The following is a 72089-nucleotide window of genomic DNA, read 5'->3' as shown; positions in this document are numbered from 1 at the left end:
TACAATTCTTTGCTACAATTACAATTGCCTCCTCCATGACTTTCAGGCAGAGGTGAGAGGTGTCATTAGAATGGGAACATCCATCATTATTTTACAGTGCAATATAGTTAATCAATGCATAGTGAAATAATGATTAATAAGGGATATAATACCCAGTTGGAATTGTTAAAAACCAATCAATTTTTATCATTTTCTAGGTATGGTCACGTATAAACTATTAGATGCAATACAAGACAATTTGTAAAGATGCAGAAAGTCCAGCTCCAGTGCACCTCCTTCTAATAAGAGAAGTGAAAACTTTCATCTTATCAACATAAGTCAAGGTCCTTAATGTTATTGCTTTATAACTTTCTAAAAATCTCTAGTCATTTGGCATCTAGTTTGTATTAGCTGTAACCTCTGCTAAAGCTTTCAACATACCTGGAGGGATCTTAAAGCTATTTCTGTCAATGCTGATGGAATCTTTCCGACATTAGTCAGATTATTCTTACAAGACAGTCCAAAATGTTAGCCACAACTTGTCTCATTTTCTCAGCATCACTTGCTTGTACACTGTCATGTGAGTACCAAGTGTCTCTTTTGCCTGAAGAAAAGAAGAGTGTTGAAAGCAGAGAGTGGACCTATAGCCATTTAGCAGAATCAGGACACCTCTCTTGAAAATGATCTAGTTGTAAAAATAAAAATAACTCGTTATTGTACAAACCACAAAACAGTACAAATACAATCAGGTTCTCTTCTTTTTCTGCCTGGTTGATGTTTACATGTCTACTGGGCTGTCTCTTGGCTCTTTAAGGAATTCCTCATTCCCATATGCTCTGTATGCATCCTGCACCATGAATTGCTGTCTTCATTTTCCGTGGATGGATGGACAGAAAGACAGACAGATAATATTGGGAAACATACATAGTTTCTCCAAGTGTTTTTTTTAAAAAAATCAGTATTTGAACAACTGCTAAGAACTTATTAAATATTCTTAAAAATACTCATAGCTTCCCAGTTCAAGGCTGCCAAAATGGTAGGATTTCATAATTTTCTTCATTGTGATACACATACTGCACTATGGGAAACTATATCAGAGAGTTTATTATGTTATAAGACTCCCACTGTAGGACACAGTTTTGCCCCGTTAGATTATTACAAAGAATGTTGCTTTCTAGATGAACTGTTTGACACAACTGAATCTATTTGTCCATATGTGCCCCTCCTCTATTATTACAATGTAAAACAAATGTTTTGCTGTTCAGTTTAACTTCATTTACATATTGATTTCTAGTTTTACATTTCAGCAGATGCTATTCAGTTTGAACATCATAGTAGACAGTACATTATTGTAGTTGGAAACAGAAAAGCTGTATTAGACTAAATTCCATCACCCAGTAAATGCAGAATAGAGGCAATGTTAGATATTAAACTGATCATCATTTTGCATTAACTGCAATTATTAAAAAGTGAACATCAGGGAGTGAATTTTTCATTGGTATAATATATTAGAAATCCTGAGAGGAAGAGGTATACTTAGTACATTATATGGCATATAAAATATACTAAAGATGGACAACTTCTTCACCCTTATTGTATCCGCAGATAGCCATCCTGCGGCCTTGTTTCAAGTGACACATTGACACGTGCCTTCTTGGGTAGAGGGGGCTTGGAGATCCCCCTACAGGGCCATGTGGAAGAATTTGTCAGCATCTGTCAGACAAAGTTGCTGGAATTCGTTCTCAGTTGGACATTAGCTTTATTGCAGGTCCTAGGGAGATACCTGGGGCAAAGTCTTGCCCTGTTATCTGGGAACAGTTTGAACCTGTTGAGCCTGAGAAAGTGGACAGGGTCCTTATGATCAGTGAACTTGGCCACCTGCTCTTTAGATCCATGCCCCTCCTGGCTAAGTAAAGTTGCCGGGGCAGGGTCATGGGGGTGGGCTTTAGTGCTGATGAATTCTTCTTTGAGTGACAGGGTTGTTCCTCTGCCCCTTAAGGAGACACTGGTTCACCCCCTCCTCAAGAAACCATTGCTGGATCCCACCATACTGGACAACTTTTGGTCGCATTTTTGGATGATCTCTGATGAGAGCAGGATGGAGGTTGACCTCTCGGCAGCCTTCAGTACCATCAACCATGGTATCCTTCTGGATCAGCTCCAGGGATTGGGGGTGGGCAGCACTGTATTGTTCTGGTTCTCCTCCTTTCTCTGGGGTCAATTCCAGTTGGTGATGATTAGAGGGCAGAGATTCTGCCCTTGGCCCCTACTCTGTGGGGTTCCGCAGGGTTCAGTGCTCTCCCCACTCCTATTCAACATCTACATGAAGCTGTTTGGTGAGATCATCCATTGCCATGGGGTGAGGTATTATCAATACATTGATGTTACTCAATATATCTTTCTGCCCCTGGTGTCTTAAGTGATGCTGTTGATGTCCTATCCCAGTGCCCAGATGCTGTGGGGGCTTAATGGGAAACAACAGGCTTCAGCTGAAACCTGGCAAGACTGAGTGGCTCTGGGTTTTGTGGCCCTCCAGCTCAGGGACTATGTGTCCTAACTGCCAGGAAACACGCTGAGACAAGGAACTGGTCTCTAATGTTTTATTGCTTGTACATAACAGGAATCCTAACAAACTGAAGAAGCGTGGGAAAAACCCAGCCATATAAACCCCAAAGGTTAAGGCGGTCCCAATCTGTGTCTCTTTGAATGGCTACCTAATTCCTCAGTGCTACGCATGCGCTTAACAGTCTGGATGGGAGCCCCCTGCTCGCCATCCTTACTCATGACACTATGCCATCTTTGGTACTGGATGGGGTTGCACTTGGGGGTGGCAACTTGGGGGTCTTCCTAGACTCACAACTCCTGCTCAAAGATCAGCCTAGGAGGGCTTTTGCATAGCTTCATGTAATGTGGCAATTGAGCCCATTCCTAGACCGGGAGGCTCTGCTCATGGCTAGTCATGCCCTGATCAACTCCTGAGTGGACTCCTGTAATGCACTTTACATGGAGCTGTCCTTGAAGAGTATCCGGAAGCTTCAGCTGATGCAAAAGCAGTGGCTTGGGCAGTTATGTGTGCCCCTAGAACAGCACACATTGCACCTTTGCTCCGCAAGCTGCATGGGTTGCCAATTTGCTTCTGGGTCAATTCAAGGTGCTGTTTTTGACCTTTTAAACCCTTCATGGCATGGGACCAGGTTATCTGAAGGACTGCCTCCACCCAATTACATCTGCCCATCCCATCAGGTCTAGCAGAAGAGATATGCTGTGGGTCCCATCTACAAAAGAGTTTCATCTGGTGGGACCTAGGAGATAGGCCTTTTCTGTAACGGCACCCATCCGGTGGAACATCATCCCCCCTAAAGTGAGACTGGCCCCATCCTTGATATCCTTCTAGAAGTCCTTCAAAACATGGCTGTGTCAGCAGCCTTGGGGATCTCAAGGAAATGGCAATCTAATGAGATGGCTGCATTATTTTTAACATCCATTTTCTTGACTATCTTGTTATTAATATTGTTGATGTCTTTGAATTGTACTTGTTTTAATATTTTGATTTTATGATTCTTTTTTATTGTGTGCTGATTCACTTTTCTGTGAAATTGGCTATATAAATAAATAAATAGATACTTCTTAAAAAATAGCCCTTAAATTTTCAATGAGAGCACTACCTTTCCTTCAAATGCTAGCAAAATAATGCTTAGTATCATTCTACTTGGAAAAGGAGATGCCAGATGTTCAAGCTGGCTTTAGAAAAGGCTGTGGAACATGAGACATTATTGCTGATGCATGCTGGATAATTGAGAAAGCCAAAGAATACTAAGAAGAAGTCACTATGTTCTTCATTGATTATGGAAAGGATATTGATTGTGCCAATCATGTCAAGCTGTGGAATGTGCTTAGAAAAATGGCATTTCCAGAGCATCTCATTATCCTTGTACAAAACCTATATATAGGTCACAAATCTACTGTATGGACAGAATGTGGTGAAACAGACTGGCTCCAGATTGTCAAAGGAGTGAGACAAGGCTCTATACTCTTATTTACTCAACCTATACTGTATTCTGAATATATATTAAAGGAAGTTATATTGGAAGAAGATGAACATGGTTTTAAAACTGAAGAAAGTAACATCAATAACCAGTGCTATGGTGATGACACTACTTCTGCCTTTTAGGATTAACCATCACAATATAGGAACAAGCAACCAAGAAATATGCTGGGACTAGCACTTGGTAGAGCAGCTATAAAAGCTTTTGAAAAGATATTCAGAGGCTGTGATGTGTCTATACCTACAAAGATCAAAATTCTGCAAACAGTGGTGTTCTGTCAACCCCACAAACCAAGAAACAACTGCATCTACAAGTCTAAAACTACTTTTAGTTTTTTGTTTTTTTTTAAAGATGGACTATAGTAATGGAATCTTGCAAGTCTGATTATACTTTACTTCCTCTCATTCTTATGTGAATTAGGGAGGTGCCTCCCTAATTCACATAAGTCTGAGATATTTATGCATACCTTCTTGTTTTGGACTTAAGTCATGTTTTGCTCCTTGTTGCTTTAGTAATGGATCTTTCCTCTCTCAGTCAGGGTCATCCCCTTTACTGTGGACCTCTTCCATGTGACACTCTATGGAAGTGAAAGTTGGATTTTGAAGAACCAGTATAGAAAGAGTATTGACACTTTAGAACTTTGGTGTTGGAGAAGACTCTTGAGAATACCAGGATAGCCAAGAAAACAAACAAATGGATCAACGAACAAATAAACTCAGAGTTCTCACTCAAGGCACAAATGACCATGTTCAAATTATCCTACCTTGGACACATTATGCCTAGCTCTCTAGAGAAGGCTCTAATGCTGAGAAAAATGGAAAGAAAGAGAAAAGGCCAAGCAGCAGCAAGGTGGATGGTCTCAGTTACAGTGGAAATGGGTACACCATGGAAGACCTGAAATACCAGGTTAGGGACAGACTGTCATGGAGAAAAAATCTATGTGGTTGTTGTTTACACTGACTTGATGGCACATAATCAATCACTACCTTTACTAGAGATATTTGTACACTTTACACCTTATTTGTTCATTTTATTTATGTACTATAGCAATAAACAGCATAAAATAATATAAGAGCTCTGCTGGACCAGACCCCAGGCTTTTCTAGTCTAGTATTCTCACAGTGGCCAACTGGATGCATCTGTGAACCCGCAGACTGGAAACAATAGTCCCCTTCCACTGTCACTTCCCAGCCACCAATGACTCAGATGGTAGTAATTAGATATCAATATTAGTAATCATTGGTAGCCTGATGCTCCATTTTTAATACAATCGCAATATTCTTTGTTGTTTGTCTTAATATTTTTTGCCATGTGCTCATCAAAACCGTTTTAGCACCTTTTATTGAATGCTTGTTGCTGTTTCTTTTTGCCACAGCATGTGTTTCTGTGTGGTCTTTGCACTTGTGCAAGGCTTCCATTTTTTAAGAAGTTAATGGCACTTTTCCTGATGTTAGATATAGGAGAAATCATAGTTCCCACTATTGCATTTGTATAGTATTTGTTGTGATGGATGCAAAGTTCAGAAAGAGCAATTATTTAGATATTTTGGAAATTATTTATTTATTAACTAAACTTAAATTCACAACCTGGGACTGCACATGTGCAGGTATGATAATTCGCCATGAGACAGCTGTGTATCTAACAAGTTTTGCGAAATAGTAGAAGTTTATCTTTTCCTGGAAAATCAGCATTCTGTAGTTGCAGCAGCTGTCATAAATTTGGATGTTGAGCTGGGGAACTATAGCTGCCTTGGAGATAATTGATTTCCTCCCTGAAATAATTTAGTAGTGTTCACTTCAGAGAACATCTTTCTGATTATTGACTCTTTCTGATTAGTCATTTGCAAAATTATTGCTACAGCTACAAACGTCAGTTCTCTCAGACTTTGGCACCTTTTCTTGTAGCTTGGTTGCTGCTGCTGTTTTTTTGTCCAAGAGGGATTTAATAACCTAGTACTTGCAGAAAACATATTGTCTTACCCTACCTAGAATCCTAGAGTGCTACAAATGCTAGCAATTTTTCATACTATGCTGACCTTTCCAATTGGTTGTTTTATCAGCCAATGTCTGTATTTTAGCAGTCTTTCTCACCTTTTTTTTTTTTCTTTTTGTCATAAAAAGGCTATTTGAAAAAGGTGGGTTAATGCCAATAATCTTTGTGGAATAACTGTCTTTTTACAAGGAAAGGCATTCCATATTTGCAAGTGACTCCAATTTTGCAGGAAATATGTAGAAAATTACTTATACCCATGGCTACCTGTTCTGCTCAGGCTGTATACTGTTACATCTGTAAATAATGTTTTTATATTACCATGTATTTTAAAAGATGAAGAAATGATGCCACATGCATAGAGATTTGCTGGCAATAATATCCAAACCATGGGGACAGCATACATTTAATTTCTTTATGGCATTTCCAGTATAGCTTACTTTTCTCTGTGACCTTCACAAAGCATTCATGGGAGTCTCTTCTCATTTTATACTCAGAACTACAACTCTCAGAGATAGGTTGGGCTGAGATAGAATGATTGGCCCAAAGTCACCCAATGAAGTCCTGTGTGAGTAGCCAGTTCATAAGAGCAATTCAGGCTATTATTTGCGAACAGCTTGTTTCTATTGTAAAAATCAGCTACATACTATGCCACAATTATCAATAGACAGCTGTGTCAGCCAAAGGGCTGTAGTGATTAATTCCAGTGCTAGTTGCTTTCATACCTATGACTCATGAAGTATTTATTTATTTATTAACATTTCTATGTCGCTCTGAATCCCAGTGCTGGGAATAGCATACACAGGGGGAGAAAATAACTGAGAATTAAAAACAACATGACAGTAATTTTCCACACCCACTCAGTGCTGGATCAAACCATTTTGCTGTCCAAGGAGCTATTGGATAGAATATAAGTGATGTCTGAAAACCAGGATTCTTTAAATCATTACAAAGTGCGCTGAGATTAAACTCTTGCCTCAGCCTAATCTGACAAGTACACCTTGGCATCAAGTGGGATACTGCAAGGAATAATAAGGTGGCAGCTTTCAAACCATTTATTAGTTTATTGGTCATGGCCATACCTTATCACAGATTCACCATGTGTCTTGAGTAAATATGTCACTACTGAATACATATAGTAACCAATTGACCAATATTATTATGAGAGTGAACATATTTTACAACAGTCTGTTAAAGTGCTGTGTAAGGAATAAGCCTTGTTAAAGACTATATTCAGAGGAATTGGCAATGCTAGATTTTGGTGATGGTAAAGAATTCCAGAAATGTGAACAGATTTGAAAATAATCTTCTCTCTGAAATATCCAAGAACTATCATGTCTGTTTTTAAATTCAGTAGTAATTTCATTCCTTTTTTCTGCCATTTTCTTCTTCCCAACCTTTCCCCAAAGTGCTACATTGTAGGATGTGGCATAAGCAAGGGCACTGGAAATTGCCAGATGTGTTTGTGACCAGTGCAACTAGCTTCCAACCATGTTTAAAGCATGTTTTGTGCATTCAGGAAATTTCTCTTGATATAATGGATTAGGAGGAGTAATTAGAATCACGGAGCACTGCTTATCAGTGCAAATTTGAACACAGAGTGAGGAACAGCTTAGAAGCAGCCTTCTGATGGCATTTTTCACAATTCAGTTCTAGACCCATATTTCAAAGTAAGCAAAATGTGGCTTATTTGTTTTTGGATTAGCATGTTGCATGAACCCAGATACTGTAATTTGTTATACCATGTTGTATGAACCCAGCCAAACAAACCTTGGTTTAGAACAATATATGAGCCTAGTTGATGTATGCAAAATGTGGAAACTGATGCTTCTTTGCTTGAATAATTGGCTAAACTACCTTGGGAGTTGCCAGATCACCCAAATTCCCCATCTATGGGTACTGTAAACATTCAGCATTCTGAATTTAGTATCTGAATCCCTGGGAATTTTGCAGCAATTTAAAAACGACTCTGAACTTTTGGTATCCTGTGACATCGGCTATGTTCAAGACCTAATCTGAGTCTTTCTAACTTCTTTGCAGTATATTTCAATATGCAGTAAAGTGTATTTTCCTTTGAGATAATGTGGTTCTCTAGAACCTGAGTGCTCTATTTCCCCATTAGTAAAAACCTGTGCTTTACGGTGCCCCTTGACACCTTGGATACAACCATCATAGCTGCTCTTTCAGGAGCAAAGATGTCTGAACAACTTACTAGTTTTCCACCATAGGATATTCTTTTTCTTTTTTTCTTTTTCTTTTCCCCCTGCATATAGCCAAGCAATATGAAGTCAAGAATGGAGTGGGGTGTGCTCAAGCAAATAATTTTATACCCCATTATGGAGTGATGGTTGATGGAACAGGGTTGTACTGCAATTTGGATTCAGTTTCCAAAAGTGTTTTGGAACACATGGAAGCATCAATATTGTTCCTGCCTGCAACTCTTCAAATTTTCATAAAATCACCCTGTAACTCCAGAGGGCAGATTCTGAGAAAAAGACACTGCTGCTTTAAAGGTGTTTCATTTACATCTGTCTAAACTAAAACACTGTTGGGATTGTATCTGAATTGTTTCATAGGCCTATTAAGAAATTATTGTTTCTCTAAAACCTTGGGAGCTAGGTTGGGTCGATGACTGATTTTTTTTCCCCCAGCAATGTAAGCTTTGTGAAAGAGCAATTACAGATTATCTTCAACTGCTTTTGAAAGATCAGGGAGAAGAAGCAGTGGTGATGTCTGGCAGCCCAATGTACTTGATAGTGTCCCAGATTTAATGGAGATTTAAAATAAGCCTTTAAGTGTTTGACATGAATACATACCTGGTGGACTAGATGCAATTTGGTATAACCTGAATTGTTTTGGACAATTGGAGGACAAACTGGAGGGGAGGGGGAAGGAGGACACACTAACCTTTTAACTTTGTTAGCATCTGCAACAAAAATTGAAAAACTGCAAAAACAAACAAACAAAACTTAAGCCTACATGTATATGAAATGACTTTTTCCAGCATCAGAAAGACTGGTTTTTCAATTGCAGGAATGTACTAGAACCCATCAGGAGGCAAAAGCCTTTAGCATGTAACTGATTAAGATCTTGTCAATTTCAGGCAGCTGTGCAAGCCAACAGGAGGGTACTAATCAACTAATTAAGATCACAGAGTGGAGCTTGTTAACTTGCACTGAACATTTATTAGGGAAACACTGCACCATGGAGAAAAGCTTCTCAGGAAGAGGTACTCAAAAAGCTGGATAATACTTGATTTTAAGGCTGTGCCTGCCAGATGGAGGACATGAGGACAAAAAGGAAGGCATGTCCTCCCTTTGCCAGATGTCTAGTAACCCTATTCACATAACAATCATTTACCAAAAGGCAGGTGACATTGCTTCCTTTCATTTCTCCTAGTGCCCCCACTCCATCTTTTAATTCTTTCCTTTCTGTTTTATGGGCAGGTGAACTCACTTCGAAAGTACTGGTCTGTAGACTATACCATTTTTATTTTCTAAACATGCTGATAAGATGGCATCCCATTTTTCTTGGCAGCCTTCTGTTTTATCAAAATAACATTAAAAAAATGGTTATGCAAGCAGTTGAAAAAGTTTTTGACGTCAATTCTTCAAATTATTTCTTTTATCTGTCCCTAAGAGTTCTTCCTTGCTCAGCAGGAGAAGGTTCACTTCTTTATTTTTATTACATACTATTAGTTATTGTTGCAGGCTTCAAGGAAACCTTAGTTTTGTGTTGTCTCAAGAACAGTTACACCTGCATTCAGTCCCCCAGAAGTCACAAACACTTTTCTTCGCCTGGCTTGTCACTCTCAGTATCCTTTTGATGCTGTTCTGTCATACTTCTCATAATTCTGCTTCTCCTTTCTGATTTATGGATTTCACCAAATAATGCTTTGCTGAATCTAAACATTTACACAAATGATTGTTAAATAAGTAAATGTTGTATTTGCTTAAAACATTTTATTCTCTTATTGTCTCCCAGTCTCCTTTGTTACCTGGGTACAACATTCATGCCTCTTGGTTAAAGATCTAAAAACTTGTTATTCAGGTGGACCAAGATCAGGACACATGGCATGTTATGGATGACCTCATATAGCAGTTTCATGTTTGTGTTAAAGAATTATTAAAGTTGTTACATCTCTTCTACCTGAAGGTTTTATGTAGCCTTTCTAGTAGACTGTCAAGACTGGCTTTTAAAAGTCAGTCTCTGCAAATGTAAAACTGGCTTTTCATTACTTGGCAATGCCTTTTGTCTAACCATTGAAAGAAGAGAAGGGTGGGGCATCAGAAGATTCTTTCTGTATTTGCTCTCATGACTCTTCCTTAGAGCACATCCAACAGGCTGACAGACTAAAGCAAAAGAAGTTAAATGAATTAAGGGTCAAACCACCACAAGAGGTTTTGTGTTACTGTGATTTTCAGAATTCCAGGGGAAGAGAATATCTGGAGCTCAGAGAGTACCAAGAATTCCACATTTTCAGAATTGCCCTACTTTTTTTCAGTGTTAACAGGCTGGAAAAATAATGCATGAAAGGAAATCCAAAATTTGCTGTAGTTCTACACTGTCCACATTTTTTTTGTAAATATATAATAATTTTCAGGAAAAAATAGTATGGAAAAAATGCTATTACAGTTTAGAACATGGGATATTTGAGAAAAGGAAGTGCAAATTATATCAATCATATTCAGTTACATGATAATTTGCTCTGATCTTATAAATTGTTATCTTTGGATTATCAGATATTCTTCAGTATAGAATCCTTTAAGATCAAGGCAAGCAACTTACCTCAGAGTATATCCCAATAAATCTGGATTAATAGAAGAGAGAGAGAGAGAAATTACATTGCATGATTAAAAATCAATGCTTGGTTAGTTGGGAGTTAATTCTGTTTTGGGTTGGGTGGCCATTAAAATACAGTACCCTAAGGAAGCAGGACAGTGATACTAAGAAAGGAAGACATAATAAAATAAAGAATAGTGATGAGAAGTATTTTTAAACTTCTAAAGGCACCTTCAACTATATGCACCTTCAACTAAAGAAATCTATAACAACTAAGAATAAAATACTGTAGGTGTGAACTCAGCAGCCATAAAATAAGTTTTTCCTTATGCACAGAGAGAAAAACTTTGCTCCCATACACATATACTACTTTCTCTTGTTTTCTCCTCATTCATAAATGCACACATAAACATCAATTGCCCAGTAGTTGTAGTTCTTTAACCTGCAGTTGCAGCCATGAAGAGAAAGAAGAAAGTCTTGGAAGCTTGCCTGGAGTTCAACTGTTCATTTTATCTTACCCACTTCCTTCCTGCCGAGGCCACTTACCAAATTCCTTGGTGACCAGCCAGATCAGTCTCATGCCTATGTGTACCCTTTCTGTCTCCAAGTTCATTCCAAAGAAACTGTGGGTATCTTTGCTTCCATCTAGTGGTTATTCAGACTTTTGCAGCCCCCATAGAAGAGAACACAAAAGAAGGACAAAAGGTGAATCTGCCAGAGAATAAAACTGGCTGAAGGGCAAATCAGACTCCAGCATAATTCTCTAGATTTGCCCAATCTTGTTCCCAATTGTTGAACTTACTTCTGAATAAACCTAGGCTGTACTGTTGATTACACTATTATGTCAGACAGTCTTTTCTGTTTCTCTGGATCCTTGCCTTTTTCCCCAGAGTTTTGCCTATAGCAACGTGTTACAATTTTTCTTGAGTTAAAGAATATACCAGTTGAAGAGAATATTTGTAGCTCAGGGTTGAACTGTGGACTCTTTGGTGCACTCTGAGCCTTGTTGTCTTCTTGTAGATGTTTCATTGCCAGACTAGGCAACTTGAAAATGGGGGATTCTTTATAAAAGACTGATTCCAACAATCAGCTAAATTGCTTCAGGAGGCTATAGTTATAAAAGATTGAAAATGGAGCCTATCGGTGTGCCAGTGACTGGTTGATGTTCCTGCTGTGCCAGGGGAGGGAGGAGAATTTCTTTGCCAGCATTCAGTGAAGGATTTGCTGCTGTGACAGCAGATCTCACTCAGGGGCTTGATTTAATGCCCCCAATTACCATATTTTTGTAATTACAATCCATGCCTGATGAGGATGGTGGAAACTTTAAGGCCTTGAGTAGAACATCTCTGTCTTATAAGGATATAATGTCTTCCATTGATCTTCCCTTTTAATGTTTCATCAACTCTGCAACCAATTGATCATTCCTTGGATAAAAACTGTACCATAACTATATGCCAACACTTGTGATTCATTTTCACTTAGCTAATCAAAATGTTATTCCACAAGACCCTGATGATGTTCAAGATGCTTTGTAGGAGGTATTGCCTCAATCCAAACTGGCTGCCTCAGATGGCATATTTCTCACAGCCTTATCAAAGTACAAGACATGAGTTATTAATCACATCTTCTCTCAAATATCTCTCAGGTGGTCCACTAGGATGGCTCACCAGAATGTTTCCCAATTAATAAGAAATCTTACGTAACACATTGTGGGGAGTTTTTATTCTTTCCAACCCAATTGAATATTGGAAAGGAATTTTGTAAAGGAGGTTAGGACTCTGTCCTTCTGTTTTTCATTAGGCGACTCTCTGAAAACTGAACAGGATCAACTTTGATATGGGGAGACAAGCCAGAAAAAGTAAGACTGAATTTGAAAATGAGATAGAGCTTGCTAAGAGACTGTGGAGTAAAATATTCTATCCCAAATCCCCCAGAAGCAGTGGGGCAACAGCGCAGAATGTCGCTCACTATTCTATTTTAAGCTCCTTTGTCACCTGTCTCCTAGTCATGTGATTTAGGATAAAGTATATGTGTTTTCTGTGCACAAATTGTAAAAACCCTGCAGACATTATGCAGGGGGAAAGAGGAAACACAGAATTACAAAACAGTTATTTCATTACGAAGAAATAAAAAATATAGATGTCTCCTTTGGCCTCTGCTAGTAAAGGGACTGCATATGCAATGCTGGCTTTTCAGGAATGGTGAATACATCACTTTTCACATGACAGGACACCTAATTCTTAATGATCACACTATCCAAAGTAGCACCCCACTCCAAGTGATGCTCTTGTTGTTTTTGTTTTAAGAAATGCTGCATATACATATCTGAGCCTACATTTTGTAGGGTCTATATTTTAGCACATTGTTTCTTTTTCTAGTATTATACTGAACACATTTATACTTACAGTCAACAATTCAACATGTTCGTTGGGGTTCAGAGCTATAATCATAACTGTATGACAACTTTTGTATATCTTGTTTTACTTTTCTGAAACATGAGAAACTACCAAAAAAAAAAACACTTTTACATGTCAAATTATTGTATGTGTTTGTTTATTGTTCTGGTGGATTTTCTATTACTTCTATGATACCTTTAAATAGATAGAATAAGTGGAATTAAGCATAAACAGGAATGCTTTATTGGAAAAAAAATACAGCAGTTGTATGTATTAGTGGTTTTTCCCTAATGAAAAATTGGATATCTGATTTTTGCTGATCTCCAGCACCTAGCATAATATCTAACATACCTCACAAAGATCTAAATTGTCTTGTAATACTCAAGAGCATCACTTGGAGTGGGGTGCTACTTTGGATAGTGTGATCATTAAGAATTCACATACTGTCATGTGAAAAGTGATGTATTCACCATTCCTGAAAAGCCAGCATTGCATATGCAGTATCTACTGGGACTGGAAATGAAATGATGTTTGCCGTTGAAGATTTTCAGACACACAAAATTTACTTCCTTATTTAGCACCTATATGGAAACTATGTTGAAAATATCCTTTTGTCACATGTATCCCCCTTCCCGAGCAAGAATCAACTCAGATACATTATCTCAAAGTCTTTTCACATTCAATAGTATTCCCAAATACTATCAAAATAGTATTCCCAAATACTATCAAAATCTCCTTTTATGATAATGTGCTATCCAGCTATGTCATCTAACTCTACTTAAACCTTATCAGAATAGTTCTGGATATCAGCTGACTGCCACTGATCCCCTAGCAGATATGCCCAATATTCCTCAGCCCAAAATAGGATACCACAACTCATTTTTTAATCACTCATTTGTGCTGCTTGCATGTACAGTAGTCATGTTGACAATATTATATAGTACTTCTTATGGTAAAGCAGCAACTGCATAGACAAGAATAGGAAGTGATTTCGGTTTTCTTATGAAGCTCTTCTTGGTTCATGCACTGCTACTAGGTGAATAACACAAGACTTGAAGCCATTAGTGGCTTGCTAGAACCAGCTAATGGAGTAGAGCTTAACACAGGTGACAAGCTGCACACAGAAAAAGAATATTATCTTAAACAGCTTCAATGAGCATGTCAGAGAAACACAGGTTATTGATCTTAGACACTTAGCCCTTCCAAGCATAAAAAATCACACACTTAGACAAATTAGGTTCAAAAGTAAAAATAATCTTACTGACTTTATTCTTCAGTCCAGTTACATTCATCTTTGGTGGAAAATGAGGTTACTTATTTCTTCTGTTCTTTACCTATACTTAGTGTTCTTTTAGCCCTATAGCTGCTAAGAGTTGCATGAAAGAAACATGGCTTTAGGCCCAAGATGCAGACAGAGGAGATCAGCATGCTTGCTGCCTCCTCAGTAGGTGGAAGAAAGGAGGAAGAGAGAGAGAGGAAGTGGGAGTGGCAACAAACGGCTTCCTCAATAGCACGGAGAGTTTGCATCCTAGAGCAACCATCCATATGCTAATGAGGCATGCTGGATTTGCCAGGACTTCCCGCAAGACTAACAGGAGTTGTGTCATGAGTACTGATGGTGAGCAGGAGGGGACCTGTCATGAGTAAGGATGGCGAGCAGGGGGCTCCCATCCAGGCTGTAAAGCGCATGCGTAGTACTGAGGAATTAAGCAACCATTCAAAGACACACAGATCAGGCCCGCCTTAGCCTTTGGGGTTTATATGTCTGGGTTTTTCCCATGCTTATTCAGTTTGTTAGGATTCTGTTTATGTAGCAGTAATAAACATTAGAGTACTACTCCTCGTCTCAGCGTGTGTCTCACTGTTAGGACATCAATCCTAACAAACTCCTACTCCCATCGAAAGAGGGAGGAACAAGAAATTAAAGGAGAGACATTTGGAAAATGTCTTCAGAAAACCAAGAAATTTGGCTCGCCATCCAACAATTGGCAGCAGCCCTGCAACAACACCAACAACAGGTAGATCTACAGGTCAACACATTACAAGCTGCCATGCTACAGCAGTTACAACAACCAGCTCCGATTAACCCACAACCAGTGCCAGCAGCAGCAGCAGCAGTTCCGCCAGTAGTCTTGAGATCCCAGGGCAGTCTACCAGAGAAGTTTGGAGGAGAAGCAGGACAGTTGAGAACCTTTCTCACACAGTGTACAATGTTTTTCGACAGCAGACCAACAGAGTTCCCCACAGACAGAACCAGAGTCACCTTCATCCTAGGTCTGCTAAAGGGACCAGCAGCCAAATGGGCTATTCCCATGGTGGAGAACAATGACCCAATTCTCAACGACTACCAGAACTTTTTGGCAGGTTCCGAGCACACTTTGGCGACCCGATCAGAGAGGTCACTGCCAGCCGGGAAATTCGGAAGCTCAAGCAAGGTAACAAGAAGGTGGGAATCTACATTGCTGATTTCAAGTTGTTAGCAGGAGATCTGGACTGAATGAGAGTGCATTAAAAGACCAATTCAAACAGGGGCTGGATGAAGAAATTAAGAATGAATTAGTGCTCCAGGGAACACCAGCTAACCTAGAAGCCTTATATCAGTTGTCTGTGGTCATAGATACCAGGCTAGAAGAGCTCAGACAGATGCAGCCGGGAAGAGGCACGGGCCTCAGGACGCTCCCAGGATTTCCATCTCTCTCCGTAGCATCTCGTCACTCAGGACCAGAGGAGCCGATGCAGATCGGGGCGAGCAGGAGGCTTATTTCCGAGGCTGAGAGGCAGAGAAGGAGAGAGAGAGAGCCCTGTGTTTCTACTGCGGAGCCTAGGGGCACATGGTGAGAGCTTGCCCAGCGAGAAGCCAAGCAAGTTCAGTAAGAGCCCCAGGGCAAGCAGCTGAAACAAGAGCCATCTCCGCCTCTGCTTCCAACCAGGGAAACTCCATCGGTCTCCCTCCACAGAGCTCAGCAGGGAGACCATTAATCAATTAAGGAGGGCTCATTCCGAGGATTCCAGGCAATCCTTTTACTACTTACCAGTAATAATGCACGTCAACCCAGAGCACCATGTCAAGCTAGAGGCCCTTGTGGATTCCGGAGCTTCCACCAATTTTATTGATGTGCAGACCATACAAGACTTCAACATCCCGACCATAGAATTGCCATGTCCCATAGAAGTGGAGACCATTGACGGCCAGCACCTCAAGGCAGGGACGATTAGAAGGTTCACAGAACCAGTGCAACTGACAACGGGAGACCACACTGAGTGGATCCAGCTTTATGTTACTGCATTGCTTAATGTGCTGGTAATCCTAGGCACGCCTTGGCTGAGGATACACAACCCATTGCTGAACTGGACTACAGGAGCAATCTCCTTCCCAGCTAAGGAATGCCAGCACCACAAGATTCAAGCCGCTCTCCGCTCTCCAGCAACCAATGCAGTCACGGAAGCAGGGGGGGTTCAGTTGCCAGCCAAGTATGCAGATTTCACAGACGTTTTCAGCGGACAAGAGGCCACAGCACTACCCCCCCATAGGGACTGTGATTGCACCATTGAGTTGATACCAGGAGCCAAGATTCCAGCAAGGAAACAATATCCCATGTCTCCCAAGGAACTAGCCACCTTAAAGGATTACTTGGATTCTAATCTCCAAAAGGGGTTCATCCGACCATCTACTTCCCCAGCGTCTTCTCCTACCTTCTTCATACCAAAGAAGCCTGACCCGTTGGCACCTGCAAACCAGGAGACACCCATGAGAGTGGTCCACGATTTCAGTTTTTTAAATAAATTCACAAAAAAAGAAACTTATCCACTGCCCCTAATATCTGATCTGCTGGATCACTTACAGAAAGCACACATTTTTACCAGGTTGGATCTCAGGAATGCGTACAATCTGATCCGGATGAAAGAGGGGCACGAATATCTAACTGCCTTCGACACCAGGTTTGGTAAATTTGAGTACCTTGTTTTGCCCTTTGGCTTGTCTAATGCAGGAGCCATATTTTCCCAATTTATGAATCAAATTTTCTCTGATTTACTAGATAAGTATCTGGTCATTTATCTAGATGACATATTAATTTTCTCTGAGGATGCTACAACTCATGTAACCCATGCACGTAATGTCTTACAAAGACTGAGAGAGAACAAGCAATTCGCCAAGCTAGAGAAGTGTGCCTTTGATTTAACTGAATTACATTTCCTGGGCTATAAAGTATCAACAGAAGGCATATCCATGGATCCTTCTAAGGTCCAGGCAATTCTCTCTTGGCAACCCCCCCGAAATGTTAAAGAGGTACAAAGATTTCTAGGGTTTTGCAATTTCTACAGGAGATTCATAAATAAATTTAGTGACAGGCTAAACCCCTCACACAACTTTTGAAGAAAGGATCAAAATTCATTTGGGGGGAGAGAGAGCAAGCAGCCTTCCAAGAATTTAAGCAACTCTTTGCATCCCAGCCGCTGTTAAGACACCCTGATCCCACAAAGCAATTCATAATGCTTTCAGATGCTTCCGATATTGCCATTGGGGCAGTGTTATTGCAATATACAAACAAAACCAAGAATACATTGCTTCCGTGTGCCTTTTTTTCACGTATGCTCTCACCAGCAGAGAGAAACTGTGATGTTTTTAACAAGGAGTTGCTGGCAATTAAAGCAGCATTCCAAGAGTGGAGGCACTGGCTAGAAGGTGCAACCTTTCCTGTGCAAGTTTGCACCGATCACAAGAATTTACAGCTTCTACAAAACACCAGATCCCTCACCCCACGTCCAATCAGATGGAGCCAGTTTTTCTCCTGTTTCAATTTTGCTATTTCTTATGTGCCCGGGGCGCAAAACTGCTTGGCAGATCCTTTCAGGCAACCCCCGCCACTCACCAGGAGGTACAGGCTACTATATTACAACCTCACAACTTTGATCAGTCTATGAGGGGGAACCAGAAAGAGATTTTAGCAGCAGGCAGACAAGCAGAGGACCTATTTACAAGAGTCAGAGCTCAGCAGCAACAGGACCCGTATGCCAGGGCCAGGATGGATGACCTCCAGAGGGGCCTGCAAGATACTGCCCCCTCATTCAATGTGGAGGCAGGAATCCTCTGGCATAGTGGGTGATTATATTTTGCCCCTTCATTGAGGGAAGAAGTACTGAGACTTTGCCATGACCATCAAACGGCAGGCCACGGAGGTGTTTTCAAAATTCTCCATAGAGCTCTGAGAGACTACTGGTGGCCTAAGATGACTGCAGACATAAAGGGTTATGTTGCTTCTTGTCACACCTGCAGACAAGCCAAGCCTCTCCCAGGGAAGCCCACAGGACTCTTGCAACCCCTACCCACCCCCAGTAGGCCTTGGGATACAATCTCCATGGATTTCATCACTGATTTACCCCCAGGATGACTTCCATACTAGTAGTGATGGACCTTTTCACAAAAATGGTGCATTTTATTCCTTGCAAGGGCCTCCTATCTGCACAAGCCACAGCGCAGTTGTTCATGGACCATGTTTTTAGGTATAGAGGCATGGTGAATCACTTGGTGAGTGACAGAGGCCCACAGTTCACTTCCAGGTTCTGGAGGGCCCTTTTCCAGTCATTAGGGGTCCAGATCCACCTGTCATCAGCGCATCATCCTGCTAGTAACGGGCAAGCCAAGAAAATTAACCAATGGTTACAGCAGTATCTCAGGTGTTACACCACTTATCAGCAAGACAATTGGCCAGCCCTGCTCCCCATGGCAGAATTTACTTATAACAACTCTGTGCAATCCTCGACCAAGATGTCCCCTTTCCAGGCACTCTACGGGGTTAACCCTCGGGTGTTGCCCACCTCCTCCCAGCAGGGAGCTGTTCCAGCCATGGCTGATTTTCTTAAAGAGCAACAAGCTGCACAGGAGTTGTTAAAGGAGCAGCTGAACAGGGCAAAGAGTGCTTACAAGAGAGCTGCAGATGCTCACAGACAAGAGGGGCCAGTGATTGTAGTAGGAGACAGAGTGTGGCTCTCTACCAAGTTTTTGAACTCTACCAGACCCTCCAAGAAATTTGACTCTAAGTTTGTGGGCCCTTTCACTGTGGTGCAGCAGAGAAATCCAGTGGCTTATCGTTTACAGCTACCAGCATCCATGAAGGTCCATCCAGTGTTTCACAGATCATTGCTAGCCAAAAACCCTCACCCAAGTGCCTTACAATTGCAACTGCCCCCCCCCCACCTCCAGTAATTGTGGAAGGGGAAGAGGAATACGAAGTCGAGGAATTTCTGGACTCTAGGAGGAAGGGAAGGGGCATCCAATATTTCATACACTGGAAAGGGTACCCTGAGGAAGAGCGCACGTGGGAGAATGCCAGAGATGTACTTCCATCAGCTTTTCCCTCACAAATCCAAGCCTCGCACTCTACCAGAGACTCCTCACTTGGATGAGCAGGCAGAGGAATTCGTAAGTTTGCACCTTCCACCCCCGCCTGAAGCCTTGACTCCAGTTACAGATGGGGGGGCCCCGCAGCTCTCCACCTCAGGCGTGCATTTCCCAGGGGGGAGGGGGGACGACTCTTCTAATTATCTAGCTATTTTCCAGCAGTGGCCACCTGGGCCAGAAGCGTTATCAGACCTGGAGAGCAGCACTGATTCGTCCTTGGAGGAGTTTTTGTCCTAACAACCAGGAAACACACTGAGACAATGAACTGGTCTCTAATATTTATTGCTAGTACTTAACAGGAATCCTAACAAACTGAAGAAGCGTGGGAAAAACCCAGACATATAACCCCCAAGGGTTAAGGCGGTCCCGATCTGTGTCTCTTTGAATGGCTGAACAATTTATCAGTGCTACGCATGCGCTTGACAGTCTGGATGGGAGCCCTCTGCTCGCCATCCTTACTCATGACAGTTTTCCTTTGAAGACTTTCCATCGTTGCCCAGTTCCCATGGGACCTTAGAAGCAGACGGCGAATCTTATCAAGACTCTGGAGGGGAGGGGGCTGAAATGGAATGTGAATCTGGAGGGGAGGGTGATGTCATGAGTAAGGATGGCGAGCAGGGGGCTCCCATCCAGGCTGTAAAGCGCATGCGTAGTACTGAGGAATTAGGTAGCCATTCAAAGAGATACAGATCAGGCCCGCCTTAGCCTTTGGGGTTCATATGTCTGGGTTTTTCCCACGCTTATTCAGTTTGTTAGGATTTTCTGTCTAATGTAGCAGTAATAAACACTAGATACAGATTCCTCATCTCAGCGTGATTTCTGACTGTTAGGACAAGTTGTGCATGATGTCAATCCCAATACAGGAAATGTGTTGATTAGCTTGAAGAATTTTTATTATTTACTATATTTTTATACTGTGGTATTTTCCAAAAAATAATCATACTACATAGAATTAGTGTACGAATTATTTCTAATTTTTTTTTTCCTGACTAAAATTTCTGCATGACATAAATTCACTGAAGGCTAATGATAAAGAACATGAGGAAATAAGCAGAATATTTTTGAAAATAATGCTATGTAATATTAGTCTAATTCATCTCCTTTGGAAAATATGAAAAGTAAATTCAGGAAATAATATTTGAAAAGAAAAAAAGGTTGAAATTAAAATAAAGAGGTTTTGCTTTCCAGAAGAAAGAAGGGAAGGTTTTGTCCTTTTGGAGATGAGTGGATTTGGGATGTATGGAGGATGGATATTACAGGGGAGAATATGGAACACCAATTTCATGAATAAGGGTATAGTAACTGAGCTGTATCCTGGTGCTTTTTGAATGCAACAGTGAAGTGGGCTACTAGGCAGCCATTACTTAAATTGGGTAATATACTAGTTGCTAAAAGAAGTTACATAATATTTTGTGATCACTGAACAATAACCACACATCTATGTTTTTAGAAAGGAACTGATGTGCAAAAGCAAAATCAGCACAGGAGGTAATAATGGACTAACCCTCCAGTCAAGTGCACTTTCTAAATACCTGTCTCTACAGTATTAGAGAGAGACTGAAATTGGTGCATTCCCAAACCAATACTCCTGGCTTCAACCAATTACTTTTGGTTCAATTATTTCTAAACCACTGATGGGCCTTCAATTAGTGCTGCTTGCATGATTCCACACAGGAGCTTTCAAAGCTCCTCTTGCATGGCAAACATTTTTCCTGATTAAGTGAAGAAGTAAACAATTGATTGACTTTTGCTATAAATGCTGACATTCCAAGGCTAAAGATTAAACCTTTTTACAATCTTAGAATTATCCACACTATCTGTAATAAAATTTCCAGCAAGAGAGGTGTTAGTGCAAATCTGAATTTCTGTATATCTCAAACTCTTCTTATAGTTTAACTTTACATTTTGCATGAAAAATAATCTCTCACTTTTTCTTCTGATATGGTATGTGCTATACCATGAAATCTTCTAAAATTGCAGAAAATGCACATAGGAAATACCAAACAATGTATTGTTTTGTTTTTTAGCTTAATCTATATCCTTCCAAGAAAGGGGGATAAAGCCCCCTCTCCCCATTTTTTTTGCATTTGTGTCCCAATAGCAGAGATAAAACAATAGCTTCTCAGTCGGGGTTATTTTAGTCAAGCCCGATAACTGAAATTGAGGTTAATTGACCTTTATATAATGGATACACAGGACAGTACTTAAACTGCACACACGGAGAGCAAGTTTATTTGAAAAGCAAATTAAATTAATTGACATTCATTGCACAGCTTTCTGTGGGTTATTGCTAGCTGCTCATGTGAATAGTTTGTTGATGGTGTAGATGGGACAAACATTTGTTTCTGATAAATAAGATTTTCAGTTGAATAGGTTTTAATTAGATGAGTTCTACCTGGACTTTCATTTGTACAATTTGAAGCTAATAATTTCAAGTAAATTTTTAATGCCTCCCTTTTAACACTTGAGCACAGATGCCTCGAACTCAAATCATCATGAGGGCTACATAAGGACTATTCATTAATCCACTGATGCAATACTGAAGGCTTAAAGGAAGAAGAAATAAATCACATTCCAGGACAAAATGTTTCCTTTCCAAGTCAACTTGACTCCGTACCACATTTCCTAGGGTGTTTTTGCAGGCTACAGATGACTCAGAGAATTGCATGCAGTCTACGGATTGTGAGTTTGAGATCCTTGTGTAAGAACAACTGTCTCTTTGGGGCTTATATCTAAATCATTTTTTACTTTACCCCAAATAAAACACATTCTGCAGATGCTGCTATCATTTATTTATTACAGTGTTTATGATAATGACAATACAAACGTGTATATCAGAGACCTGACCAAACTGGGGCCTTGGGATTATGTACCCTTCTGGAAGTCTAATATACAGCCCATATCTTCTCTAACAATTGCCACTGAATTATAATTTGAATGGGACAAAAAAGGATTATTTAATACATGGGGACCAATCATACTGTATTTAATTAATCACATATAATTCTAACTCAGCTTTGATTAACATGAAATAAAAAAACTAATTCTGTTTTTCTTCTAGCCTTGGCTAGTTCCTGTCCCAATTATTTTTGCAAGTGTGGCCTCTGACATGCCTCAGATGAAAAAAATAGGAACCCCTATTATAGCATTTTTAACTGTTGAAAGCATTTGACTTGTTGCAGATTGATGGAAAGCATTTGGCTTGAGATCACCCCCTCCCAAAAAAACCCACCAGGCATTTATATAAAAATAAGTGTATGTAAAGAAAGCATAAAACAAACAGTTTCCGTATCCAGAGCCCTGGATAGGCACAAAAGCTTCTTACATAAACATATTTACAAGCTCATGCACATGTGCAGAGGAGGAAGAGAGGGCTGCTGGGCTGGAGCAAGAGGCTGCAAAACTGAAACCTTCTGGTAGCAAGTCCAGGCAAGTTCCCCAAACAGCAGCTTTTTCTTATTTGGTCATCCTTTCCATGCCTCAACCTGAGGACAATTAAATCTGACCTTCAGACTCTGCCAAAGTGATTTGTTACCATGGTGAGTCTTATTCCAGGCAGAAACAAAACAAATACCAACATGACTTGCATTATTTAGTTTGTATTATTTTCTCCTATAGTAAAAATAGGGAAACTGACAGTTAGTGGCATGCCTAATACTAAGTAAGATTGTCAGGGAAAGATATATGACTGAACTGCCATAGATGCTGAACACAGGTCCTGATTTGACTGTTGTTTGTCTGACTCAGTCACCAATAAGCTTTTTGGTTACAGTTCTATAGTTGTGCCTTAACCCATGATTGCAATTGTAAGAATAAATTCCTATGAAAACAAGAACAGCTTCCTTTCATTCTACTTTTAAGGACCATAGGAAAAATCCTTAAATAAGGTCACATATTTGTCCACCATCTCAATATTATTTATGCTGGTTGATAACAATTCTCCAGAGTCTCAGGCAGAAATGATGTTTCCAATTGCATATCCCTAACCTTTCAAAACAGGAGCTTCACAGCCTTTTCCCCTTTTCCAAGAAACAGAAGCAACCTATGCAGACTAAAACAAAGATATAAGATAGGGGAAGCATGAGGTCATCCTACGCCTAAACCACAAATTAGTAACAGAGCTGAAAAAGTTAAACAGAACATCTTCCAAATAAACTTAACAAGATAGATCATAAAATGAAAGGACAGCAAAGAATAACTCATAGTCTTTCTTCCCTACCAGACTTTACAGTTGAAAACACTGTAAATATACTTTATAGTTCATTTCCAGTCCAACTTGAACACCACTTTTTAATTTTGCTGGTGCCTTATTTCCATGCTTTATGCTGCTATGCTACCCTTCCTTCTGGACAAATATCACAACATGTTATTTGCAGACATTTTGGTTTATGTCTTTTTGTAAGCCTGCAACCACGTCAGTGGTATTAGTCATATCAGTTCTGTTTGACTTGATGATCATCTGGCCAGGGTATGCATTTGATTCTACAATGTAGATTTCCTTAGCTGCAAGTATTAATATAGGTTCAGCTGTGATGTGGAAAAATTGAAACCTAACAGACTCAAGGAAGTTACTGCAAATTCATTAACAACATTAGAACAGCTGACTTTTCAAAGTTGGGTGATTACAAATTTAAACAGACTTCCAGCTGAGAAATCTGGGCTATTTTATAGCCCATCTCTAAGTAAAATCTTTATTTACCCTCTGAATTCTAATATATGCAATGACTCCTAAAATACTAGTATGATGTTCTTACATGAACATTACAATAATTCTGTGATATTATTTTATTTTGAACTTTGGTGTTGGAGAAACCCTTGAGAAAACCATGGATAGTCAAGAAAACAAACAAATTGATTGAAGAACAACGCAATCTTCAGATCTCAGTTAAGGTATAAATTGCCAGGCTCAATTTATCATATTTTAGACACATTATGCAAAGATCCAGAAATCAATAATTCTGGGAAAGGTGAAAGGAAAGAGAAGAGGATGGCCAGCATCAGAGTGGATGGACTTAGTTACAGCAGCAGGATGGGAAATGCTGAACAGCCAGGATAGAGACAGATCATTCTGGAGAAGTCTATCTGTATGGTCACTAGGAGTCGACACTAACTTCATGGCACATAATCAATTTATTTTCAAGGGAATATTTACAGTATACATCTTTATAAAATGCATAGCTGATGTGACATTACTGAGGAATAGACAGTATTATAGCCTTTTTAAAAAAAAAATTATTGCTTGGTAATAAATATATACTGCTAAATGTCTATTTGTACATAACATAGTTGAAAAAGACATGTGGGAAAAGAAAATAACTTGCTGCTAATAATTAACCTTCTGCACTGTAAAAAAATAATGAACATAAAGGTAAAAGGTAAAAATTAACATAAAGGTAAAAGGTAAAGGTTTCCCTTGACGTAAAGTCCAGTCGAGTCCGACTCTAGGGGGCGGTGCTCATCTCCGTTTCTAAGCCTTGGAGCCGGCGTTGTCATAGACACTTCCGGGTCATGTGACCAGCATGACGACTCGGAACGCCGTTACCTTCCCGCCGAAGCGGTACCTATTAATCTACTCACATTTGTATGTTTTCGAACTGCTAGGTGGGCAGGAGCTGGGATTAACAACGGGAGCTCACCCCGCTGCGCGGTTTCGAACCGCCGACCTTCCGATCAACAGCTCAGCGGTTTAACCCGCAGCGCCACCGCGTCATATGGACAAAGTATTCAGGATACCCAATTAAATGTCATGAATAATGTAATTTATGTGTGTGTATCTGTGTTCATTTACTTGATAGAAATAGAAACTGTTGTAACTGATTAGACATCATTCTTCACAGTGCATTAAAATAGGCCTAGAAATATTTATATGAAAAAAATTTGCTTGTTACATTTTAATTCTATTAGGAAAAAAGTTCTATATAGAAATAAGACTATTTAATTAGATTAAAAGAATGGCTATATGTTTTTTTCAAATAAAATAGTAATTATATACATTTTTACAATATTTAAAATTTGAGGTGAAGAATTGCAGAATTATAAACTAATGTTAGTTATTCTCATTCCTATACAAATTCTGAATAAAATCCAGTTACTATGTTTTAGGGACATTGCAAATAATATAGGATATTTACATTATTTGTTTGCATAGTTTGATAAAAAGATGGGAATCAAACACAGTCTCAAAACTGATAATGTAAATTATTGTTGACTATTGCATACTAATACAAGCAAATAAGTTCAGTGCATTTATTGAAACTGCCAAATCAGTATTAATAGTTTGCTGGAAATGTAAACAAGTTTCAATGTGATTCAGTGATGGCAATTTTCTGGACCATGTCAGAGAGATTTTCTGCATCTAGGTCTTCTTTGCTGTTATCTGATGTTTCTGGTGAGATGTAACAACCAGAATCTCTTGGACAGTCATTTAATTGTGTCTCGTTAAGGCTGAGATTAGGGTTTAACATCTCTGGCATTTGTTCTGTTTCCTGGTCTTGCTCATCTGAAAAATAAAAAAATGAAAAGCCTTTCAGAGATTAAAAGCTAATTCAACAAGACCTGACAAAAAGTGCATTACAAAGTTTTTTCCAATAGTGAAGTAAAAGTCCATTATTGAATGGCAGTTAGAACAGAGAAGAGCTGGTGTCAGCCATTAAGCTTATTGCATAACATTAATTTTTTAACCCAACTTGATTCATAAAGATTTTTTTAAGCTGGTTTGTATGCATTATTTCAAAGTCATGTGTTCATAAAGCAACATACAAATGAGAAAGATAAATTAGATGAATCTTTTCCATCCTGGTGTCCTCAAGATGTTTTCAATTACAACTTGTGATGGCACGTGGGGATGACCTCAAGAGACAGGGGAAAGAGCCACAGCCAGGCAATGGTCGGATAAGTGGCAGCTTAGCTTGCAGCACGAATGTGGGTGCAGTAAACGTCTCAGAAGGGACCCTCCCTAGTTCCTTGGACTGTAAAGGTGATGGGGGTGAAATGTACTTTCCGGCTTGCAAGATTCTGTTAATGTAATCTTACAATAAAGTAGTGTTAGGTCATCTGGGTATGCTCCTTGTCTGGACCGCCTCGCAAGGCTCACACAACTCCTGTTATCTTTGTCTATTGACTGTGATTGCTGATACTGATAGGAATTGTAATCCAAACCGATGGTGGGTACCAGATTGAGGAAAACCACAATAAAGTAATTGTACATAAGAAATTCCTCAGCACTGCATATCTAAACAATTCATTGATAATTCTAAATAAGAGAAAAAACCCAGAAACCCCCAAAGCTAGCTGTGTAAAAACACATGCAAGGAAAGAAAGCCCTTCTCCAGAAGTAGGTGCCAAGAATAATTGCTTTTGATTAGAGGTCCATAGCCATAGAGCAATAACTCTGAAAACTTTGTGGCTTGGACTTACCAACTAAGTAAGAGACAGGGATAAAACAAAATCTCTAATCAGATTGTAAATTATGGCTGCATCATACAGATCAAGGCACCTTCACTATCTTGATCCAAACGCATTTAGGGGCTTAGTGGCCAATGTCATTTCTTGTAATTAGACTCCAAAAGTGGAATATAAGCCAAAACAGTCCTGAAGTATAATTATATCTACAACCCTGAGCTACTTGGAAGAATGATTTTAAAATGACTTAAAGAATTAATAATAATATACAGAATTAAAACATGAAATCAATAATTGGAACATGAGTGTTTAGCCTACCACAAAGCTCTACAGGCTTTCTTCTTTTTTGCACTGCACTTGCCTCACTCCTACAACAAAGTTATCAGTATATGGTACAACATGGATTGTTTTTCACTGATGCTGATTGGCATGGAGAGGGAATGACTGTCCAAGGTCACTCGGCTGGGCCTGTGCTTTGATTGGGACCAGGTTCCCCTGCTTTAATTCCAGTACTTTAACCACTGCACTATGCTAACTGAAACTTCCAAAACTGACCAACCTGAACCAGAAGTCAAAATCATTGTTTTAATAAAATAATGCCTTTGGTTCCAATCATAATACCACTTTTGCATTATATAAAAAAAGATTGAAACGTTATGAATAATTATTTAGTATACTATTTTAATTATACTTATTTTAAAATTATGTATTTAAATAAGATGCTTAATTTACTATAGTTGATATATTTAAGATAAATGTAATCTGTATTATTAAATTATTAAATAAATATTTATTAATTTAAATATTCCAACATTGCAGTAAGAAATATTGTTTAAAAAAACTCTACCCAAAGAATGTATTGCATTTTCAATTCATAAATAAAAAGTAAAGCTTCTCAAAAAAAAATAATGGGTGAAAAATGCTAGGTTGTATGTTAAGGTTGGTTATACACACACACAGACGTACATATATGCTATCAGTAAATAGATAACATAAACTTACCAACTGACCAATTTTTTTACCAAGATTTTATTTTGTCATTTATATTAACATAATTGCAGTATAAAAGCTTTTCTCCAATGCATAGCTGGCTGGGGAATTCTGGGATTTGAAGTCCACACATCTTAAAGTTGCCAAGGTTGAGAAACACTGAGCTACAGGGAAATTGTTATTAACCCTAGAGTTTGTCCTACATGGTTGCATGGTCTGCTTGTTTTCCAGTGTGCTCGCTGCCATTCTTATAGCAAAGCTATCAATGCATGATGTGACAAGGAGTTCTGTTTTTCAGCCAGCTTGTCACAGTGCCTGATGGTGATTTGGGCTGAGAGAAGTGACTGTCACTGTCACTGGGAGTCACTATCAGGAGGAACATAACAAGCAGTTGGCCAATATGATTCAATTCTCAGTGAATCAATTGTCCTCTCAGGCTACAGTTTGGACCTATCTATTGCAAGACTGCAGTTTTCAGACATGTGACACTTTAATCTTTTCATATTGCTTCCTAACTGAATGTGTGTTTTGATTTAAAGCATTTTACCACAAATGGCAAATGTCAGTCTTAATCTGTAAAATATTAAAGGCACAGGATATAGAAATAGGTTTTCTTTTTTTAAAAAAAGTCACTACTAAATGTTGCTGAATCAGCAGAAAGTACTATCTCATCACCTTGTAGAAGTCATGTAATTTCCCTAACATAAAACAGTTTCATAAAAGAAATGGCTTTTGCTCAGAGTTATATAAGTGTCATGAGTAAGGATGGCGAGCAGGGGGCTCCCATCCAGACTGTCAAGCGCATGCGTAGCACTGAGGAATTGTTCAGCCATTCAAAGAGACACAGATCGGGACCGCCTTAACCCTTGGGGGTTATATGTCTGGGTTTTTCCCACGCTTCTTCAGTTTGTTAGGATTCCTGTTAAGTACTAGCAATAAATATTAGAGACCAGTTCATTGTCTCAGTGTGTTTCCTGGTTGTTAGGACAATAAGATAGTGTTAGCAGAGCCTATGATATGCGTCATTCTATACTACTTTAGTCTGTAGGATTGGGGTATGGATATTGCAGAAATATAAAGCTGATACATATATTTTGACAAGACCTTTGTTATAAATATTCATTATATGCATTTTTTACCCTTGTTTTCCTTTAAATGGATAGTTTTCTGACTTATGTCACATTGTGAGTATAATTATTACAGCCTTTCCTGACAGTGAAACTCTAGAAATTCAGGTTCACTTAGAACTTATCTTACCTAAATAGGCCTATGATATAGCCTTGTTGTAATTGCAGATGTGAGATACATGTGATATACCATAAGCCATAAGGTGATTGATTCACTTGTTTTGGCAGTGTGTAGCATGCAAACTTACCATTATGATGTGCAAACCATGATAAGTATGCATTTCATGAAGCATGTATAAATGTCCTATGTAAACATTTTTTCCTGCACAGGGTGAAAGGTTTTGCCATAGAATTAGTTAATAAACTTTATTAGTTAAGTGCCATGAATTTCGGTGGGACATGTGCAGAGAATATTATCGTGGACTTCAGGAGCTCTATTTGAGCGAATCAGAAGAACTTGCAAAACTATGCTTCCCTGGTTAGGGTTCATTGTTAGGCATTTTAAAATGAATTCCAGTTGAAGCCTGGAGACACATTTTATGTTAATGTATTAGTTTTAAAAGCTTGATGAATGTAATATTATTTCCTATGGAAGAACACCCTGTACTTTTCAATAATACAAATATTTATTTTTATTAGTCTTTGGCATATATGTTGGGTATAATCAGTATTAAAGTGATTGGTTATATGAATTTTTTACCTCAACAGTGAAATTAATGAAAGCCAAGAGTCTAAACTTTTGGATGCAGATAAATTCAAGTCATAATTACACCAGATGTCAATCAAACATTGCAAATGCTTCTTCAAGGAAAACAACCACGAGTCCCCAAATGTGTGAAAATGTTGTCCTAAAACAGCATTTATATACTGAGATGAAGGCTAAGCTTGATTCTGAGTATTTCAGTATATTTCTTGTAGCCAATAACAAGCCCTCTTATAGAATTATGCTTCTGATTCCTAAGCAGTACATATAATCAATTTTAATTAGAAAAATCATTTTTAGCAGGCAGAATTATAAATATTGACCTTGGAAAGTTGATTCCAAATGCAATATTTAGTTATCCTAATGATGTCCAGCTTTTTCAACCTAATTTTCCACTTGGTTTGACTTCAGGGCTTTGATTTTGCAAAGGTCATGCAGAATTACTTATTCTGCTAAGTGTTAACCCCAGGATCATATTGGCTTCTCTTTATTTCATTATAATTACTTGACTGAACAACCTATTATATACCATCACATACTTTTTTTTTAGTCTTCTCCATTACTAATCTACAAGGTAGATGAACTACTTTTCTATAGCAGTCAGGAAGGCCACTTTGCCATTGAGAAAGTCATTTTTTGATCTGAATTCATGTCTCAAGTTAAGTGCACAATGTCAGCAAAATAACATAAACCATATATAAACCATGCATTTATTTATTTATTTAATTTATTTTTATCCTGCCTTTATTATTTTTATAAATAACTCAAGGTGGGGAACATACTTAATACTCCTTCCTCCTCCTATTTTCCCCACAACAGCAACCCTGTGAGGTGAGTTGGTCTGAGAGTGTGTGACTGGCCCAAGGTCACCCAGCCGGCTTTCATGCCTGAGGAGGGCCCAAGGCCAGAACTCACAGAATCCTGGTTTCTAACTCAGCACCTTAACCACTAGACCAAACTGGCTCTCCATAACTGCCTTTTTTTCTACTATCATTGCTCCACTGTGCATAGACCACTTTTACTTAGTGACAAGCAGGCAGTTGCTACTATGCAAGATTTTGCCCAGTGGCTTCAAGGCAACAGTCTTCTGGTGAAATAATAGCCATCTGGACTCCAGCTCTAGGAAGTTTTAAAATAAACACAAACAAGATACACTGACTTTTAAATATAGAAGTTCATGGAAAACTATACCAAACTAATGTCTTTCCAATCCATTTCAGTTTGCTGATTCTCAGGATGTCAAGATTCATCTTGACATTTCTGCTCTTACAATTTTAAGGTTGCCTTAGTTCACTCTATATATGGTGGTATCCATATTTTATAGCATCAAATTTTCCTATTGTCTTTGGTTAATCAGCAACTGGATGTCCTTTTAGCTTTAATTCAGCAGTTTTATAAACACAATATTACTCATCTTTTGTCCTCTGTTCTTCCCTAGTAGTCCAATGTATATCTTCCAACATAAGTGACTCATCTTCAATAGCCTGGTTATGAATGTCTATATGGTTTCCTTGACAAAATATTGGAGCAGATGTGCCATTTCCTTCTCCAGTGGATTTAATCTGATGCTTTGTCCATGACATGCCATCAGGGTAACTCTTCTGGGAATGCACATTCTCAACATTATAGTTCGTAGTGTTACTGAAAAATGCATGTTCCTTCACCACTTCAAATTAATAACAGGAAGCTATTCTTTTTTCCTTAAGATAACTTTAGCAAGTCACTGGATAATTCAATTAAAATCAATGATAAATTTGCCACTGATGCCAGTGACAAGTGGACTTGATCTTTACAGTGACATTTACATATTCTTTAAAATATTTAAGTGATTTACACTGTCATTTACATATTTTAAAAATATTTTGTGGTTTTTTTCAGTCTTAACAAATGGTAAGCAGGTCATGCAATGTATTGGAAGTCTTCTGAGGCACATCCACAATTGTGTAGTACATCCAACTTTCACTATTTTTTTATTTTATTTTATATGTGTATTCATTTTAAAGCCAATATAGCACCAAGAAGAAATACGGCACCTACTTTCAGAGTCCTGCAGATTCTCAATAGCTGAAAGTAGCCTTGTCCTGTTTTCTGGATCTTTGATGTTAAGTTCAATTAAATGCTTTTCATTTAGATCTTTCAAATCTTCTAATGTCTGATAGCCATTTAGCAAAAGGGTTGATAAATAGTCCTAGAGGGGAAAAATGCAAATTCCAAATGTAATAAAGACTGACATTTTTACATTCACGGAGTGTGGGGTGGCCAAAAGGTCAGAGATGGGGAATGATAGGCAGGTAGGAGAACTTGAAGTGCACATGCAGTTGTAAATGTAGGTGGGCTGCCATGAAGTGCCTACATTTTGATCATGTGACTGTAGGGTTCCTGCAATAGCTGTAACTTCGAGGACTGGTTGTAACTATCATTCATTCAACTATCAACATTGTAACTTTGAATGGTCACTGAATGAATGAATGGTCATTAGTAAAACTAACTATTCATTGAAGTTGGGACATACTGGCCAAAATGTGTCAAAACCCATCAGTACTATCCCCAGTGTAAATAGCACAAGTATGATGACTAAGGCTAGTAACCTTTACCTTCTATATGTTATTAAAAAGGGTTATGTGAAAGGCTTAATTGACAGTTGAAGTAAATATCTATGGGGCCATTTATTTTTGACTATAGCGTATGGAAGAGTGAAACTTGGAAAATAAGGGGAATATATTGTAAAGAACATGAATTATCAGATGAAATGACAGGAGAGAAAATAAATATGTTGGCTGTTTGAAAAACCAAGAGAAAAAAGATGGATATAACAGAATGAAGATGTTCTTTTACAGTGGAATTGGTGAACACATGCAAGAAAGTGAAGGTCTAGGGATAATTATGAATGATAAGGTTAAAATATATGTCAGGATGTATGAATTGGTGTCATCTAGATTATGTGGGTGCATATGACAGCAGAAATCCTTAGATTGGTGATATTTGCAAGTTACGCTCCAACACACGATAATGAAAGAACCAGTGAAGAGTTTGGCTAAAAATTGTGCAATATTCTGAAAGTATGTGACTCAGGAGGAAAACAATTTTTCAGATGACATGAATAATGGATGGGAAAGAGAAAATACAGAATGTAAGAAATCATTGGTCCATTTGAAGACCAAAGAATGACTGAGAATGGTGACTGAAGACTATCTGCTTAGAAAAAGGTCTGTTAATTTCAAATACAGGACTTAAGCTTCAAACTATGTGTACCTATGGAAAATTAATGAATTAAAAAGCATTATTGATTTGATTAATTATGATGAAAAATTGAGAGTTGAAGGATGCAAAGGTGATTAGAGGATATAAGTATGGGATAGATCTTTATTTGGTAGAGTCAAGAATGGGTTTTGGGAAAAAATGGAGAAGAAGAAAAGAAACAAAGTGAAAGAAACTACAGTGAATGCTACCTTGATATTTACATAACAACCAAACAGAGTGAAAACCAGGAACTCCATAATATGAAACAAATCAATCCCCAAAGGGAAAAATGCTTTATTAGTCCAAAACAAGCCATAATCAGCAAGTTAGAGCTGGAAACTATTAAAACTAAAAATGAAGAATAACCCAAGTGCACACATTTTCAGTTTTAGCTAACCTGGAGATGGATTCTCTCCAAGAATTCCTGAAGAGAATTATGCTTGACCCTTTCACTTTTCTTGTGTGGCTTTGTCTTTCTGGGTGCAGTTTCCTCTTCTGCAATCAGATCCACGTAAATAAATTTGAAGTTTCCCACCTTGTTGTTTAGCAGTCCGGTCCATGTTCCCATTGGGGTTTTACAGATAATGTCAATTATATCTCCTTTCTAGAAGATTAACAAGAGGAACAGAGAATATAAAACAAAGAATAATGTAATGAAATAACAGATGATTCCTAATTCATAAGGCTGGTTTGTTTCTATTGAAAGAAGAGTTTTACTTTAAGGGAAAATGAACAGTTAACACTTAATGCATATTTTCTAATTTAAGGGAGGGTTGCTTATCCATATGCATGGATTTCCACATTATAAAAGGGCTAGTAAAATTTATGTATCCATTGGATTATGCAATCAATAAATTACTATAGTTGCTTCCAACACCATTCCTATACGTTTTGAAGGGGCGCTAATAAAATAACAACTGACATAGTTATTGTATTCTTTCTACTGCCTAGATATACATTTAAGTTGAGGTAAAACATCAATATATATTTGGAGTATCTACTCTGTACTATCTTGAGGTATCAGTGAAGAGCAGATATAATCTCTGTGGTAGGAAAATAAATATTCATGAAAAATTCAAAACAAAGTCTTTGGTTCAAAAAAACCACCAACAACATTCTAATTGAAACATGTCTATCACACAAGGAAGGTTATGAGGAAAGTGCTAAAAGAAAAATACCAATCAGAGAAGACAGAACTTTTCAGTTAAGCAAACGAGAATGAACTGACCTAAATCAGATCTAAAGTCTGTCTGGTCCCCTGTCCAGTGCAGCAGTGACAAACCAATATAGTGACCTAGTCCTGGAGATAATTGATAGATACCATAATGTGCTTGTCTAATCCAGTTGAACTCTGTCCAGAATTGTAGCTATCATTTTATAGTTTATGGAAGGAAAGTCAATCACTTAATTATGTGTCCTATAAAGAAGTTCTTAATTGTCCAAGATGTCCCACCATTCTCTTTCATTAGGTTATCCCGGATTCTACTATTATGAGAAAGAGATGAATGTATCTTGTTGTATACTTTCAGATATATATATATACACTCATACACACAGACATACACACAAACATACATACACAGACATACATACACACACACTTCTGTATATCTCATTCCATAAATTAACCAGCATGCCTCATTAACAGATATAATATATGTATATAAAATTTATATGTGAAGTTTCATTCAAATGTTGTTAAATCTGAACTGGGGAACTTCACATTAAAGAGGTAAGTCTTATTCTTTATTTTTAGCTTAAGAACACTGTTAATGCACATAAGCAGGCCTACACATGAAAGAAATATAATAACTTCTGGCCTATATTTCAGCCTGAATGTGCAGGGGTTCCCTGAGGCCTGAAAAATATTTCAAGGGTTCCTCCAGGGTTAACTAGTTGAGAAAGACTGCATTAAGGGATCTGTAGAATAAAGAAATCTCACCTTGATTTTTAGAGAGTCTGAATCGTAAGGACTTGGAGTGAAGTCTGTGTGTACTCTGGCTCTGCCACAGAATGGTCCAACATAACTAATTTCTTCATCAAATCGCAGGCTGTCTCTGTTGCTTGTTCCATCTGAGCAACAAGTTACACCACCTGAAAGCAGTAAGAATGGTTTCTTTTACATAATGTCTCAGATGGGTACCATGTGAAGCCAAGCTACTCCACAGAACACCTGTGAAGAGATAGAATTATACAGAAAAATCCCTATTGCAAATAGGGTCAGCCTATTTTTTGGTAAGGTGAGGGAGCAGCAGGGTGTTAGAGAACAGACCTGTGTGCTATAAACACAGCCTACAAGTCCTAATTCAGCTTCTAGTCACGATATGCCATGTAGTTACTATGATAACTATTTACACTGCTCTTAACACTTGAAGCCTAGGACACTAACAGTAATGATGGCTAAAGGAGGTAGAAAAAGGAAGGAGCTGGGAAGATTGGGGAGGTGGGTGGTACAGATGGATATGCCATGCTTAAAACCAAGCAGTGGCATCTAAACTGGGTAGTGATAAGATGGTGCTGGCAAGTTCAGCAGGTGGGCTAGCACAGAAGAAGAGGAGAGGGAGGAACAAGGTGAATCAACCCCACCCAACGTATCCCAGATTTTGTTTCATCCAAAACACAAAATAAACCAAATGCTCTGGATTTTAGGTCTGCCAAACTGTAGCTCAACCTTTATAGTTCAACAGAATACCAAAATACAATGGATGTATTTTTCCATTGAAATAAAACACATTTTCTGTTTTATGCACACCCTTAGAGCTTCCTGTTGAAATTATCAGGAACACAAACACCTGCAAAATATTGTATTTGAGCACTTAAACTGACAGAAACCATGTCTGTTTGGGACTATGATTGACCTAGACCTAGGACATGAAAATTGAATTTGTATGTCAGTGACCATTCTGCTATAGAATAGAAAATGCTTTAGTGTTTTTTTTTAAAAAAACAAACTTAAAATGGCATGCTGTAGTGTCATTAATCAATTCTATGAGACAGAATGACAACATAAAAGCTTACACAAGAATGTCTCAGTAAAAGTATATCATAGCAAAATCCCTATCAGTATTTGCTATTTGAACACTGTGTCTCACCAGACAGTAGCTCATCCATAATTTTATGTGTATTGACAATCAGAACAGGTCCTAAGATGTACTTTTTATTGATATACAGTGAAAGAAAAATAATTTCAGACACTATGCTCATTTTGGTGACTAAGCCCCACCAGAATAGTAGAACTCACTAGCAAATAAATTTATAGGGACTGTGCTATATGCTGCTCCTGTTTTTATTTTTTTTTTTAAAAAACAACTATGTTAACTATCATTTAAGTGTACAATATCATACAAATCTTTTTTTCTTTAAAAAAATAGAGTTTATTCTTCTGGAATTCTCTCTAAATTATTTTTTGTCAAAAAGTCAATAAAACATTTTATGCATTGTTATGAAAAAATACGGGAACTTATATAATTAATATCATAATATTTATGGAATATTTTTTCCGTGAGCATCATAGCCATTTGGGGTGCATGTTGGGATTGCAGTTATATTTATGTTTGCTTCAGTGTAACGCTATTTCAATTACTGTCTTAATAAAACCTTAATAATCTTATCCTTAATAACCTTGAAACCAAGGATGCCAGCTATATAAAAGTTCCTTCTCACATTACAAAGAACATGAATTAAAATATCCTGGAAAATACTTCATTCTCCCATGGAAGTTCAGAATGTTCAGGGTACAGCTGATATACAGAGTCCCATTTCTCCTATTTGTTTTAAGGTATCACAACCATCACTAATCCAGTGTCCTCCAAAGTTGCTTGTAAAGTTTAAGCAGCCCTGATGATATTGTCTATTTCAGTGAATCCCTAAGCAAACAAAAGCTGAACACAATTTTTATGTGGTATAAAGTTAAACATCTTTCTGGAAACTTGAGTGCATGTTACTGTTTGTGTGTAGTTGTTTGTGTGTGTTTATTCATTCAGTCGCTTCCAACTCTTTGTGACTTCATGGACCAGCCCATGCCAGAGCTTCCTGTTGGTCGTCAACACCCCCAGCTCCCCCAGGGACGAGTCCGTCACCTCTAGAATATCAGCTATCCACCTTGCCCTTAGTCGGCCCCTCTTCCTTTTGCCTTCCATTCTCCCTAGCATCAGCATCTTCTCCAGGGTGTCCTGTCTTCTCATTATGTGGCCAAAGTATTTCAGTTTTGCCTTTAATATCATTCCCTCCAGTGAGCAGTCTGGCTTTATTTCCTGGAGGATGGACTGGTTTGATCTTCTTGCAGTCCAAGGCACTCTCAGAATTTTCCTCCAACACCACAGTTCCAAAGCATCTACCTTCCTTCTTTCAGCCTTCCTTATGGTCCAGCTCTTGCAGCCATATGTTACTACGGGGAACACCATTGCTTTAACAATGCGGACCTTTGTTGTCAGTGTGATGTCTCTGCTCTTAAGTATTGTATAGAGATTTGCCATTGCTCTTCTTCCAAGGATTAAGCTTCTTCTGATTTCCTGACTGCAGTCAGCATCTGCAGAAATCTTCGCACCTAGAAATACAAACTCTTTCACTGCTTCTACATTTTCTCCCTCTATTTGCCAGTTATCAATCAAGCTGGTTGCCATAATCTTGGTTTTTTTTTTGAGGTTTAGCTGTAAGCCAGCTTTTGCACTTTCTTCTTTCACCTTCATCATAAGGCTCCTCAGTTCCACTTCGCTTTCAGCCATCAAAGTGGTATCATCTGCATATCTGAGATTGTTAATGTTTCTTCCAGAGATTTTAACTCCAGCCTTGGATTCCTCAAGCCCAGTACCTCACATGATGTGTTCTGCATACAAGTTGAATAGGTAGGGTGAGAGGATACAGCCCTGCCGTACTCCTTTCCCAATCTTAAACCATGGTCTGTTCTTACTGTTGCTACTTGGTCATTATACAGATTCCTCAGGAGGCATACAAGATGACTTGGTATCCCCATACCGCTAAGAACTTGCCACAATTTGTTATGGTCCACACAGTCAAAGGCTTTAGAATAGTCAATAAAACAAAAACAGATGTTTTTTCTGAAACTCCCTGGTTTTTTCCATTATCCAGTGGATATTGGCAATTTGGTCCCTAGTTCCTTTGCCTTTTCTAAACCCAGCTTGTCCATCTGGCAATTCTCACTCCATGAATTGCTGAAGTCTGCCTTGCAGGATCTTGAGCATTACCTTACTGGCATGTGAAATAAGTGCCACTGTTCGATAGTTTGAACATTCTTTAGTGTTTCCCTATTTTGGTATGGGGATATAAATTGATTTTTTCCAATCTGATGGCCATTCTTGTGTTTTCCAAATTTGCTGGCATATAGCATGCATTATCTTGACAGCATCATCTCACAAGGTTTTGAACAGTTCAGCTGGGATGCCATCATCTCCTGCTGCCTAAGCAATGCTTCTTAAGGCCCATTCAACCTCACTCTTCAGGATGTCTGGCTCTAGCTCACTGACCACACCGTCAAAGCTATCCCCGATATTGTTATCCTTCCTATACAGGTCTCCCGTATATTTTTGCCACCTTTTCTTGATCTCTTCTTCTTCTGTTAGGTCCTTGCCATCTTTGTTTTTGATCATACCCATTTTTCCCTGGACTTTACCTCCATGTTTCTAATTTTCTTGAAGCGGTCTCTTGTCCTTCCTATTCTATTGTCTTCTTCCACTTCTGCACACTGCTTGTTTAAAAATAATTCCTTATCTCTTCTGGCTAACCTCTGGAATTTTGCATTTAATTCAGCATATCTCCCCCTCTCACTGTTGCCTTTTGCTTTCCTTCTTTCTTGGGCTAGTGTCTCAGCAGACAGCCATTTTGCCTTCTTGGTTTTCTCTTTCTTTGGGATGTATTTTGTTGCCACCTCCTGAACAGTGTTGCGAAATTCTGTCCATAGTTCTTCCGGGACCCTATCTACTAAGTCCAGTCCCTTAAATCTATTCTTCACCTCCACTGCATATTCCTTAGGAATATTAGTGAGCTCATATCTAGCTGATCTGTGGGTCTTCCCTAATCTCTTTAGTCTGATCCTAAATTGTGCAAGAAGAAGTTCGTGATCTGAACTACAGTCAGCTCCAGGTCTTGTTTTCACCGACTGTATAGATGTCTGCCACCTTTGGCTGCAAAGGATGTAGTCAATCTGATTTCGGTGTTGTCCATCTGGTGAAGTCCATGTATAAAGCCGTCTCTTAGGTTGTTGGAAGAGAGTGTTTGTTATGCAGAGTGAATTGTCTTGGCAAAATTCTATCAGCCTATGTCCTGCTTCATTTTGTTCTCCCAGGCCATACTTACCTGTAATTCCAGGTGTCATTTGACTGCCCACCTTAGCATTCCAGTCTCCCGTGATGAAAATAACATATCTTTTAGGCTTGTTGTCCAGTAGGTGCTGCAGATCCTCATAGAACTGATCTACTTCAGCTTCTTCAGCATCTGTGGTTGGGGCGTATATTTGGATCACTGTGATGTTAGATGGCTTGGCCTGAATTCGAATTGAGATCATTCTATCATTTTTTGCATCGTATCCAAGCACTGCTTTAGCCACTTTACTATTAATTATGAAGGCTACTCCATTTCTTCTGTGGTCCTCTTGTCCACAGTAGTAGATCTGGTGGTCATTTGATGTGAAGTGGCCCATTCCAGTCCATTTCAGTTCACTGATGCCCAAAATGTCTATCTTTAATCTTGACATCTCCCCAATAACCACATCCAATTTGCCCTGGCTCATAGATCTTACATTCCAGGTTCCAATGGTGTGTTGATCCTTAGAACATCGGATTCGCCGTTCACCACCAGCACCGTTGGCCGCTAGCCATCCTTTCGGCTTTGAGCTAGCTGCGTCATCATGTCTGGGGCTAGTTGAACTCATCCTCTGTTCCTCCCCAGTAGCATTTTGACCATCTTCTGACCTGGAAGTCTCATCTTCTGATGGTATACCGACATATCTCTGGTTGTACTGATCCATTTAGTTTTCACGGCAAGAATACTGGGGTGGGTTGCCATTACCTTCCCCAGGGATCGCATTTAGTCTGACCTCTCTGTCATGACCTTCCCGTCTTGGGTGGCCCTTCATGGTTTAGCTCATGGCATCATTGATGTGCTCAAGCTCCAGCACCACGACAAGGTAACGATCCTTTGCTGAAGCTGCAGTTGTTTACAGATTCATAATAAAGTAACAGTGAATATGGCAAGTGCAAAGGTTTGGGTATGCTTCTAGTCAGTACTTTGAATACCTCTTTGGCAAAAATAACAGTTTCCAAAACTTTTCCTGTAGCTGTCCAAGAGGTTGTTTTTTTTTTCATTCTTGCTTTTGTAACCCTCTCCCATTCCTTGCAGAATTATTTTAGTTCAGAAACATACTTAGATCATTTTTCATACACTGAATGTTTCATATCCCCCCTCCCAGGTTTTCCATATTATTCAAATGTGGGTACAAGGAAGGTCATTCCAAAACCTTTGTCTTTCTTTCTTGTAAGTACTTCATGGTTGATTTGGGGGTATGTTTTAGATCACTGTCTTAATGAAATATCCAACCTCTTTTCAATTCTAATTTCTTTGCTCACTGTATAACATTATTTTTAGACTATTTAGTTGAATCTATTTTTTTCCACCCACATAGTCTTGTTGGATGGTGGCCAATAGTTTTTGTTTTATCAATCGTAAGCATTTTGTTCCCAAACATTTCAGACTAATTCAGACATACTTTATACAATGACTTTTGTAATGCAATTGAATAAAGATTTTATTCTGACAATTCTTAACATGCAGATTATTGTTGTATAATCAATGCTGAACTACAGACTGATAGACAACTACTCCAGTGTCTGCTAAAATTTTCAGGAGGTCATTTCCAGATCTGTGGTTCATGTTTTGCAGAACTGGCCATTTTGGGGATAGTTCTTGCACAGATTTTTTTCTTGGTATTCTCAATCTTGCCAAGTTCCATGTAACCTTCATTTCTTAACAGTGTTTCTTGCAGTTGAAATAGCTACCTGGAAACCTTTACAGATTCTTTCAGTGTCCTTTATATCCTATGTATGCTTTGTAAGAACAAGTTACTTCATTTTTAACTGCTCAGAGAACTGCTTAGAGGAGTCTATGGGTGTTGAAAGTACACAAAACAGCAATCACAAGCTATGAGATTAGAAGAGTCAGAGTATTTTTTCACCTTTGTAACTGTCTTCACCTGGATAATTGTAGGTCTAATCAATCATCTTTTAGGATATTATTAATAACTTTATACTATTGTAAAAAAATAGTACTGAATCAATTTGAAGGGTGTCCAAAGTATTGCACGTGCCATGTTCACTATTTTCTTATTGTGAATCTGTAAGTAAGCATACATAAATAGCAAGTATGCGTTCTTTTTTTTTTTAAAATTATGTACAGAATATATGAGCTTCTGTTCTCTTACAGATTCACTGAAACACATAGATTAACCCAGAGGACTAAATGTCTGAGAGCAAAAGACTGGGATTTTAACTTCTAGAATTCCCTACCAGGCTGATCATCTACAATTTCTGGATTAGAAAAGGGGAACTGTGTTTTTTCCAGGCATCTTATTTGAATAGGGTTAACATTTTCAGCCAGTCTACATATATACACATATACTTTCTATATAATTTAACATCTACATGAAACTGCTGAGTGATATCATCCGTCACCATGGGATGAGGTATCACCAATATGCCGATGATACCCAGTTATATATCTCCATCCCGGGTGAAGTAAGTAATGCGGTTTCCACCCTTTCCAGGTGCCTGGGGGCTGTGGGGGCCTGGATGGGGAACAACAGGCTTCAACTGAACCCTGGTAAGACAGAGTGGCTGTGGATTGATGGCCCCTCGGGTTCCGGAAGTTGTCTTCTTTGGTTCTGGATGGGGTGGCACTTCCCCATTCAGAACCAGTGCGGAACCTGGGGGTCTTCCTGGAATTGCAACTCTTGCTCGAAGAGCAGGTGGCAGTCATGGCCAGGAGGGCCTTTGCACATCCCTGGGTGGTGCGTCAGCTATGCCCATTCCTGGACTGAGATGACCTCCGAACAGTCACTCATGCCCTTGTCATCTCCCATATAGACTATTGCAATGCACTCTACATGGGGCTACCCTTGAAAAGCATTTGGAAGCTTCAGCTGGTCCAGAATGCTGCTGTGCAGACAGTTATCAGGGCTGCAAAATCAGCCCATGTGACACCACTGTTATGCGAGCTGCATTGGGTACCAGTTTGCTTCTGGATCCAATTCAAGGTGTTGGTTATCACCTTTAAAGCCCTACATGGCATGGGACCAGGGTACCTGAGGGACCGTCTCATCCCCATAACATCAACCTGTCCCACCCGGTCAGGCAGGGAGGGCATGCTACGGACCCCATCAGTAAAGGAATTTCATCTAGTGGGGCCCAGGAGGCGAGCCTTCTCTGCAGTGGTGCCCGCCCTTTTGAATGTCTTGCCCCTGGAGTTGAGATGGGTTTCCTTGCTCTCGGACTTCCGGAAGAAACTGAAGACCTGGTTCTGCTGCCTTGCTTGGGAGGGGGAGAGAGATAGCTCCACCTTGGGATGGCTGGTGCCATAGCATCTTTTAGTGATTGTGTTACATCTCCACTTGGATTTTACATTTGTTTTTATGTATATTTTAATGCTAATTTTAGGTGGTTATGTTTTTAGTGTTATTTTATTGTAAACCGCCCAGAATCCCCCATCGGGGGAGATGGGCAGTGATATAAATTTAATAAATAATAATAATAATAATAATAATAATAATAATAATAATAATAATAATTTTTACTTACTTGATGAGCTCTGGCCACTATTAAGACTATAGAGGCTGTCCATGGAGTCACTAGGCTTTATAGAAGTAGTGACTGGTTCTCCTCCAGGGTCACTATCTCTATTAGAAGTAGAATAGCTTTTCCCCCCTTCATTCTTGAGGACAAAAGAGAGAGAAAAACTTTAACAGAAGAAAATGTATTTCATGCAACCATTTATCAGTGATGTTCTCATTAAGAACACGACCTTATGGCCTCTGGAAGGTAATCCATGGACCATGTATTTTCTAGATCTTATTTTCTAAGAGATAGGAAGTTTTGTCATAAGAAGAGTTGACTTTACAAGCTTCCTCTGTGAAGTCAATATGTTTCTAAAATGCTGACATTGTAGAGCACAAAACAGCATTCTGAGATTGTATCCAGAGAATAAATCTACAGCCTCCCATCCCCCTGATGCGAGGATTGCTCAGTAAGACTCCAGCAAAGCATTGGATATGGCAGAAGGTCTGCTTCAAAGACTCTCTTTCCAGATCCCTTACAATTGCTCTACTATCGTTGATACTTTCAGCAGAGCATGTACAGAAGACTAATTTCAGAGCAATATTGGAATTTCCCATCACTTGGAATGTTGATTGATTCCTTACTGTCCACACATATTTTATGTGTGGACAGAATAAAGTTGTATTTAAAAAGAACAAAGATATATATGGATGCTGTAATAATCAGCTCTGCCACAATACAGCCACATTTTCTTTTTAAATCAAAGCTTGAGTTGTTACTTCCATCAAATTAAAAATAATACCGACTTGAACCTTGGCAAGCAGTTTACTATGGGAGGATAGTATGCACATTAAAAAGTAGTTTTATTAAACAGAGTTCTAATTTCAACTTCTTTATTCATTGTTCTTCATTATACAACACCCACTTTTTGACTTATGGCACTTTTATTACTAAATGGCTTGCAGACAAGGAAGTATTGTAACAGCAAGATTACTTTGCATGGTCATTATGTACCATTGGATAAGTAATTGTAGAACAATAGCTTCACAGGAAAAAGGGAACCAGAAGAAACAACTTGATGCTAGTTGTGCATCTTATTTCCATCATGACACACATACCAATGAAGAGGCAACATATTCATTGGAATATTACGTCTAGTTCACAAATTACACAGTTTGTGAGTGGGACAAAGAAGATGGCATATGTTGATCAACTATATGCAATGGTTTACAAGTTTAAGTTTATATAATGTGCTGCATCAACTCAATCACTAAATCCTAAATAAAGATGACACAATGTTTCTTTTTCTTAAATCTTAACAAGAATTGGTTCCTCTTCATGAAAATCTTAGTATATTTGAGATACTCTATTGAAAATCACTGACTATAGTCCTACTTTAATTTTTTCCCCACAATAGGCTGTATTTATTTATTTATTTATTATTCACATTTCTATCACCACCCATCTCCCCCTAAAAGTTGTATAATGAAGAACAACGAGTAAAGAAGTTGAAGTTAGAACTCTGTTTAATAAAACTACTTTTTAATGTGCATGCTATCCTCCCATAGTAAACTGCTTGCCAAGGTTCAAGTCGGTATTATTTTTAATTTGATGGAAGTAACAACTCAAGCTATATAGGACTTAAGAATATATTTTTTACTTACAGAGGGAATTTGTATGTATTAATTTCTGTCCCTTGAATAATAATCACTAGCATTATTTTCTTTCTCAGGACATCAGTTTGGCATCAGTTGAGATTTCCAAAAACTATGCACATAGATTTCATAATTTCTTTCGTCAGCAGAAAATACTGATTCAGTCCTTCACAATGCATTTTTAGAACTGGGTGATCTTTTTTCTTTCAAGATACATTTCTTTGCTTTAATAAATATTCAGTTTCTATTTTGTTTGCCATTATGCTAGACTCATTTTTTAAATTCCTCACAGTCTTCTTTAGTACTTTCATCAAATTCTGCCCTTTCATTTTTCACAGACTTTCCCTGAGCCATTTTCACATTTTTTTTTAAATGAAATAGATAATTGAAACATTTTGTTGAACACACCTTGAAGCTAACATGTTTGATTGTGTGTGCCTAATATCTGTTTCATATTTTAATTTGAACAAAGATATGGCTCAGTCTGAATGTACTCATCAGAGAATACTCTAACTACCTCACAGGAGGAGTAAGTAAATCAACGTAGAATTCCTCTGAACATGCGCCATATACTTTGTTGTTGTTTTCAGAAAAATTACTGGATTCATACAGTACACATGTAGTAAGTTAGATGGCTGCTTTCCCAAACATTTTCATGAAAGGAATTCTTTGAATCAAAACATGTGCAAGAAGGAAGGATGTCCATAACTTGTACACCATATCCTTACCCAGTTTTCTCCTCCCACCCTCCAATGCAACTTTACCTTCAGAATATAAAAAGGGTCTGTGAGATTCTGGAGAAGGTAGAACAGAGGCAAAGAAAGTCTTAAGCATCTCTCTCTGCTTCTCCATCTACTAGAATTATACTGCTAGGTTTTTGTTTAATACCTTTCCAACATGATATCCTCAGCCAGGACCTCCAGCTGTGATTATTGCTTACCTGATTTTATTTCTTCAAATAAAGTGATCTGTATTTGAAGATTTGGAGTCTGAAATTGGTCTTTTTGGATAACATAGAGTAGGAAGGAGTTATGTAGCTCCACTAGTAGATTTGCAAATCCACAAAAATCAAATTTTGGCTATACCTCATGAATGGCAGAGCCAAAAACATTCTTTCATGGAAAACCAGGACCTGAATTTTTTGGGATGCATGGCTGTGGTGTGAGCATCTAGAGAATGTAAATTCAGAAAAATCTTCATTCTTCTGAGGATCTAGGATTTAGCCAGTAGCTGATCCACAGAAAGGGTTTTTGCTGTAACACAATTACTTTGCTTTTTAAAATTTGGTTCACTGGAAGGGATTTATCAAAGGATTAATCTTAGCTGATGCCACACCCAGTACTTAGCAGCAAAGAACTTTAATTTAGGTCTTACATTTCTTTTGTTTACCCATATACTTAGATATGGAAAACTGCAAGTATGTAAGTAAGCTACAGCAAAGTAATGGCTTTGTACAGCTAAAATAATGTGCATGATCCATCTTTTTAGTGTATTTTTTCAATCTTTCTGAGTGGATGATATAGCTGGAATTGTCAATACATGTAAATTGCATAATTGGAGTCATGGATGCTATAGTTGGCCTAAATACTCATTTTACAGAAAGGTAAAATGGTAAATTATATATAATTTGCAAAAACCCTGCATAAAAGGGCAAAAATGGAGCCTGAGCCTCAGTGTACAAAAGAGTAAAACAAACAAACAAAAAAGTTTACCATTTCTTCTGAAAGTGCCTTGATGTACTTTTTACCCATCTTTTTCTTCATAGTCATGGAAATGGCCCGCATCTTTTTTCCAATGCTTCCCCCATTATTGGTTTTGTTTTGCCTCAGTCCTGTGCCATCACATGCGACATCTACTTCATCTAGCTGTTTAAAAAGAGGGCAAGAAAGAAAAGCCTGTAAAGAAAATAGAAGGAACTGGTTGTCTAGAGTGTATTGAGGCAGTTCACTCACATGTGTCATAAGGATTCACATGACTAGCTATTATTTTCCAGTGTAAATTAAGAGCTTTATTCAGGCAATATGTTTGCCTGTAGGTGAACCATAGCTCCCCTCTCTAAATTATGCTGTGACACAGCCAACTGTCCATAAATAATTGCAGTTGTCTGCAGTGGGAGTTGTTGTATATACACACAGGTTTCCACATGAACCAGAATCCTGCAATTTCAAGCTTTCCTTTGCAGCAATTACATTGTATTGTGAATGACCTGTTTCTTCAGTGATGTCATAATGTGAATCATATGCTAGATTCTACATGTCAACATATCACCTGAAATAGAGCTCCAGTTGTCTCATAGCAGAAGGAACATGCAAGAGTTCCATCAGTAAGGAACTACAAATGCAATCACAACATTTCTACTAAAGAATAAATCTTTTGCTCTAGTGAGAAAAGAATGTAAAAGATTCCCCTTTCTGATTTGCCAAAAGAAATATGAAAATCTCCATAATTCCAGACCCACCCCAGAACCTACAGGATATAGGTTAAATATAATGCAAGGCATTTGGTACAAGAGACTTGGTACCACGCCAATCCCCCTTTACACTTCTTTAGGTGGCTTTGACCTTATTTTAATAACAGAAGAGCTTGACTTCTCCCCCTGGAAGAGGAGTAAAATTAGGCAGGCTAGCAAAATGAACCAATGTTTGTTTTTTCTGTTAAGATTCTTAGTCCATGTATGACTATAGCATTTCAAGATCCCCAAACATAGCAGGGACTAATATCATTAATTAATAATATCACAGGTCCTCTATGCACTCTATCCCTAACAATTTGCATTTTGAGTATGAATGCTGGGTTGGCGCATCACCTTTTTTTTACAACCAAAACTGGGAGAAAAGTATTTTCTTTTTCTGTCTTTTGAAGTCATGGATTTTACTCAATGGAGCAAAGTTGATTGTTTTGAAAAGTGTGCCTTGCATTATATGTAGAAAAGTAATAGGGATGTGATTTAAAAGAACTAGACTGCACAATATACAAACCTCAGATGAATCATTTGGTTTTGATGTTGAACGATGTCTGCAATGATCAAACTTCCCAAAGCTGCTTGACCGCTATAAAAAGGAAATGAATGCTTATAGATATTGGGGATGGTCTTGTTATCTTTAAAACTGATCGATGTGGAGAAAGTGGTATAGGTTATAACAGGTACTATTATTAATATATTTTCCTGTATTATTTGTCATATATTCAGGAATTACTAGCAAAAATATCTTAGAAAAAGCAATCAGACTTTTGCAGGAACAGAAATTGTCAGTTGCAAATTTTGGGTGTAAATAGCTGAGCAGGTAATTTCAATTATAATCACCAAATGAACTAGCATACAGTGCTGTGCATTCTACCTTATTGCCAAACATCCATATAATTTTAGGAAATAAACATAATCAAAATAATAGTGATATTAAAGTAAGAATTATATGTTCATTGCCTCTATGATTATAAATCACAGCATAATTTTAATGGATTTATCAATCATTTCTTTGTCATACTTTCATGTCTTCCATGATGATTCTGAAAGTGTTTTATGCCAGGATCTTAGAGAGAGTATTGGAATTTCAGTCTTTCTGTAGCAGTAGTAGTGATCTAAAGAAATATAGTTACACAATTGGCACTAACTGCATTTCACAAAGTAGCATCCTTGCAGAAATTTCACTTTAAAACATGTCCCAGCCTACTCATAAATCACATTTACTAATCTTGTTAAATCCAATTTCTTTTACATTCTTTAAAACTAAAAAAAAAAGTTGGAAGAATAATAATTGAGAAGCCGCATAAAATTATCATTTAGTAAACTTGCTCACAATCATATATAGACCCCACTTGTTAGTTTCAGGTTTAATGTGAGACTTTATTTTAGTTTATAGACCACATTAATTTCTAATGTTAAGGAAGCCTAAAACTAATTTCACAAATGGAGATGCGTTTCCTATATGGTCTTTGTATATCTAGCTGAAGTAGGGGGAGGTTTCTTCAAAACAAACTTGTTTTAAATTTGCCATGCTACTATTTATCATGACTACACACATCCACACACAAATAAATTGTCTAGAGAGTATTATTTTAAATTCAAAAGCCACATGAGCCCCACATGAGAAACTGTAGGAATTCTCCTTTGAACTGCAATCCCAAACATCAAGAAGGCTGTATGTAGTTACAAATTATATCTCTATAAAATGACATAGTATATACCATGTATAGACAAAACTTCATATTAAGTCCTAGACTGTCATGTTCATCGTTTCAATGTTCTGTAACACTTTGCATGTCACTTTTCTAACCCGTGTTTGCGGGTTGGAAATTTCCAGCCGTGCCAGGCTGTAATCTTCTTACTGCAACTGTGGAATGTATGTTTGGGTTAGTGACTCTGTTCAAGGTTACTTTCTCAGGCCGATGTGGGTAACGGTTGCTAACACCTGGGAGGGGGTGGTTGCTAGGAGGGAGGAAGGGTGGGACTGGTTTGAAAGCAAGGATTTTTAGTTTGTATTTCACGCGCTTTTGCTCATTCTCAGCTTTCTTTGTATTTGCATACTATTCTTTCAATAAATCAGTTTTCATAAAGAACCCCCTTGTGAGACTGAGTATGTCAGAATAGGCAATCATTACATAGACTGCAGTCTGAAGTATGCTTATGCAAAAATAAATCCAGTTAGATTTCCTGTCAAAGATACATATTTCATATTCAGGAGGTTTGTTTGTTTGTTTTTCAATTTTACATTTACTTTACTGGTTTACTGAAGGCCAAGCCAACCATGAATCTGGTGAAGTAGCAACCAGCAGTTCCTAGGCTGGAGGAAATTTTACAGAAAGATTCCTCAGTGGCTCAGCTTGAAGCCACCAAGTGAACAACAAAATGTCTGTTAACTCAGAAAGTTTGGGGAAAAAGACATAGAATTTAAAGTCTGGAGCATATATCAATTTGAAGGTTTTAAAACTTCTTTGCATTGCAGAAGGCAAACCATTTCTCTCTCTATGGCTTATTCTTGCCTGCAGTAGAATCTGATTTAGCCACATCATGTATGAGAGTCTTTGGCAAAGTAAGCCAGTTGCTAAGTAAGGTATTAAGTGTCTGGAGAGCTGCTATCTATCTATATCTATTTATTTATTTAAAACATTTATATAGCTGCCCATCTTATATCGATCTATGGACAACTCCCAATGAAAAATTAAAACAACATCAATAATAAAAGAACATAATACATATATCTATTAAAACCATTTACTGGCATGTCCTGGCATGAAGGTTGACCCAATGATATTAAGAGCACGCAAGTACTTAACAAGGAATCTTAAATGAAAGGAGTGACTATGATTGGTGACATGAATCCTTTCCCACCAGATTGTGGCCTTAATGAACATTTCTAATCCTGCAATCTCTTTGGAAAAGGTGTTTCTATTTTCATAAATTCCACTGGTGCTTTCCCCCTTCTGGGGCCCCAAGGCCTCAGCTCTAATGAATTCCTCCAGACTGATACTGAAAGAAGAGAAAACAAAAATGTCAATGCTTACACATATTTAATGCCATATCCTTGATGAAATATTCCAGCAAAGCACTGATTGGCTAACCTTTATTTTGTTATACATTTGAAAAAAATGGGTACAGATGAAACTCTTGGACTAAACAGTTAACATTTTATTTCAAAGTTGAATATTGAAGTAGTTTTCTATATTGAAGTAGTGACCAACATTGTGACATATGATAAAGAACAGCTCAGTAAAGTGCTATAGACATAGGCCCCATTACATTACAGGTCTATCAAGCTGGTTTAACACCTTTTGCTGAACTTGTCATTCCTGCTGACCATGCTCCAAGGTATTATGGGAAAATGGAAGGCAGGAAAGGCCTGAGGAAGTCAGCAATTACCTACCACCCTAGTTAACTACACAAGGAGCAAGTTCATGCTATAATACAGCATTTTCTGCAGAGTCAGGATGCCTGCCGTGAACTACTGTTTTTTTGGAATGCCAGTGTAATAGTGAGACACCAAGGAACAAATGGGAAATAATGCTTATTGCTGCTGTTCTCATACACAACTGGAGCTTGGGGAAATCAGTTATCCCTTCAGAGTCTCATATGCTTTCTAAACAGAGGCCTTGGGCCATTTCGTCATGTATCTTAGCTGAGTGTTGCTCTGCACTTATTAAACATTAATGAAGATTGCAGGATGGTTTTCTACCACTGTAGATAATGGGTTTGTTGCACAGGAGAGCATTAAGCAGGCTTACTTCAGCATTCTCAGCCCTAAATTTTTTCACTCCCCATTAAGTAATCAATACAGCTGCCATTTTTTAAAATGGATTTTAACCCCCCTGTTAACAGTAAAGAACAATGCATGGAAGAGTTGGGGCCCCATAAAGTATGTGTCTGTGTATATGTGTGCCTATGAAACATAACTTTTGCTTGCTTCTACATTGTACATGAGCCACAATATTAGGTGCAGCAAATTTCAACTTCAGGAAGCTAACATAGCAACATGCAAACTTTCTTTCTTTCCAGGGTTAGCAAAGTTTTTAAAGCAAGTGCAGTCTTTTGGAAAAAGAATGGCCCATTGCTTTTGACACTGGTATTTAGAATCCCATAAGATTAAGTGATTCCTTTTGGCAGAATTGCTACATTAAGCACATTAACCACCCCAAACATAAATGTGCAGGAGGGACAGGGCTTGTTTGCACCTATTAAGAGCAAAACTCAGAAAGCTGCAATGTTCTTTCCAAGCTCTCAGATCTTTTTGATTAGAAGATGCACTGGAAAATGCAAGGGTTAGTCATTGGTCTCTTCAGCAGTATGTGTAGAAGTAGCTATTTTTTGCAAAATAGTATTTAGTTGCATTTCTCCCTTTTTCTTTTAATTTGTGGTTCAATGCATAGAGATCACTTTTCCTACTGGCCAGCTGATCAGACTGGAAGCTGGCTTCCTAATACCATTAATAGCAGGAAATCAAACAATCTGGTTCCCTTCAGAGCCAACTGATTATCTGGATGTTTGGGACACTTCCTCCAGAAGTGAATCTCTGGGATGGATATGTGAGAGGAAAAGAATAATGTGTAAGTGTGTGTTTGTGTGCATGTGTGTAAGGTGTATTTTTGTGTGAATGAGTACATGGACATTTGCTATCCTGACTCCTAACCTAAAAAGAATGCATATCTGAGTCAGCCATTATGTGTGAATTAGCTAATACATTAGTGCAGCTGTGCAGTTTGTACTATGGATTATTACGATAATTAATTAATTAAAGCCAATTTTGAGGCTGCCTGACCTCTTGATGATTCTGTGTGACTTACATATAAAAGAGAAACAATATATGCAAAAAGAGAACACGGCAGACCAGAAGAACAAACCCGCAGTCTTAAGCCAGACAAAATTAAACTAAACTAAAATGAGCTCCACAACCACACTAGCCCAAGGCTTGGGAGAACAACAAAGTTTTTAGTAGCTTTTGAAATAATGGTGGGAGCTACATGAATCTCTGGGCAGATATCATTCCAGAGAGCAGGTGCCGCAACAGAGTAGGCATGCATCCTGGATCTTATAAGATGACATTGTTTGCTGGATGGGACCCAGAGTGCATCTACCGGTGGAAACGATTGGATTGGATTGATCATAAACAGCACTGAAGTGATGCAATAAGCCAGAAAAGAGGGATTTATGTTATACCTTCCCCTTCTGACACACCCACATGTACAGAGATCCAGTTTTGAAGGTGAACTTCAAAATTTACTGTGATCTGAACTGGATCCAGTATTGTTTCAGTCCCTGCTATGGTATACTTTGGGACTTTTCTATGTTTTCCCAAATTTGCCCTGTATCAAGGCAGTCCTGGTGACTTTTCCCTTCTTTGTTCTAGTAAGTCTAATAAATTTAGGCAACCCAGGGGAATGGCACAGCAAGGACTGTAATCCTAATTGGTGAGTTGAAAAGATCCCACATTCCAACATTATCATGTGATGTAGAATTCAGCAACCACATGAATTCACCTTTATCTAGAGACTCAGGGCATGAACTGCTATCAAAACAATATATAATATACATGGAAAATACTGTTGCTCAGCTTTCTATAGTTCTTTTCTTTGGAGCAATATATTTTACTTTAGCATGAAGAACTCTAAAAACATCAGTGTGATTGTCAGTCTTATTCAGAGATAGATTGCCAGAATGGAGAAGTGAAGGTATAAACAGAATGAAGATAGTTTACGTGCTGATGTTTACTGTATTATTCAATGTCTATCTAAATCTTCTCTTTTCATTTTGGAGGCCCACTGTACATCAAGTTTCTAGACCTCTGGCTTCCAGTGTTGTATTATTATTTCTCTATCATATTCCTGTATCGCATATCCCAGGAGTTATCAGCATCCAATATTGGGTAAAATTAACTGTACTGCTTACCGTGAGACTCAAGACAGCTTTAAAACTTACCTAGTTATGTTATGGTAACTGTCTGTTTATTTCACTAATGTTTTGTAAAATATACAGCCTTAATAAGCTTAGTTTGGCTTTTGTAAAAGTGCTACTGAAATTGGTAAGGAATGAATGAGATAAGTATTTATTTGATTGTGCTTTTGGTAAATATTTATTGTAGAAAAGATTGCTGAATAGCCCATGATCAAAGCAAAAGATAAAGAGGTTTTGTGTTTAAGCAGGGCAATATTCATCCACAGGTTTTCTATTTTGGGTTTTATATGTACTAATTGTAATTTAACAACTTAAAGAAATATGACCATCAGGTAGTCCTCACTGTGTGACTGCAATTGGGACTGGCAACTCCATTACTAAGCAATGCAGTTGTAACGTGAAACATCATATGACTGCACCAGATGTATGACATCAGTTCTGGCTGCGGTCATTAAGCAAATCACCACGGTTGTTAACTGTGTCACATGACTGACTCGCAACTTCCTGCTGGCTTCCCCTTTGACTTTGCTTGTTAGAAGCCAGCAGTGGAGGTCACAAATGGCAATCACATGACCATGGGACGCTGCAACCATGATAAATGTGCACCAGTTACCATGCATCCAAATTGCTGATATTGCAATGGCCACAAGTTTGAGGACTGGTCGACAGTCTTCTTTTTCAGTGCCATCATAACATCAAATGGTTGCTGAATGAGCGATTGGGACGTGAGGACCACCTGCAGTCATTTTTATCAGCATAAATGCTCCTTTGAAACTAAGATAATATCCTCTGACTTCAGTCCTTCCACATTTATTTATGCTTTAATTTTAAGGCCTAGGAACCATTTTTGACTGCAAAGTAGCTGACCTTCCTTTTGTGTACTTAAGACACCAAATGGTACAGAATGTATATGCCTGACTAAAGATCAGCCATCTGAATAAGAAGTCAAAATACGTTTTAGGATCATTTTCCACAGGTCAATATATGTACCTGAGAATATAAAATCCTAAATGGCAAAACATGGATACTAGATATATTTTGTATAATTGCTTATATCATATTTCAGCTTTTCAAGACAAATACTTTCTTCCAACAGGAAGTGGGGGAAGAAATAATAAACTGTGTTTCCCCAAAATTCAAGCCCGTATTATTATTTTGTGAAATGGTTATGGATTGCAATGTTTGAGTGTATTATTTCATGAAAGATGGAAACATTTTCATTTTTCTTTAGGCTTTTTTTTCCTAAAGTGAGTTCTGAGGAAAAAATATTTCTCCAAGTTTTCAATGAAGTAAATTTGAATGAAGAACATCTACATGCCTCTTTCCTGTCAGTCTGTAGAAACTATAAGCATAATTTTGCTTTCTGTTTCATTTTCTTCCCAAATTACATTTTTAGTTACCTAACATCACTTTTACAGTCTCCATTTTACTGTATTGATGCTTTATCTTATGTTGCTTTTATTATATCCCATATTTCATATAACAGAAGTCCCTAATAATTTATTGAAGTACCTCTGATAGTAGTTTCTTTTAGAGACAAGTTTATTTAGGGAAAACTATTATTTCTAGCATGAATGTGGTATTTCTTAATTGGCTAGTTCAGAAACTATATCAAGTTCAAATTTTCAAGAACAAGTCTATTTCCAGCTAATTGAGGATGGTACACTGTATATTCATATATTTAAAGCTTTTTCCTTCACTCTGCCTGAGTTACAGCATGGTATGTATAGATTCTGCTTTCAATTGTTATATGAAAAAAGCTACCACAAGGAATAGAGAACTGAAAGTATAAATGGCAAAGCTAAGGAATGCCATGTTTTGATAATGAGAGCCATAAAATGGTCTGGCAGGAAAATATTATCAAATTTTATGCATGTCTAAACTTTATGTAGCCCAATTTATTAAAAGACTGTAGCAAAAAAAATATTGTTAAACAGAAGAAATCATCTAATTAAATCCATTGAGTATGATCTTATTAAATTGATGATGAAACTTCTTGCTTGTTAATACAACATTATTATGAATCATAATACCAGTTAATTTTATGTTCATGTAAATTTAAAGCAAATATGTTCTAGAAGATAATGTTTACATTAGATAAAGGTCCTAATCTGCCCCTTCAATAACTTTCTTCACATTTTTAATACCTTGAAATAAGAAAAGTTTCAACCCTGACTTTTGTTTTACTGCATCCATGCAACAATGCCCTTGACTGTAAGTGATGGCCAACAATTCACTAATTCTTAGGAAGATTTTTTTTTTCTTTTTAGGTATGTGGATAGGGGAGAGGAATTTTACTACTTTTAAATGAATGTTTGATGCATCATTTTGGTTTACCTGATTAATGTGCACAGCAAACTCAGCCACAAGCATTGTAATGTTTCTGCAAGCTTCCCTAAAGCAAAGCTTAGCCATTAATTCAATGGCACATGTCAGCTCAGCAGAACAAGGTCACTCTTCTCCTTCAAGGGGAACCTTTTTAGAAATAATAAAACTGACAGGAAGATCTCTTTTGCATGCTTTATATCACCTGAGGTTGAGTGCTGCCATGAATATAGTAAGGCTTATAAACAGCTCCAGCCAACAGCTCCCAAACTGGTGGATGTTTTGGAATCTAGACATTTTGTTGTGTTCTTAAAGTCATTATAGTTTTATGTGAAGATGTATTATACATAATCTTCCATTAACAAAGAATGAGCACATTTTTTTTTCTTAGAATATTTGGAATTGGTTTATAAGCTAGTGAGTAAAGTCATAATGTTGCAAATAGAGCAGGGGACAACTAGGGAGACAAATGGAGGAAGGAACTTTGTGTGTGGGTGATTCCACAGAGTACAAACTAAGTGTACTAAGTGTGCAAATTAAGATTTGTTTTTCAAATACTGGATTGACCATGATCTTAATTCCGTTATATAGGAAGTCATTCCAAAGTTGATAAAAGAAGAGTATTTTGTCTCTCTTTGTTTCTTCATTGATCAAAGTGCTGAAAAGACTCCCTGCACTAAGGTTTATAAGAACTGGAGACAATTGCTTATTGATTGCTTATGCTGTCGTCCAGAACTGCCTAGGTAGGGTGATACCGGTTCCACAGTCTCTCCAGTATAATAGGAGTGAAATGCAAATAAACCTCATTGACTAACCACATCAGGGAAAAAGCTTCATGATATTTGGCATACCCTACCATATGAATATCCCAATATGTAGATGAAGCAACCTCAGGACTGTAGCATGTAACTAGTGGTAATATTTCCTTTTTAAAATGTATATTTTTTTCTCTGAAGTAATTTCCCATGGTCTAAAAACATATTTCTCAAGTTAGGTAAGACTTATCCCAGCTCTTATAAACTTAGCATAACCATTCTGTTTTATTAATGTTTTATTTACACATTTTTTCTTCTTACTATAATACTTATGTGCTAAAATAATAATTTCATTATAAATAGTGCCTTATAAGGCCTAAGTGACTTAATCTTCTGGTTCAAAAGGACTATTTAGTTTTATTGGAAAATCAGGAAATCTGATTTTTTTTGAAGTTAATTGTTTTACTGCATTATAAAATGCAAATGATACAAATAAAACAGAAATACATTACAATCAATGCTAATTTTGCATTATTAAATTTGCAACAGTGATAGAATTAATCAGATTATCATATATATAAGTCTATATCTAATAGCTTTAACAGATACAATTCTTCTTGAATACTTAATTTGTTTTTTTTTTTAAAAAAACAAATGTGAACCATTGACACTGATTATTGAAATCCTTTTGTCACCATTTTCTACAGTATATTTCTTCCTTTTTTAAAAAAATGCAATATTTTATTAATCAGTTTTAAAGAAAAAAGAGTAAATGAGCAAGCAAAGGAAAAGAATATGAAAAAAAGTCAGTAAAGAAATATAATATAAGTAAGTGGATACAGGCATTACCAAGATTGTACAGTTAGGCTACAGTTAGTCTATCTATGATGAGATATTAATCATAAACAAAGTACATTAAATTACTTATAAGTAAGGATTTGAATCTCTTGAGCTGAGTGCCAAAGTCTCCACTATTTATTTTTTTAAAAAATAGAAAAACTACTAAAAACATTATAGATAAATATTTCTAACTTGCCCTTTGTTGTACTGTGACTGATAAACAAATATATAAACACTTTTTTCTGCATTTCTGATTTTAGTTCTTTAGTTCTTAAAAATCATTCCTTAAATTTTTATAGTTGCTTTGCTGTGTAATATGTAGTATGTATGGAAGCCATTCTTGCTTAAATTTGGTTAAACCTCTGTTGTCAATACTGTATATGCTATTAATTTCCCCATTACTGCATATTCTCCAAATGTAAGCTCCTTGTCTAATATTATTGGTAACTTATCTCTGTTCTAATGTTGTGCTGAGTTTATCCCTGCATCCGGGAACATGTATCTTAGGAAAATGTAAGATTTTTTAAAAATATCCAGCAGCATAATTTAGAAATTACTATAAGCATTCTACAGCAGTGCTAGAGACCAGTGGTGCAAACAACAGCCCTTCCACCAAGATTGTGAAAGAAGAGTGAGAAGCCAGTATGAGTCATGTGGTGCAAATGAGGCAATTCCCCCCTCCTCTCTTTACCAGCTAAGCAAGTCACTCTGAAGAAAAAGGTCAGCTGTTGTGAAGATGCCACATAGAGCCTTTTGACCAGGCTCACCCAGCAAGATTTTTTACAAACACATGATGAACAGAGAGGAGCAAATACAAGCAGCACAGATGGTGACCTGTATGGGAAAAGGCTGAACATAGGCCCTGGAACTAAACCTGCCCCACAAACCTTCTAATAGAATCCAGGTCTTCTTATTCATAATTTAATTATTTGCTATTATGTGCTGGAAGACAGCCTATCAAAATAACTGCATAATATGGATATAACTGGCATGTCTATAAAACATTAGATATCACTATCAATTTCCTTTCTAAAACAAAAAATCACATTTATCATGGATTTAAATGAGTCTCTCCATGTTTACAAGAGACTAGGTTAAGAAACTGGTCCCTAAAGCTACTGTCACAAAAACATAAACTTTTTCCATTATTTGAAGGGAGGTTTCTATGGTAGTTTGCTTCAAAATACACTTTCCTAATAAATGACCAAGCTTAAATGCATGGGAAATTTAAAGTAATAGCAATCTTATGAGAAAAAAAAATGTAAATATTGAAAGGATTAACTTGTTTTTGTCAATAAAACAGAAAAGCCTTCGTATCTGATGTAAAAATGTCCTGTCCTAGTTTCAGTGAAATAAATGAGAGGATGTAGTGTTTTCCATTGGTTGCGCCCAAAGCATCTATGAACAATATAGGAAAATATAGGGAGGTTGATGCCTTTAATGACTTTTGATAATAGATTGTAGACGAGATTACTTCTCACCAGCTTAATTTACATGGTGTACAGGAAGCAGAAAAAACAAACAAATTGAAAAAGAAAAAAACCAAAATTCCAGTAAAAAAAAAAATATTGTGTAAAAGCCTAATGCATTTCAGAAAAAATCCTATATACAGGACATTATATGAGCTCATTATAACATGTTGGGTTGAGCCAAAAATGAAATGTTGCTGGTATTTGGGATATTTTTCTTCCCCTTTTTTCTTAGTTTTCTGTGCCCCCTCTCATTTTTTTTGTTCTACAGGAAACAGTCTTTTCATAACCATGCTCTTGAAGACTTGTTTCCACAGGGTTATAGGAATTTCTCACACAAGCCTTCACAGCCAGATATTATCTGATTTAGATTGTTTTGCCCAAGTCGCAGTGCTTTTTGGAAGATTTATTTATTTATTTATTTATCAAATTTGTCACTGCCCATCTCCTCCCACCGGAGGGACTCTGGGCGGTTTACAACAAAATAATAAAAAAACAATAAATATATAATAGAATTCCAGTATAAAAGTGCACTATAAAACAATTACACATAGCTACTAAATATAAATAAAGTCCAGATGGCTCTGATCTCATTCAGTAATTATATTAAAGATTATTCATGACAGACATTCTTGCTATCTTTACCACCAAGTGTAAATGTACACATCCATTACAATTAGAATAACATGCAAGTGAGGAAAACATTATAGACTAATAACTTCTTAAAGTTATAAAAATATGATAAAACAAACTATAGCTGACTGATTTTACTTTTCACTTTTTAAAATTAACTTTCAGACATACTTTTGCAATATTAGACAACTTAATCTAACCTTAGGGCATTTCTTTATTTCTAACTTTTTTACTTCCAACCTTCCACAGAGCAGTTGGTATGGTTCGTATGGCAGTAACATTTATTTTATATTATCCTTCACAATATAAGGAAATGATTTGGGGGAAAGTAAGATAAATCTGATACTCCAGCAGCCTCATTCAAGTCCATGTCTTTTTCCAAGAACTACTAGTTTTTAGTGTACTTTATGCCTTTGTTCACAAACAAATATTCATAATATAACCACAATATGGAGTGATGAATTGCTTTTGTTTTTTCAATAAGAATTTTATTAAGTTTCAAGCAAAGATAAAAGCTACAGCAAAACAAAAACTACAAAGAAAAAAAGAAAAAAAAACTAAGAAAGTGTGAAAACACAAGGGAATTCTTTTTTTTTAAAGTTACAAAAAGAGGTGACTGCCAGCTTTTAAAAGTAAGGATATACAACTACTTTCCATATTCAATCCCTTACTCTATATTAAACCAAAATCACATTATTTCTCTAAATCATTCCATTGGCACATTATAAAAATCACTAAATACAGTTGCCCCCTCCCCTTATATTAAAAGAAAAGAAAAAATATAAACCTCCTAATCAACTCCTCCCAAAGATAACATTTATTTAATTATTTCCTTCCTACTACTATTCTATACATTCCTGTCTACTATAATAAAGATCAAACTAAAAAACATAAATTGCCTGCCATTGTACTTGATAATACAACAATTTTAATAATCTTAATCATATTAAACCCAAAACCAGACATTATTTTTTTTATTATACCTTAATAATCTTAGTCCAAATCGTTAAAGATAAATGAAGTCAGCCAAAAGCAATCCAGATAAAATCAGCCTATAAGCAATCCAGATAAATATTCTTAAATTCTTATCCCCCTTCAAAATAAACCAGAACATTTACATATCACCACAATGCACACAGAGCCTTTTTCTTAAAAAAAAAAAAATCGAACAGCCCACCTGCCCCCCAAAAAACTCTGACTTCTCCTCAGGAGAGTTCCCATACCTAACAACCCCTTCTTTTCCATGGCATTCCATCAGAAGATCAATTTCATTTATGCTTGCAACTTGATCTTTCCCTTCAATTTCTTCAACTCGACTATCTGATCTTCATCCAGCATTTCAACAGAAATCACAAGATCACTCTTAAAAGAGGCATTTCTGTTGCTGTTCATTTCCTCAGTTTCATCCCCAACATCCCCAACCAGATGACCCATTTTAGACCTTATTGTCCTAACAGTCAGAAATCACGCTGAAACGTGGAGTAGGTCTCTAGTGTTTATTACTGCTACATTAAACAGAGAATCCTAACAAACTGAAGAAGCATGGGAAAAACCCAGACATATAAACCCCAAAGACTAAGGCGGGCCCGATCTGTGTCTCTTTGAATGGCCACCTAATTCCTCAGTACTATGCATGCGCTTTACAGCCTGGATGGGAGCCCCCTGCTCACCATCCTCACTCATGTGTCATGCACTGCCTACCGCAGAGTAAAACACAGACGCTGATTCAAAGGAGAGCAGGTTCCGGTTTATTTCATACGTAGTGTCAGTTGCGAAAAAAGCTGAGAGTGAGGGGAGCGCGCCGGTGCGGGGTTTAAATACCCCGCGCCGGTCAGCGCCCCCTTACCCTGGGTTACGTCATCCCCCCTTTGTCCCGCATGCTGTCTTGCCGGTAGGTGAAGGGTTGCGAGGCCCCAGCTGGTGCCCCGGGATCGCCCATCATCGGTTTCCTCATTCAGCCGGTGATTGCTGTCAGCTGGGTGATCTCCGTTGCGCTTTTGCTAACAGCTTGGGTGTGCCTCACGATCCGCCTAGTCTTTGTCCTTCCTTCTCTCTCCTTTGTGTTCTGATGGCTGCATCCTCTGGCTAGGGTCTGTGGCTGTTGTTGTGCGTGCTATGCTTATCTTGAGTCCCTTCCTCTGCTTCCTTGTTATTGTCATGTGTGCCGTTGTGCTGATGTCTTCAGCTCAACGGCACTCATGACATAATGACACTTATATTTTCCACAATGTCCTGAATGCCTAGCATAAAAATTTAGTAGGAATCAGAAAGAATCTGTTTAAAATCTTGGTGGAAGTCAGAGAAAGTCTGTTTAAAATCTTCCATGTCTCAAGCAGTAGATCATGGCGCCCCCTAGGAGCTTAACCAGCAAAAGTCAAAGATATGAAAGAATTCCGAAATGTGTTTACATAAGTGAAAGTGAGATATGTAGACAGTTCTCCAGTGAAAGTAGAAACAGAACTGAACTGAAAGTTCAAAAAAGCCAATTCAATGTGTAGGAAAATGATAATATCTTCAAATTTAATACAAACAAAATAACAGGGAGACAATTATTTACTCTCAATCCTCCTTACTATTTGGAGGGAAAACAAGGTCCAAAACTTTAAAAGATTTTTTTAAAAAAATTGATCTCAAAAATAACGATAAGCACCAAGAGAACCCACTTCTTCTTGTTGTAGAAAGCCTCTCTTAGGATATGTGTACTTAAAAGAAATATAAATTGGGTGATTTAGAAATGGGGTGGCCAGTCTTAGTGTCCCTTTAATGCTACAGTGCAGCTTGGAAATCATGACGTCCTAGACTCCCAGCTAGTTCTTACCAGTCAAATCTGAATGCCGTTAGCAACCTTCTGACTGCAAGCAGCCATCTGGAGGACAGATGTGGTGATTCCAGGTGTTTTCCTTCTTCTGGAAAAACACTCCTGGGCTTCAGGAAAACCTGCCTGAGCACGAAAAAACTGCTGTGTTGTCAGTTCTGCCCACTGAGGCCTCGGACAGCTGTTCAGTCTGTCATGTCTCAACCGGAAGTTCATGAATTGCATTTGTATGTTAAAGATAAAATGTAGCCTTTTTAAAACTGAATCAGTTCATATAACAGGACATTTGTTTAATTCATATACTTGACTCAATTTAAGTGTCTAATGCTATAACTCATGCCAGGTGGATACAGTTACAGTGGTGATGGGTGCACTATTGGAAGACCTAAAGGACCAGGTTAGGGATAGATTGTTATGGAGAATATCTGTTTATGTGGTCACTAAGAGTCAACAATGAAATGATGGCACATAATCAACTGGTATAAGGTATTTTGCATGCAATCTTTAACATGCATCCCTGAATATTAAATACCTTAATTCCATTACGCTGCTTCTTCTCTTTGTAGGAGGATACACACTTTGAGTTTTCTACAAATTAGTTTTGTCCAACTAAGATCACTAGAAGAAGCTGCTTTGCAGTACTTTTCCTGTATGCTTGAGTGCAACTGTGTAGATATGTTCCAGTTTTCCAGTGAGGTAAATGGGACAATCTCATCTGCCCTGAAACACCTATGGAGTTCTGAACTGATTGTAAGGCATCCTGCAAACAAAAGAAGCACACTTTCTTTTGTTCTAAAAGTGTTCACATAAAGAACTATGCCAGATTAGTGTATTTCTTGTATTTTTCTTTAACATACCCCTCTTGTTATGTGGATTACCTCCAATGAAGAGCCACAACTTTTAACCAGCTTCCCACTTTTCTATGCCAGTTCTGCTGTCACTTTTCCATTGCTACCACCACCTCTTCTCTCTTTCGCTGCTTCTTACTTCACTTTTTAATATCTGCTATTGACTTCATAGTTTTGCTTAATAACTGTATTGCAAAGGGATATACTGTATATCAGGAAGAGAGTAATTGCCCTTTTAAAAAATGCGGTGCAAGTAACTACTGTAAATATACAGATTTAAAACTGAATTTTATATCTGAAATGGGGAGAATTTTAAGAATTTCCAGCAGAGAAACAGGAGGAGAATTAATTCTTCTCAATTAAATCCTATCCTTTATTAATGTTACTGAAAACTCTATGGGGAAACTTTGTAATTAAACAGCACAGTAACTAACATGCCACATGTTAGTTTTGAAAAACATTTTTAAATGTCCTGAACCACTTTTAGGGGTGTAGCTGCTGACTTACTGCTCAAACACACATGTGGCCTTGGCCCAACAAATCAAACTGCCTATTCCTATTCTGTATGATCCCCAGGGCTTTTCAAGCTGTGTACATGCTGTCAGTTCATCTGGTGAGGACTGGGATCAAATATTTTCAGTAGCTACCTGTGAATTCTGCAAGGTACTTTCTTTGTAAATATTCGAACTAATGCTACTGCCCTTGTAAACCTACCATTTTACATAATATTTTTAAAAAGAATGTTTGATCATTGTAATTATTTTGATCATTTGTTTATTTTATTTGTACGTCTCGTTCTCCCTTAAATGTGTAGCCTGCAGTCCAGACACATTGAAATAAATAATAAAAGATACCTCTGACATGCATTAAGGTCCAGTGGAGAACTGAAAGTAGTATTGTACTGTGCAATAAGAATATACAAGAAGCAAAAGTTAGATCAAAGGCCAATTCTGAGATATTGTTAGCATTTGACAGGCCAAGAACTAAATGTATGAAGAAGAAATTTACTTAGTGGCTGAAGGTGAAGCTATCTGAATTCTATGGGGTTCTCTAAACTAGCTCCTAAGGACTGCTTCTCTGACATATTTATCCTATGTACTCCTGGTATTCACAAAATAGAGTACCTGTCTCTTTAACTAATGTTAAGGAAGATGGTCTTTCAAATGTCATTAAACAATACAAATTCCCCTTTTGCCTTTTAAATAAATACTGAATGTTTCACATAACTGTTTCACAAGCCTCCCAATGCTTGCTTGATCTAATATGCATATGCTTAGGTGTATTATATTTATTTATGTTGCAATATTAAAAATTCAGCCTGTGAAATCACTTTTGCAATCTAAAGCTTCAGTCTGCCATTTTGTGTGCTGTAGATAAACACACAAAAATAAAACACTAAGGTTCCATGCTATGCATAGTTATCTAGAAGTACAACTTCACTGAACAAAGAGGGACTCTTTTTCTGAGAAAACATCCAAAGGATTAGATAGAAAAGAAAGAAAAATTAAAAAACAAATGGCTATTGGAGGGAAGCCAAGAGAAAGAAAGGAAAAGTAAAGTTATTATAAGTATGTATTCCAACATTTAAAAACACAATAATTGTTTGATAAGTTTTGAAATTGCTAAGTGTACCAATACTTTTATAGTACTAAAGCCTGACTAGCCAGGAAGACTCATAGGGAAGTAAATTGTGAAATTTTCCCACTCTTTTTATGACTATAGAGACGTACTTAAATATTTCCCAACTATATGGTTTGTTTGCTAATAATATTGCTAGGAGAAGCAAAATTGCAAAATGCAATTTAACAAATAGAGGAATGGTTGTAATTCTCCACTCAAACACTTCAAATAACAGCCAGTACCCCATTTATTGGAGCATTTATATGTACAGTAAGAAAAATCAGCACAAAATGATCTGGAACTAGTAATATAAGGAAGACCATTTTTTAGTGGTTTGCTAGCATAACATCAAAATAAATTTTGTATGAAAAGTTACGAAATATTTCTTTAACACAAATAATTAACATATCAGGTGGATAAAATCTTATTTCTTTCAACTGATTTGACTGTTGAATAAACTATAACATTTTGTAGAGAAAATGGGGAAGAAAAATGCTAGATAGCTAGCCTTGTGGTTTACTAAAGTAATATTTGCCTTGTGGTGGCCATGTACTATTCACATGCTAATTCAAGATCTGGTCGCATGCTTATGGTAAATGAAGTACTACTACAGATTTTAACTTCTTCCAAAGTGATAATGCTCTGTGCAGATCAAATGTCTGAGTAATGTGGCATGCTTGTATGCCAGCTTACAATATCTTTTTTTTTTTTAAAGATCAGGTTTGAGGGGGTAAAAATAACAAAGTCAAAGCTGAAGGAGAGGAAATGATCCATTCGCTTATCTTCATTGTCTATACTGACCATTGCTCATTGGGGCCGTGCAAAGGGTTTGAAAGAGATGATTCATAACTTACAGTAGCACAGAGCTAGCAGGTATTTTATCATTAAAACAACCACACAACAGTTGTAAAAGTTGTCACTTCTTTATTAATTCAGAGAAGGGTTTTTTATGTGCATCCCCATGTGTTAAGAAGCATCTCTTTTAAATTCTGCATAGCCTAGACTTGTTCATTATTATTCACATAAGATTAAATAACTCCCTCCATAGATTAAGGAAACTCAGATAGATGTTATACAGCTAACTTTGATTATATTGGGAAACTATGGTTTAAGTTCTGTATTGTCTATATATTTATTATACTGCATCAAAGTGGTGGATAGCTTCTGCATTTTAGGATCAACCATCAATAGTAAGAATATGCCGCAGACTAGCACTTTGTGGAGCAGCTGTGAGGGCCTTGGAAAAGTTATACAAATGCTGTGGATTAGAGGTGAAGAACACCTTTTCTCATAAAAATATCATCAGATATTCTGAAACATCAAGTAGTCCAGATCCATTATGTGCTATGTGAATGTAAGGTATCTGGGGCATGAACTTTCTTCTGCCATTAAATAATTAAATTAATTTATGGCAGAAGAAATTTCAGACCCCAGATACCTTATATTTCCAACAACATCTAAGCTCATAGTTTTAATAAAGGATATCAGCTATAGTGACAGTATCAGAACAGACAAGATTATCTATAAATTAAAAAATAATTAAAAAATAATAATTTGGTGTTTCTTGCCTATTTAAACATATACTTATATTTAAACATATAATACATAGTGATAAGTTATGACAGAAATTGTTATAAAAAGAAAGAAAAAAGTTGACAGGGATCAGATTAAGTACATTTCTGCATTTGTTATTCTTCCAGTAATGGAAAAAAAGGAACAGAAAAGAAGGATAGATGAATCAGAAATAACAACAACAACAACAACAACAACAACAAGAGTGTTACTCCTCCTATCTTCCTTGAGTAATGCTCAAAATTGGGGGCACAAGCCTACTATAATCACATTTAAATTGTACTAATTTCAATGAGATATATAATTCTACTGTTCGGATCAATAAACTTAAATTTTGGCTAAATTTTTTTTATTGGTTTATTTTATGATGGGTTTTTTTAAATGATAATGTTACAAAAGGCAGAGTCAGATTACTAGAAAAGATGTTCCAGAAAATGGCAAATTAAAGACAGTTATGAACCTCACATTTTAAATTTTAAAAGAAAATCAGTTTAGCAACATAGCTGTTCATTTGTTGAATATAATAGTTCTACTTTCTCTATTGTTAAGCAACATTAAACTAAATTAAGACAAACACAAATTTATTGGGTTGCATTGTATGTATATACTTTAGATACACACGCTGAAGGAGAAAGAGAGAGAGAGAGGAGTATATCCTTCTAAGCCACAGTCTGAAGTATGATTTACTCCCTGATGAGTAAACGTAAGACTGAAGATTTAAGTCTTGTAATAAATTAATGGAGTTGAATGCATAAGAGTATTAGAGAAAATAAGCCCTTTATCAGTATTGGGGCTGGAAATTGATTTTTAATTGATCTTTATTTTGTAATTTAATATTTAACAACAAAAAAGAGCTACCTACGTGACAGTTAAAACAACTTCCAAACAGGGAGATGTGTTTTGTGAAAAAACAAAGAATTCTGATGCCCTTAAAATACTGCACAAGCTTCACAAAAGTATATAGGCCACTGGGTGAGGGTTAGGGGTGGTGGAAGTTATTATCTATAGAATATCTACAGTATTGATTAAGGCCAAAAACAAAAAGTTGTTGGTATGACACAAAGGTTCTTGGATTAATCAGCTTATTACACGTAATACATTGAGAGTTTTGATTTCTATTTGCTTCATGTGAAAAAGTTTTAAATTGAAAGAGTTCTGAACTAAGATTGATTTTCAGATAGATAGATAGATAGATAGATAGATAGATAGATAGATAGATAGATAGATAGATAGATAGATAGATAGATAGATAGATAGATAGATATTCCTGCTGGACTGAGAATGAATGTTCCGGAGACTAAATGATAAACCATACATACAACCCCACAGACCTGGTTTTGAAAATGATATTAATTTGAATGATCAATTAGTACATGCAGATGAAAGACACACATCTCTTTGAATTAGGACAATGGTACATTTTCTAGACTATATCAATATTTGTGTTTAGCAGAGCGAATTAAAAATAATTTCTAGCATCTTTTTGTTCTCTTGATATTTGAGAATGAGGCAATATATTTGAGGACATTAACAGCAACATACTTAACAGCAACATTAACATGTTTACCACCCAATTTCATCTGAGCAACTGTCCCCAAAATCAACATGAGAAACTGTCCACCGTCCTCATGAATTAAAAGAAGTTGGCAAAGTTTTTGAAGCCTATAATCGTAAAACAATATAGCCTAGACTATTTTAAACATCTTAGAACTGATTTCTAACCTGACATTCAGCCTTCAAATGCTAATACTTCTTACCTTTGTTTTTTGTGATTTCTCTTTATCTGAAACATTGGAGGGTTTTCTCTTCAACATCTTAAAATTCAGATTTGTTCAAATGTTACAAGACAAGTGTTGCTTGTTTTTTTCTCAGACCCAGAACAATATTAAATGATATGCACATAGCTCAATCAGCTAAATAAAGCTTCCTTATTCTGTTTAGGTTGTGGCTTTACTCAGCTCTGTCAGAGCTTCAGTTGATATATTCAAGACAGGAAGGAAGACAAAAAGAGAAGCAGAAAAAGAAATGGGTGAAGAAATAGAACCTTAGGTTACACTTTATTAACACTAACCTTTCAACTTCAACATTTCAACTCCAACATTTATTTTATGGTAACTTCAACAAAAATTGGCTCCATCTGTACAGGCAGCATTTGACGGAAAAGTTAAGGAATCACAAGTCCTGAAGTCCATTTTATAGCTTTATCATTTGTGTACAGCAGCAGTCTTCATTATTATATGTTTAATGCTAAAAACTAATTAGCATGTTATTTTCCATATGTGAGTATATATATGAAATTCTGCTTTCAATATATTCTTTATCTGCATTCTATTTGTATTTATATTTTAGTATCAGTTATTAAGGAGCAATAAAGCAGCTTACATATACAACAGGACAGAAATTATAACAAAAAAAATTGAAAAGCAATCGTAGTGTTTTAGTTATTAGTTAGGATGAACAGAAATACACATTCAGACTTCATTCTTTAACCAAGCTTTTCCTGAGGTTTTAAGCTGTTTGACTTGTGTTTAAATCAGAGATAATCTATCCTGTATTCTTGAAATGAGTCACAACTGAAATTCTTAGAAAAGACAATATAACTCATTCTCATACATATGATAAGGGCAGCTGAAATGCCTGTGTAGAGACATGACAACAAAATAATCAGAGAATAAATGCAAAGAGAGCACCATTCTTCTAGTATACATTGATCATACAATTTGAAAATGCACATTCTGTGTTTTACAGACATTAAGAACTCCAATTCTAAATGTACATTCCATATTCCAACTGCTTTTAAAGGAATGTATAACCATTAGAAGGATCAAACTACTCTGATCATTCAAACATTGCTTCTTTTTCTGTGCACTGTTAACATCTGTATGATTAATAAAAACTGAATTCATATGTAGACTTATATATGAGCTCCTTTCACCAGGTTATTTATTGTTAAATAGAAAGAAAGAGGCCATTTCAGGAGATATAGTACCCACCCATATCTATTCTATTTCTTCATGCATCAGAAAAATTATAGCAGTTGAAGGCTGATCTGATTATTATCTTTGCCCTTGAAAGACTGACCTCTGCACTAGTTGTAGAAAATGCCAGAGTTAAAGACCAACACTGGTAATATCACAAGTATATAATTTACTTAAACAGGAATTCTGAATGAATTCTAATGGTTCAGAAGCGAATATACTCTTATATTTTAATTTTCAAATGGTCTTTAATAAGAAGAATGGAATGCAAAATATTGATCAGAAGGTGGAGCAGGAGAGTTGAAAGCTTATGCAATATTATGGATTCACTCAGAGAATTATAAATGTCACCAACATACACACATTAGTTTTTTTAATTCTATCTCCCTCATATTCATATGCACATACAGTATATGTATAAACATTATCTACTTTAATATATATTTTTAAAAAAATCCTTACACTTCTATACTGAAAATAGCATTAAATCCTCACACAGAGTACCACCTTTCATAAAGCTACATGCAAGCTTTTCTGTGAATACTATTGCATACCAGTGGTAAACACTATCACTGGTGTTAAAAAAACTCAAATATTAGTTCAGTGTAGGTACCCAAATTAAAATAACTTCCTTCCAACTTTCTCTAGTGCACTAAAGTAATACACTGGAAAATAGACTAAGAAATAATTGTCACTAAACCTTTTTGGCTATTCATAGGTTCCAAACATACCACAGACCTTCATAAACTACCTCAGTAGTTTTCAGACATATGATCTATGGCTACTGTAAATAAATAAACTAGAATTGCTTACCAGCAGTGTTAATTAGCTAAGTGTGCTTCTGCTGGCTTAAAATATTAGTAATGGTGAGAATTTCAGGGAGAAAAACCAAACAAATGCAATCTTTAGATTCCTGAAAAGGTGTCCCACATCAGTCTTTGCATTTATATATTATATATCCTGTTCCTCCTGGCTCTCTAGCACCTGATTCCTTATAACCTTTGAGCCCATGACAAGCTGAATTCTTGATCTATTTGGGATATCCACATTGCATCCAATTATCTGCATGCCACAATTATCTGCAGCATGAGTGGCTCTAGGATCCTAATTACCACAGTTTTTTTTAGCAATGATAACTGTATTCCTCAAACTGGCAGCTACTAGTTGGATTCATGTCACAGCAGCAGAACTGAGCTTCAGTATTGTCAGTGACCGATGAAATCAACTGCAATGGAACCAAATAAACAGGTCCACAGCTCATACTTATCCCTCTTTCAGAAAGGACCTTGTGCTAAATATTTGCAGAAAGAAAGAAAGAAAAAGAAAGAAAGAAAGAAAGAGCAAGCAAGCTAAATTAAACATGCACTAGACTCCCTCCAATATTACACAAATATGTTTTTGTCATCCGGCAACTAGTTTAGTTGGGCAAATTCAATGGCTGATGCAGTCCTTGAGGGCTCACTTCTGCTGATTTTTCAGCTTTACTGTAAACCAAGTTTGTAAAAAAAAAGTGCTTGATGAGTCAGCTACAACTATTCTCACCACCATAATTTGTTTTACCCTCACTGTTGCTGGGCCCCAAGACCTAGACAGAAGTCAGTGCAGATATACTGGAAGTAAGGAAGATAATAGCAGTCGCAGGTGCTGTCATGCTCCTTACTGCTTTTTACAATATTGGATTAAGATGCTGATTGAGCTAGACTTTTTTTCAGGACTGTCATTTATTTACTTTCTACTCACCACAACTACTACTCATCTTCTCTCTTGACTGCTACTTTCTGTCCTGATCTAGTCTTGGGAAGTTTGGGTGGAAGAGCCCTTCATTGCTATGGGAGGTACTGAAGAAGACTTTGCCCACAATTCTCTAAAAGTTTAGAAGTATATCTGGAAATCAGAACACTGCCATATCTTAAGTCGTAGCAAAAATATACAGTATGTACAACACCTACTGTAGACTTAACTTTTCATAAACCAAACCTGGATTTTTTTTTACCGCTGACATTTAAAAATACATTAAATGATTTTGATAATTATATATAATTATATATAATAAGATGGTGAAAATGACTTTATAACATTGAAAACGAAGGTTTTTCCTAGAGTAGCCAAGAAAATGGAGCCTTTCCAAATTTATAAATGAACTATGTAAAGTACCCATAGGGTAAGGCATGATAAATTTTGTTGATTTGAGAAAGTGTTTGATGGAGAAGGTATTTGAGCCATGAATGTGACATTATTCATGTTCCCGTCTCGTAATAGAATTGAGATCAACAAACATGTATTCTGATTAATAGGGAAACGCAGTCTGTTGTCAGCACTCTTTCTTTCTCCAGAGCCATTTTCTACCAGTAAACAGTTCAAGCTGAATTAGTTTCTTAATATCAGAGTACCAGAGTGGTGAATTGTCATAACATTAAAACTTGTTTGTGATAAACTGAGGTTCAGTTGATCTTTCTCTCACATACAATGTCATATGTGTATTACATATGAGAATGTTACATTTGAGCAGTAATAAAACAATTTTGTTTGTTCTTTTCTGCCTGCTTCCCCCCACAGTTATTGTTGTTGTTGTTGTTGTTAATATTATTATAAAGTCCCAAATGTTCTGTAATCTAATACTACCCACAAGAAATCCAGTGCTATCAGTAATAAGATTATCATGAAAGAATAACCTAAAGTAGACTTTAGTAAAGTAGCCAGGATTGTATTGGGAGCTGGTTATGCAAGATATTTGTCTTTTTAAAGTATGTTAATATCCTTCATAACCAGCTTCCAATAAAATCCTGGCCCTGTCTACCAGCTCTGCCCTATGTACACCAAAAAAAAAAAAAGCATGAAGGGTGGCCTCTGGCCATCAAAACATTGTTCACAGCTAAATGAAATTAACAAATGCCATTTGGAATAAGATTCCCCTGAGATCCAGATGGCCCCCATTCTGCTGTTGCTTAGAAGAGCCAAGAAGACCTGACTCTTCACCCAGGCTTTGGTGAGCAAGAGTGAAACCCCTTGCTTTGTTTCCATCTAGTCTGTCATCCTTGCCATCTTTTATCTTTTTTCCCCTTCCTTTTGATTGGTTTTACTGCTATTTCTTTGTTTTAACTGTTGTGAGTTATCCAGAGTTATTGTGAGTTGGGCAACATACAAGTTCAATAATAAATACATAAATAAATAAGTTCAAAGGTGTGGATAATTTTCATAAGGCTAATCTAGACATGAATATATTTATCATTACTTTTGCTGATGGTGAGAAATACCAAAGCTACAGCTGTCTTTAGTTACCAGTTCATAGATCATTCATACTATTTTTTTTTTTTGCTAGAACTAAAAAAAAAAACAATCTCAAGAAACATCAATGGTACATTAT

At 37.2% G+C, this 72089-nt stretch overlaps 1 protein-coding gene across 1 annotated transcript; it reads right to left on the bottom strand.

The window, feature by feature from the left end:
• Positions 1-25561: 25561 nt before the first annotated feature.
• Positions 25562-67683, bottom strand: SAMSN1 (SAM domain, SH3 domain and nuclear localization signals 1). Its single transcript, XM_063304420.1, has 8 exons — positions 67505-67683; positions 47466-47537; positions 46200-46352; positions 42857-42989; positions 34996-35147; positions 33451-33657; positions 31851-32001; positions 25562-26091 (listed from the first exon to the last, which is right to left on the bottom strand). The coding sequence occupies exons 1-8, from the start codon at positions 67559-67561 to the stop codon at positions 25892-25894; spliced, it is 1125 nt and encodes a 374-aa protein (XP_063160490.1). The 5' UTR covers positions 67562-67683; the 3' UTR covers positions 25562-25891.
• Positions 67684-72089: the final 4406 nt, after the last annotated feature.

The sequence above is a fragment of the Candoia aspera genome, chromosome 5, assembly GCF_035149785.1.
Source record: "Candoia aspera isolate rCanAsp1 chromosome 5, rCanAsp1.hap2, whole genome shotgun sequence".
NCBI classification, from domain to species: domain Eukaryota; kingdom Metazoa; phylum Chordata; class Lepidosauria; order Squamata; family Boidae; genus Candoia; species Candoia aspera.
The sequence above is the reverse complement of the archived record's forward strand: the minus strand, read 5'-3'. Positions and strand labels throughout refer to the sequence as shown.

Bases quoted from the DNA above. Each gene is read 5' to 3' on its own strand.
- SAMSN1 (XM_063304420.1), bottom strand. From the start codon at position 67,561: ATGTTGAAGAGAAAACCCTCCAATGTTTCAGATAAAGAGAAATCACAA. The intron at 42,990-46,199 runs GTAAACTTTTTT...TTTGTCCTCAAG, and splicing joins AGGCACTTTCAGAAGAAATG to AATGAAGGGGGGAAAAGCTA. The intron at 32,002-33,450 runs GTTAGCTAAAAC...TTTCCCCTCTAG, and splicing joins TGGAGAGAATCCATCTCCAG to GACTATTTATCAACCCTTTT.